This window comes from Diadema antillarum, unplaced genomic scaffold (genome assembly GCF_040938485.1).
Source record: "Diadema antillarum isolate AM-2024a unplaced genomic scaffold, OU_Dant_1.0 scf00000127, whole genome shotgun sequence".
NCBI classification, from domain to species: Eukaryota; Metazoa; Echinodermata; class Echinoidea; order Diadematoida; family Diadematidae; genus Diadema; species Diadema antillarum.
Genome location: NW_027271016.1, coordinates 1,189,627 through 1,261,715, shown reverse-complemented (window position 1 = coordinate 1,261,715; position 72,089 = coordinate 1,189,627).

The following is a 72,089-nucleotide window of genomic DNA, read 5'->3' as shown; positions in this document are numbered from 1 at the left end:
GTGGGTAAAGACGTGAGGACCGAACTCGGTCTGGACCTACCACTGACTGTTCCATTACTCTAACAGTATCCATATTTTCTTAACCTCTATTCACTGGACTTATCACTGACCTTTCCCCCCGGAAATTTATATCTAATTTTCTTGAAATAATGAAAGAAACCATTCATAAATAAAGTAATATACAAATGCATGAATTTTCTGCAATTCATATTCATAACGCAAATAGTTACAATACGTAGTATCAATTAAACAAATATTGTTTGATGTAGTTTCATTTGTGTGTTTGTGTGGTAGTTTGTTTCTAATTGTTGTCGTGGGGAGGGGACTGGTTGCATTCAGCATTCATTTCAATCAATTGTACATTAACTTTTACGGAAACCATCATAATAACCATAATTATAGAACTTTGCATATTATACCTGTCACACCTATTGTATTCAAAGAGTCATGGAACAGGAATTCAAGAAGTATTGCGAAAGGACGTGCCTATATGCACAGAATGATGTCATAAATACATTTAGGAATTCGAAGAGACCAGAGAACAATCACTGGAATTCAATAAAGCTTTATCACTACTGAATGCGCAAGTAAAGTGTGACCAAAGATTATGATGACACCCTCCCTTGAAATAAAGATAGTTTCTCGTTTTTCTAAGAGATATTTTCAAACGGATATCTTACTGACGCGCTTGCTGCTATCATACACGCAGATTCAGCATGTTCAGGGAAAATAAGGGTGAAAGTATGTACAGTGAGCGAGCACACGTACTGGTGGATTGTGGAGATGTGTGCGAGTATTCTTGGCTTCCAAAGTAACCACTACCACTATCAAAGTAAAAGTGGGTGAACAAGCATAGACCTCAGATAAAGATAATAATCATTTTGAAGAGTCACTGCAGTACTGAGAGTCCATTAGTCCGTGGTTGTCGATGGATGTCTGAGTTTGCCGAGGTTTCAGTTATTCAAATGTACGTTAAAACAATGGCAAGACAGGCGTTGGCGACTATGGACAAGGAAATGTTGTGTGAATATAAACGGGTGTAGCAAATATGCAAACAGACATCTTTGGTAAAACTAGACAAATGACGAATGAGTCCTAATTCTTGTCAAAATTTAGGCACTTAAGCTCATCTTCAATGTAAAAAAAAAATGAGAGCGCTTTCGAGAGACAGTATTCTACTCCTTTCCATTTAAGGACCATGCCTCAAATGGTCTACTCGGATAGAAGGATGTATCTGAGCGCACCATCTGAAAGTTTTGCTTTCACTTGATAGAGAGTCCTCACTCTGTATAATGTCATAAGTGTCATCTGTTTTCCTTTCTGACGGGGTCCAAGCTACCTTTGAAAAGGAGGGGTGTAGTACAATACAATGAGCCAATTCAATCTTGTCAACCGTTTTTTTATCAGTAGGTCTACCTATATCAGCGGATAACAAGGTAAACATGTCTACCTCTCGTCAGTTTCCTATAACGATTACTGAGGAGGAAATTGCAGTATGCACTCCTACAAACATATATACAGTCAGCAGCAAAATTATTCAACCCCCACGCATTTTCGACATTTTGGCGAAAAGAATAACACTAGAACTGCAGACTGTTACAAAATCATTCACGTAGTCAACAGATAGTTGACTACACAATTGAATACCGAAACAAAAGTCAAGATTTACTTCATAGTCCATCTAAAATTGCAATTTTCACACAAAAACCACGTTGCAAAATTATTCAACCCCCTGTATAAATACACATGGATGAATACACAAATACATGTAATGACAAATTAAAAGCCACATTCACATGTTCTAAGGTGAATGCCGGATATAATTTATCGTCCATCCAAAATTGGAACGTTTACATGCACAAAAACAGGTTGTAACGTTACTCAACCCACTAGGGTGGGTCTTTAGTACTTAGCGCAGCACCCATTTGCTGCAATGACCTGCTGTAGATGAGAGGTACAGTCTCTCACAAGCTTCTGGCAGCGCTCCGTGGGGATTTTGGCCCATTCCTCATGGGCAATGGTCTCCAGGTCAGCAATGCTTCGGGGTCTACGTGCTGTAACGTTACAACCTGTTTTTTGTGAACATGTAAACATTCTAATTTTGGATGGATGGACGATAATAAAATCTGGCATTCACATCAGAACATGTGCATGTGGCTTTTAATTTGTCATTATTTGTGTATTCATCCATGTGTATTATACAGGGGGTTGAATAATTTTGCGACGTGGTTTTTGTGTGAAAATTGCAATTTTGGATGGACTATGAAGTAAATCTTGACTTTTGTTTCGGTATTCAATTGTGATAAACTATCTGTTGACTACCGTGAATGATTTAGTTACAGTTTGCAGTTGCAATGTTACTCTTTTCGCCAAAATGTCGAAAGTGCGTGGGGGGTTGAATAATTTTGCTGCCAACTGTATATATATATATATATATATATATGTATATATACATATACCACCTTAAGTAAAGCCATTTAGGGTTTGATTTATACCAATTTAAACTGAGTAAGGTTTAGAGTTCAAAAAGTTGCAAGTTGCAAGACCACCAACAAACTGAATGTTCCTTTAAACATTGTAAAGCTAATTAGATATTAGATGCTGTCACATCTAAATCAATCACACAACAATTATCAATACTTCACTTCTCACGCTTGCAAAATGATTTTCGATTCCAGTTCAAGATGATTTTGATTTTTTTTAAACAGATAATTGGAAATTTCGTTCGCATAGAGAACCCGAATTGAAAGATGAAATAAAGGTGTTGACATACAAAGTTTTAGATAATTTCACAAAACAGAGAATGTCAACGCTCCTATCGGTGTGGTAATATAAAGAAAATCATTGTTTTGGACGATGATTTTTCAATTATGGCCCGGGAAATTATGGTCATTTATCTTACAGCTTCCTACAACCCATAAATGGTTTGCTGTAAAGACTTTCATTTCATCATTCTTTACGTCGTCGTAAACATAGTCAATTAAGTGAACATTTGTGTGAAAGTTCATAAAAGACTTGTGAGGCTATGGAATCATCAATGATAACCATTTCTAGATTTTGCATATTAATGTAGCTTCATCAGCTTCGAATTCAAAGTTCGATCTAATGACTCATTCACTTTTCTGTTTGATTTACTGCATTTATCAAATCCACTTAAACATGGAACAGTAAGTCACCTTCAAACTATTCAAAAAGCAAAAGCAATATAGATATCTTTTAAAAACTGAGGGGTCATTGAGCATCCATGGCTAGGAACACGGCCTCTCAATCCTGATGTCTTCAATTCGAGTCCACTGGGAGCAGCAGTCGTGTTGAGAGAGGCACTAAGGCCTCATTGCCTATATAGTCCTTCGAAGGGTACTTAGATAAGCGGACGGTGCCGTGGTTGAAGATGAGGATTCAATTCCTTTCATGGTGGCTATACACAGAATTTATCGAAAGCTCGAACACGCAGTTCAGGAGGAACATCTCCTTTATCTGACGAGTACGGGTTATTATCACTTGTATTAATTTTGGTCATATAGTTCATTCATAGAAACGTACATTCCAAGCTCGCTGCTGCACCTTGACGCGTCCATCGAGGTGGGTCTGATGTCAAATGACGGATCGACAATAGTTCTTAAACGAATGCTGTCGCGTAAATGGGAGAGATCATTAGATGACCTTAACTCTGTTTCATCTGCCGAGGGGATTGATTTCGCGTGACTCTCAGAAGAATTTTCCTCGTTTTCGGATGACTTTCTCGAATTTTTCGAAGAACTCCTTAGGTATTCTGGTTTGATTCCAATACCACTGGATGTTGCAGGTGGATGGTCATAAATGGTCGTCTTAATAGCTTTCATTGTAATGTACTCCTCGTCTTTACCTGATGATGCCCTGTGACCGCTGGAAATGTTAAAACACTTTACATCACCCTCTTTTCTTTTGGTGTCGTTCCTCTCTTCTGGAGTCACTGCTTTCAAACCGGCATCGTGTGCAGATATTAAGTTCTCGTCGGGAACCTCACATGGTCGCATGAACGTGCAGCTGAAGTCCGGCAAGCATGGTATTTCCTCATAGACGGATGTGTTGCAGTCTTCAGCCGACTTCCTCGACACCGATGCCGAGGGAGACAAGCCGTAATGTTCACTGCAATCAAGTTCTGCATGTTTCAGAGATGGGTTCAAACGGGTGATATAAGGATGGCCAGAAGTATTTGCTGTATCTTGTGAACAGTATACATCAACCATTTTTCTTTCGGAATCATCCGGACTTAATAATGGTGTTACCCTTGGGAGATTGGCGTAATTTTCAGATGAATAGTTGTCTCCGGCTGCAGTCACATTCTTTGTCGAGAAGGTGCGGCTGAAGTCCGGCGGGCATGCGCAGGGTATCTCCGCGTAATCATGGTAATCGTGATAGCTGCAATGTCCTGTCGATTGAAACGACGTCGGCCTGGAGAAAAACAAGCCACGACGTTCACAATCGTCGAATTTTGTAGGTATTTCTGTATCTCCTTTTAATGACTGGCTATGCTCCCCACAGTTCGAAATGTTGCCGTCGGAATTTGCCCTTGTTTTAAATTTGTCGAAGAATTCTGAGATATCCGATGCACGTTTGGAAGATGCGTTCACGTAAGTGATTTCATCATGGCTGGAAACATTTGCCGCATTTTGTGAACATTGCACATCCACCATTTCTCTTTCCGAGTCATCTTTTACTGATGAAATCAGCCCTGGGAGATTAGCGTAATTTCCAGATGTAAGATTTTCATCGGGAATCACAGGTGTCGGTGTATACGTAGAACTTGCATCCTGCAAGCGTAAAGCAGGGTTTTCCTCATTGTAGTTGTTGCCCTGTTTAACCGGTAACCTTGGCACTAGTTTGGAGATAGGCAAGCCACAGTTTTGACTGTTGTCAAGTGTTTTAGCCTCTTCTGTAACACATTTTGATAGGTGTCTATGATCCTCACTATCATCAATACCTTCGTTGTTGGATTTTATGTCTAGTTCGAAATTGTCGCATAAATTTGACCCATGCGATATGTGATACACAGATGCATTCTCACGGGTGACCTCATTAGTCAAATAAGTTGCACTTGATGGAAGTTCTTTGTCATTTCCCTGTGAAGCCGAGGACCATATATCAGTAATTATGGTGTCTTCCATTGTTTTGTCTGCACCGGTCTGCAATGTGTGCTTTTTGCTTCTGAGTTTTCCATAGAAGACTTTGATAATAACAATGCCAATAATGCCGATGATTGAACAACCGACATACCATAGAGTATAGTGCCGGGCTAATCTGCTATTTATTGTCAATGACGCCGAACCTAGCGAAATAAACTCTCCATGGATGTTGTGATATCCACATTCATATCTACCTGCATGGATGCTCTGTCTCACATTTTCCAGGACTAATTTGTAAGTTTGTGTAGCGTTCACGACAGCAATTTCGTAGTCATGTGAATTTTTATGTGAATTGCCTGCAGTTAGGTTAAGTTGAAGTCCCGATGTCCCAGAAAACACCCAGGATATGGGTATCTTATTCTTGTCGTTCACATCGCAAAGAAATAACGCTGAATCCCCTTCCTTGACGGATTGATCATGGAGACGTTCTTGCAAAATTGGCTCACATGAAACCAAAAAAAGCGGCATTGAAAAGTGTATGATAAAGGCAAGTACAAGATTAAATTTGCAGGAGCTGGGAGCCATGACGTATCGGATTTTGTCGGCACAGGTCCTCACGAAAAGTACATATCCTTGTCACTCTGAACGCGGATGGGCTGCTTCACATCGACTGCCCTTCAAGTTGCAAAGGACAGAGTTGTTGTCATCAAGCAAAACATCTCATGAGTGCGTTCCCCGGTGATGTGAGAAAAACAATGTTCAGTGGACACAATTGATGGGGAAAATGTCCATCAATATTACAATCTATAGAGCTATGACCTTGAGATTTGTTTCCCTTTCGGGCTGCGTGTGACGCCTGAAACTTGTCCCAAAACAGCCACGATGCAATTAAATGTACATGTATTGTCAATATATTCTACCTTGAAAGTGACATGCGCATTCTGGGAGCGCTTGCGTAGCTTGTTATTACCCGTATATCTTCAAGCAAATATTATCGGATAACTTCCTGTTCATCGTCTTTCACGTATCAACAGAGCGTGATCGCATGAGAAAACCACTTTCACATGTATGAAGATTCTGTTTATGATAGTATACACCGTGCATTCGTATTCATTGCACATTCCACTTGTCTTGCAATATTCAAAGTGCTGTATACATTCCATTCATATTTATATAAGAAGCTACAACAAGATATAATTTTAAGTGACATACACTTAAAATTAGATAATTATTGACCTATTGAAGTGTAAAGGCAAATATAGGTAAAAACTGTGTTTTTTTTTTCATTTCTGTATTTTTTCTCAAAGTATGATAACAAATCAATAGAAATTGACTCAGAGTATGCAAAAATAGTAAAACATAACAATCGATATATGCACTGTCGAATTCATAACAATGGCGTCATTGATAACATAATGTAAAAGGTTTAATAGTAACATTATAATGCATAGGGCCTACTGAAATCGCACGTGAACAAGGGCGAAATCAATACAGGTGAGCGTCCACCATATATAGGGAGTGCTTGGCAGGGATAAGGCCCTGTATCCATTACTCTACCTTTGCCTACACATATATCAAGGTAACAGTTTTACCGTACATGTATTCCTTCTGAAAAGTGACAGAATAGTAAAATGATTATTTCTTGCTTACATGGGTGTGTATTTGGCCGGTGCGAAATCCCCTGTACCATTGACTACAATAAATGACGTAAGAGTGCATGTGCGTGCGAATGACAGCGTGTTGTGTGTGCAAATAATGACAGGGCAAGACAGTGTGAGCTCTATACGCGCATGTTATTTCAGGAGTTGGGTGTTCGCATGTGTGGGTGATATTCAAATCAGTTAAATTCACTTCAATTCAATTCAATTCAATTCAATTTAGTTGCTTTATTCATCTCGATTTCTGATAAAACAATTGAACACTTTTGAATTTTACAATACAATGAAAAAAAAAGAGAGCTTGATTAAGGCCCAAAAGGCCTTGAAAAGTAGGTTTCCTTAGTATGAATTCATTACAGGTATAAACAAAATCATCGACTTTATTACTAAATGTAAACATGGACAAAACACTAACAAAACAAATAAAAGCAAAATCCCAAAACAAAGCATATACTGACTCAGTATGATTTGCTAAGTGTTTTTTCAAAAAATATCCTAAGTGAAGACAGGTTATTTGAGTGAACAAAGGCACCCGAGGAATAGTAAACAAGATTAATGGAAATTGAAGACGTACGGAATTTTGAACCAGACTTGTTTTTACTAACCACATTTGGAATTCATTGCAATTTTGTGCGTAGTATTCATGAATCTCGTTATTAGTGCAAAACATGGTTGAAATATCATGAAGTAGCATATCTTCGAAATGATCAAATCCAAGAACACCAATATCATGAATATAGAAATGAAAAAAAATTTCAGTGAAGGATACTAGATTTAAGGAAAAGAGGAGCTAAATAAGAAAGGAAATGACTGCCATGCAGTACATAAATTATACGTAATGCTTTTTCTCTGCAATTTGAGTAAAACATTTTACTCTTTTTTGTTATAATTACCCCATACACTATACAATGATTTAGATATTATAGGCAAATATAAGTAGATGCCTTTTTGAAATAATTAATGAGAAGGACGACAATGTGTGTATTGAAAACTCTGTGGAAAAATGTGCGATTCATCCTAGGTGGCTGCTATGACGATATTCAAGAGCTTAGTCATCCGATTTAAAATATGCACGGAAGCAAATGCTTTTCTGGGTAATCAACGATTACAACGAGGTATACAATGTATTTTGATAATCGCTCAGTTGTATAGCACGTAGAGAGAGAGAGATAGAGAGAGTAATTGTTAATGGCAAAAATTCATAGAATTCGATTTGGAAGTTGTGTTCTGTTTTGTTTTGTGATTTTTTTTTTTTTTTTTGGGGGGGGGGGGGGAATCGTTTATCATATCTAATTTCCACTACATATACCACCAGACAAAGGAAAATGTGGTTGATGACTGAATGAGAACGCGAGGCTTGGTGAAAAGGCATGGGTGATTAAATTTCAGCAAGGACTGCTGCCAGCCAACATTTCCGCTTTCAGAGAGGGCGCCATTTATAGTATTGTACGAGGGAATATTGCTGACTTGAACAGAAAGTACAGACCTGCCCATACCAGGGAGGGTTACGTGTTACACAGTCTTTTCATTCAGCAGGACTGGTGTGTCATGAATGAAAAAAAATTATAATCTTCAGTATGCTGTAATATATTGCTTCGCGATGTGTAATTTTGATTTCTTGCAGCAGCGCAAAATATTTGTCTACAAGAAATTATGGTATCATATCATACTTGTAATAGGTTGACGAGGAAGGTGAAGAGACGCAAAATTCAACTAAATCGACATCACGCAAAACAAAACCTAAAAAGTAATAAAAGCGAACTAACTTCTTGTCAAATGTGATCTTTCTTCCTTGTTAAGGATATTCGCTGAATATCAATGAATTTATGAAGCTGAATACCTTTACGAAATATGACGTCCGCACAGCAGTTATTCGTTTTGAAAGGTATAATAATCTGCTCTTTCATTATACTGACAACAACTATATAAAACATGTTCAAATTATTGGTCTATTATCGGTTTATTGTTCATGCTGCTCCATGATGATCTTTAAAAGCTGTTATATGCTACATCGGAGAACCGGGTCGTACTCATCCCATACTGCACTAGCACGGAACTTAAGAACATGAAAGCACTGTTTGCTGCCGAATATAATGATGCGATCTTCACGTTTATCAATCATTTGCATTGGCTATACCTTACGGAACATGACTCAGGCACCCACCCTCGTTAGTGTCAAGAAACCACTGGCACACAACCAGACGAACACTCAATGTATACAGTCTGAGACCATGTAAGCTCAAAATTAGAAATATTGTAGCAATTCCAATTTCTAATCAATATTTCAATGAAGCAACGCATATATTGTGTTTATTGTGTCATTTCCTGATCTTCATAATATATATTGCAATTCACAGCACACCTGTACGGTGAAACAGCCATAAAATTCTTTCGGTTAATATCAGGAAGTTCGTAATATCCGCGCGGGGCAAGCACGTACTCCTATCTATGGTTATTGTGTGGGATGTGCCTTGTCCGCGCGAGTTGGAGTTGTTGGCAACGACTGTCGACCTGTACTCTCACACTGTTTTATTTCTATGAACAAGGTAAAACATCAGTCGTCGGTATTTCCTCTTTGATGAGTCATTGGAGGACATTTCATTTGTTCAAGCTACGTTCGGACATCGCAGACACTCTGCAATATAACAGCAAAACAAAACACGTACATTGCATTCGCAGGATTGCTGAGAATGTTAGACGTAAACTTTGTGTGGCGACTGAAGTCATTTTTTAACTGACATTGTTGAAAACCGTTCGCAGTTAAATAATTGTTCTTTGTCCGATTGTGGAGAGGGGAACTTTGATCTGACAAAGGAATAATCAGCGATCAAGATGGTGTGGAACACTCTTCCCACACTCCTTCTCGTGCTTGTGGTCCTTGATCCAGGATTACATGTTGGACTTGCTTGGTGTGAAACTGTTCTTGAGGCAGGCCCACAAAACAGAGTTGTTGTTGAAGGGGAGAGGACGTCACTGGAGTGTGATTTCAACGATGATAACACAAAGCCCATACTGTGGACATTCTCAAGGGAAGAAGGGCAGCGAGTTTACCTTACCTTCAACGATTATATTTATCCACGGACAGACAGATCAGTTGATAACTATGAGGTCATTACAGATTCATCCTTGCAAACGTATGAGCTGATCCTGAAAGATCCCCAGATCGACATTGATATGGGGACATATGAATGTGGTATTGAGGCCGGGTCTAACAGAAAATATACCGTTTTGGGCTCGGCAAGCCTGACGATTTTGCCCATATCCGATTCTATCAGTTGTGATATCAACCCACTGCCTCCACTGGGAAACAGCGACGACCGGGAGGCCGAACTTGTGTGTTCCTGGTCCTACATGGAAGCTGGAGAAGCCAAATTTGTTGACAGCAGCGTCCAGGTCATTGAACCTGACCTCAGATTCTCTGATCGAATCATCAGCCGCGTCAGCAATCTCCCTCTCACAGACATCTTTTGCTCGGTCTCCCTGGAAAGTAATGGTGCTGTCCAATTTAAGACTGCATGCCGAAGCCAAGCAGAACTTGTCGTAAGAGTAGACCCCTTCATCAGACAGGTGACCTCCGGATCCGATGCTGTGTTCATTTGTTCTACAAATAATCAGCTGAGTGGCACGCAGACATCGTGGAATCTAATGAATAGCGAAGGTATGCCCCTGACGTTGGAAAGTCGCTTTGTGGAAACTGATGGCCTCATGACGATTGCCAACGTCACTGCGAGTGATGAGATGATGTTAATTGAATGTGAAGGTCCTTCATCATCTCAAAATGACGCCATGCGGAGTTATGCTGCGATACAAGTTGTGGAACCGACAACTCTAGTCCCTCGCAGACCCCCCGGTGAAAGCCAGGCCAACGACTCAATTGAACTAACGTCAACTGATCCGAACGATATCAAAGTGACTAAACCCATTGTGAAGTCGGGAATGAGCAGTACCATTCTTGTCATAGCGATGATCTTCGTCATTCTGATCATAGTTATTTTGATTATTGTTATCATTGTAATGTTGAGGAGACGTCAAAGACAAAGTGTGGAAAACAAGCATACATACGGAGAAAAGTCACAGTCAGATGCCAATATTCCAATGGAATTTACCAGCATTCCTCATACGACACCAAACGGTAGTTCTCAGCTTTACGCCGTATCTTTTAAGGACAAGAAAGCAAAGCGATGTCGTAGATCAGACATTGATGTGGCTGAAGAGTACAAAATAAAGCAGGATGGCTGTCTTTCATCATCGTGCGGTCAGCTAACTTTGCCGATCTCTGCGTCTGACGACCAGATATACGCCGAACCAGATGTTGCTCCAGGATCGGACACCCAGGGAGCCTCCATTTCGTCGACACGTATGGCTAAATGTGCGTCTATGCCTTTCCTAGACGTGAACGAGTATGAGGTCATGTCTGTTCCCAGTGACACGAAGATGAAATCAAAGACCCTGTCAGCTCTGTCTGCAAGCTCATCATCGCTAATTGGCCGGCGATGGACTTCGCAGAGAATGAAGAAGGACGGCTTAAAGACTCCCCCAAGGCCACGTCACGCACTCTCCTTTCATAAATCCACCACAAACAGCCCAAGAACACCCAGCGAATACACGCAAATGACAATTACGGGAGGTTCATCTCTCTCAGACAGTCCAGAAAATCGTCTGAGCAAAACACCACTATATGCGAAATCTGAGAAACAGAAGTCCAAACCGAAGTCATTCTCAAGTGATACCGATAATCCAACTACACATCAGGTTACCCCGACGAAAAACGAAGAGTATGCAGTTGTTGGTGACGTCGTGCAAGAACAACCATATGCAGAAGAAAGAGATGTTATCGATACTTATTTGAGCAGTCTTCCAGGACCGCTCACGTCTTCCGTCCCAAATCGATTAAAGAATAAAAGTTTGTCCCTTCAAAGACCATCATCGATGAAAAACGTCCCACCAAAGCCACCGCGAGGGAAATGTCAGTCGGAGTTCTTCCAAAATGCAGCCTACAGCACGATCAGCGAGTACGAAGTCATGAACGAGCAAATTAAGGAATCCGCTGAGGACATCGATGAAGGGGACTACGCCGACTGTGACGATGTCGACCAGACCGAGCGCACTATTAGCAACTACGACCAGCCAAGGCCAAATACTGCCAAGTCGGCCCATACTTTGCCACGGATTAACGACAGTCCTTCCATCTGGGTGGATGGTGATGGATTCAGCGAGACAGAAGTTCAACGCCACAAGAGTCTCGACAGCAGTGGGTATGAGTTGATCGGTCTCATGGCGTGTCCAACAACCGCTCCTCCACATTCTCCGCACTACGCTGACATTGGTGATGTCACTTACGCATCTGTGGATGACGAATAGACCGTGCTGGCAAACTCAACAGAAAACAAACTGAAATTGCTGTAAGAAAGATGACTGTCCTGTCTTTTGGAATAGTGACATCTTACTTAAGATTTCATTTTGACTTACTTATCATATCCATTGAAGGATCAAGTCATTTGTATGCTAATGTATAATTATGGTATGATTTCCTTCATCATCATGAAAGTTTATAATGTTTGAAAGGCCAAGTAACTTGCTTTGCTCTTTGTTCTTCAATAGGTATGTGGATTTTCTATTCTTTAAATAATAATCTTTTCGTCCCCAGTGATATCAGCATGGCCTGATAACCCATGAGGAAGATTCTTTTTTTTTTCTTGTGACGTTATAGTAGATGAATTTTCCCGTGTCACAATTTCGTATCAAAGAAACTTGTTAACATATCGTGAGGATGATTTGATCATCTCGATGTTAATGCCTTTTCCCCTCTAAAATACATTGCAAAACATCATTGTCCACCAACGCTACTCATTGCAGAAGGGACCAGGGCCCCGTTGCAAGAAAGTTGCAATCAATTGCAAATAATTGCTAATTTTGAAACAACCATTCTGATTGGCTCAGGGTCTGCCCTATTAAGAAGACATGCATGCAACAATGATTTTGATTGGCCAGTGACAATCAGTTGCAAGTTGCGTCTAAACGCAAAGTTTCTAGCAACGGGGCCCTGGTCTGCCCACAAACCGTCAAAGGAAAGTGCTGTTTACCAGTCAGTAATATTATGTCTCCTAACATGCGTGTCATAGTGCATAATTTGTAAAGATGTTTTAGTTGAGTGAAATACTTATGTAGGATAGTTACAAGAGTTCACGGTGCTATATTGATTTGTCCATGACTTCCCATTCACTTATTCTCAGCTTCATGAAAAATGATATCCTCAGTATTTTGAAGAAGTATATTGCTGTCTTCAGAAAATCCTAAGTTCTTATCGAAGCGTACAGGGCTCGTCAAGTGTGAGCATACGTGCAGTCCGGGCAGATTACTGAATACACGGTATAGCTTGTTAAAAACAATTTTTGATATATTTCTCTCATAGGCTATACGAGAAGTACGCATTGTATACTATGAAGAGTTTAAAAAAGTTTACATGTGGACATTGTATACAACCCATTTGCCTTGTGTATGTTCACCAGTGCTCAACAAGAGAGATTGACTGGGCGAACTATACTGGATGTAGCCATTCTTTATTTATATAGTATCTTCCATAAGAAGCACTTGGTTATCGTAAAGCCATATCAAAATAAAATAGGTTGTAGTTGACAAATGTTTATAGTCATAATGGTCATGGAGAAAAGACGCCAAGGATAAGTAGCATCAATGAAAGCAAGCAAGTATGCGTTCAGAAGCTTAGAAGAAACGCATGTAGTAAGGAACTCTTACTTTCTGTAAAAATTATTCAGTTTGACTTAGAATGACATGAAGGGCTTTTGAGCAGTCGTGTCATTGGTACTAAGCACCGTTAAGAAGCATGCGTGAACCAAGTTAATAAAGGTTTGGATAGCCAAGTGTCACATTCTGCAGTTTCGAATGGGTATCTATATAAAATATGAGACTGGTAACGTGATATGTGACTGTCGCAGCTTTTATATAGCAACATATACCATTATACTGCAATATAGGTGAAACGTATCCATGTATATTTATGCGTTTTTACAAATAATGATGTACTATCAACAGTAAAAATGATTGATGAAACTGTACAGTGAGCCTCTGCGTGTATATCTTATGATAATAATGACATCAATGAAACCATTAGCAATGAATGAACATACAATGAGCGTGTGTCTGTGTGTGGTGTGTGTATGTGTGTGTATTTTTGTTTTGATATGGTCTTAGGAGAGATATGAAAATAGAAAAGAGAAAGACAGACTGGTGGATATCTCCTGTGCAATTTCAATTGATTTCAGATACTTGTGCAGTCATGAAAATTGTACCTTGTGAAAATGATGACTCAACTTAAACTTGAGATTTTCATTTCTATCAGGCTCTCTGTCTTTTCCATTCCCAAGGATGACCAGTATGCCTACTGATGTCCAGCAGACTTTGTTGTCTATACATGTGGTGTTCACTTACAAACGATTTATGGTTTATGTATTATTTCAAATTGATTTCACCTTATATAGCTAAAAGTTCATTCGAATATATGTGTTGATTGAGTGAATGCAACAATATTACACATCAGTGACATTTCAGGAAATGGAACAATCTGGTCATCAGTTATATTTTTTTAAGTTTCTGTGCGGCCATCGCTTGATAAGATGACCGCTACAGTTTGTAATATCACATATAAAGATATAAAGAAAATGCAAAAAGAATGAAACAAAATTTCATTTCTTTTATTTCTTATGAAACGTTCATATTTCCTCGACTTGTTACTGACACGTTAAGAGTAATGTTTTCCCCTTGCTTCTTAAAGAAGTAAGTCAAGCGTTCTTTCATTTTGATAGAAGTGTTAAAATATGTTGAATTGTATTCATATTTTTGTATCGTAGTCCTGCAATGACGTCAGAAACTGTGACGGAAACTTTAGAGAAATCATTGCTTTTGAATGAACTGTCCAATTTTTCTCAAACTGTCACTGATATGTTATACTTATATTTGCTGTATTCACTCAACCATCACCATTATATTTTGTGGAGCTTGTCATTTAAATTACTCTGACAGTGGATTCCATCGTGTTTATTGGTTTGACAAGGGGTAGAGATTGTCGAATTATCAGCATTTACAGTAGAAAAGACTGCCAAAAAATACGTCTGTTATGTTGAGCGTTGTGTATGTGTGTGTCTGGATATACATCAAAATCATTCTATCATACTGCGAACATTGCTCGACCTAACCTTGGATGACACATGTGTTATACTACAGGTCGAATTCTATCCATGCTAAATCTTGTTCCTGTGTAACCATGGCAGCTTCTACATTTGCCCCGAGTTTGTTCTGTATACACTGTAAAAACATCGGTGTTAGATTTAACACCACGGGTGTTAAATCTAACACCGATCAAACTTCAATAAAGGACCACACCCACAGGTGTTGAAAATGCACTGTGATGGTGTTGAATAGTGTTCACCTGACACTTCGTGGTGTTAATTTGACACTGTACCTGGTGTTATTTTGACACTGTACTGGTGTTAATTCAAAAATGACACCACATGGTGTTGATTTGATATTTGTTGGTGTTAATATCAGTGGTTTAACACCCGTCCAGCTTCAATAAGAGACCACACCAGCTGGTGTTATTTTGGTGTAAATTTATTTTCACATTTTTTCAAAAATCTAGTATTTTAATGTATAATTCTTGATCGTCTTGTTTAAATAAAAAATCAACAAGAAGTGCAGTTACAAAGAAACTCTTCAAAAAACTGTTTAAAATTTGGAAATGACACCCGGAGGTGTTGATTTAACACCATAAATGAGCACCGAAAATTTAACACCAGCTCGGTGTTCACTATTTAACACCGGACTTTTTGCAGTGTAGCCTTTTGTGCAAACTTATGATATGTTTTAGCACACACACACACACACACACACACCATATGTATGCTTATATATTCTCAGCATATTAAGAATCGTGCTGAACGCAAACATGGGGTGCCAGTGGTGAGTAAAAGGCTATAAGTACGCTGGTTGAAGCTGCCACAGTGGGTAACTACGGAACTGCCAGTCGGATGTGACAACTTTCACTGTGTTTTGATACAGACTGCACTCTCACGATGGAGTATAGGAAGCATGGCTTCTAACCCAGAGGATATCCGTGTAAACACTGCCCTGATAATGTTTAAGTGAGAATCTCCTCTTTGCAAAGATCTGGTAGTCTCTTCGATTAAAGAAAAAAAAAAAGATATTGAGTTGATAAGTCTCTATCCTGCAAGTAAGAGGAAAAAACATGGGTGATTAGCATACGCTTTCATGAAAGTACCCATGAATATATAAAGGCTGTCCAAGCGTTATCAGCAAACACTTTCATGAAAGTTAGTTTTTAAGTGTTCAATTTAGTGTTTCTCTTAATTTGGTAATATGTATCTATCCAGGTGAAGAAACAGTGTTTTCGTCGTTGAATAGGGAGTGTAGAAGGGATTCCTGGGTATATGCTTCGAACCAAGTCATTCGTGTGTTTTTTTCGGAAGTACTTTAGGACTTTATAGGAAAATATTCTTAATGTGTTTGGCAACGAAAAGAAAAAGCCGCAGTGAACTAAAAAAAAAAAAAAAAAATCCATGTACGTGTATAATCGGTTTAGTTGAGTTTTATGCTCCAACGACTATCAGAAAACACATCCCTGTCACTTTTACATGCAAAAAGCAATCGATACATGAAATATTTCCGCTTAGCAAGCCAGTATCGAGCACTTCTTTACTTGTTGCGAAGCACTATTCCTCTCAGATTAACCATCTGAGAAAACAGCACTGAACTAACCACATACTCGGTATTCTGTGAAAAAACAGAATGCAGTAAATTGGAATCAGACGGACACCGGCAATTAACCGCGTCTATGGAATACAGGCACTCATGCATCAACGGCTTGCGGAAATGTTGAGCAGGGACACTAAAAGAAAGTTTCAGTAAAGGGCTTATAGTATGAATACTAGTACTAACCTCGAGAAGGAGAGATATGACGAAATTCCTATAGCCATACAAAGACTACTTTTCATCAATTTAATTGTCTGGCAAAACAAACAAACAAACAAACAAACAAACAAACAAACAAACAACAATAACAACAAATACACTTGTTCCAGCGTTGCACGTTTACACTTGGAACACAGCCATAGTTTTGTTGCCAAAAGTTATAATCATGTTGCATATTTGATTTGGTCTTGTGAATACTGACTTTATCATTAAAAGGAATCTTTGAAACCTGCAAGTGGGTCAAAGAAAAGACAAAAACTTGGCACTTGGCGGTGTCATTATATTCAGTTTTATGGGCCCCTGCGGATTTTCAGAAGTGGTATGTAAAATCAGTCTTGCATTAGCATTGTATTCAATGGATGTTTTCGCTCATCACGCCTTGCTCCCGTTTTCTTCATTATGAAAAATCTTTGTTATTATTATCTAGGTGTAGACGAGAATCTGACCTTTCAAATCAACAGATATTCAAAAGGGGACTCCCGTTTGTCATTCATCACTAGAGATCGAGTTGAAACAAGCGCGAGGAAGATCAGTGTCCGACGTACAGTCAATGCCCTACCGGTATTGACCGATTCAAGCGACTGTTCATGGAAGTGCGCCCTCTTAAGGCGACGCCATAACTGGGGGCCATCCAGGTCGCGTGATTTTTTTGTAGACGGCACAGATTGGGGACCCTAACCCTAACCCTAACCCTAGCCCTAACCCTAACCCTAACCATAAACCCCTACCCTAAACCAACGTGTTTCCCATAGGTTTAATACGTGCTTGCCCAAATCTGTGCCGTTTAAAAAAAAAACAAAAACAAAAACAAAAACGCATCCAGGCCGGGCCAAGCGCAGTGCGTGCTTGGCAAGGGTGCCAGCGGCAGCCAGTGCTTTTACCACCCGGCGCCAGCCGGCCAGCTTGCTCTAGTATCTCTGGCGGTGGCAGCGATCAACGCATCTGGCTTTGTGACAACTAGAGTCTGTAGTACTTTTTTTTTCGCTAGCTGATTAAAAAAATAAAAATAAACAACTTATACCGACTATGAGCGAATGGGTAGATGACATACGGCTGTAGCCAAAACTTGAATTTCAAAGTAAATATCGGTACGATCCGTGAGTGTTTGAAGACTCTATTGTTGTGGGAGGGGGTGTTCCCCCTCCCACGGTGAGAACTTTTTTGCATTTTGATGTTGTAAATGGTCCAATCTGATGCATCTTTTTGCGTCTTTTATCGACTTGAAACCCCCCCCCCCCCCCCCCCCCCCCCCGCTTAGACGCACCAGCGTAGCCTGGATAATGATCTTGTGATATTGGGAGGTCGGTGGTTACTATGCGAGGGAGCGAAGCGACCGAGCCCGAGCGAGCGGAGGGGGGGGGGTGGGGGTGTTCCCCCTCCCACGGTGAGAACTTTTGCATTTTGATGTTGTAAATGGTGCAATTTGATGCATGTTTTTCCGTATTTTATCGACTTGAAACGGCCCCACTTGTGTAAGGTAGAAGGATATTTTGATGTGGATTATTATTGAACAATTTGCCTGTAAAGTGGTAGCATTCAAATAAACTCCTTGTATTAATCTATTGTTACAATTAGTTTCATGAACGTTGTCTGTTAAGCAATCAAATAGAAAAGGCATGCTCACGAGGGTGTATATACAAAAGGGATATTTCTCCTCCCACACGAAGGTGATTTTACATTTTCAAACCTGAAATTCAGCGATCTGGTGCAAACTTTTGGTGCAATACTTGCATTTTTTCTAGCTCCCCCATCCTCCCCCCCCCCCCCAAAAAAAACGATATATTTATGGAAATAATTTGGACTTTTTTCAGGAAAGTGTTAATAGCAAAATCACGGCTCTTATTCCGCGTGTGCATCACCTGTGTGTATGTACAAAGTCTAATGAGGTGGAGGGGGAGGGTGATGCCCCCTCCCACTCGACGGAGCTTTTGCGTTTTGTGAAAATCAAGATAAAGCGATCTGAAGCACACTTTTTGTGAGAAATTCGGGTAGTGTGATTTCCCCCCCCCCCCCCCCGATTTTTCCCCTTTCTTTTTTTTTTTCACGATCCAAAAGTGGGGGGGGGGCTGCAGCCCCCAGCCCCCCCCCCCCTCCCGGGTTCCGCGGCCCCTGACTAGAATCTGTCTAACGTTAGATCATGTCTAGAATTCTAGGCAAGAGTCCAGACTAGATCTAGACCTATTGACTTCTAGAACCCTACATCCTATATCATTTTCGGTTGTCGATAACTTCAGGCAAACCTAACTAAGTAAATCAAACGGAATACAAATCTAGGCGTTTCTAAGCCGTATAGCCGTTATAGTACTAGGCCTAAACCTAATTTACAACTACGTCGCGTGATGTCTACAACCAAAACTTCAACTGTTTTAGGTTTAAGTACCTTGCATAACACCACGCTAACGCCTAATAACCTACAAAAGTGATTTTCAAATCATACGTTCTTAATACTCTGATGATTATGAAACGGATCCTTGCCACCATCCATGACTTGATATTTGTAAGTATCACTTTATCAAAAGTCAAATTCAGAGTTCCAGGCCAAAATTGAATATGGTCAATTCAGTGCTGAACATTGAAGAAGTGAAAACAATCATAAGAATTTAACGCATCTTGAAACATTTATTTAGCCGTAGTGTTAGGCTGTAAAATGTTTGTCATAATAATATAGTATAGCCAGGAAGTGTATTCTAACTTTGGCAAGTACAAGTAGTGCACCAAGCATTAAAAAAAATAAATCAGTGAATTATCAAAATCTTTGATCTGAACTTGTCTTCTAAAATGAACATATTTTACGAATATGCAGTGAAAGCCTAATTAAATAGAGAATCTAGTAGACATAGTTTGTTTCGATATCTATACATTTTTTATACCGTTGTATTTCACTTAATTGTCTCTAATTGTTTATTTATCATGCGTCAGTGGTGTCTGAGTTTCACACACTGCCGTGCAACTTCCATTTCCATCATTCCTGTTATTTGTGCACCCAACAACTACACAATATGTTTTCCTGATCCTTCCTTTGAAGCTTTCATTGTAGATCAATATGTCTGAATCACTCGATTTGTCCAAAAGAAAGGCATTAAAAGCCGCTGAATGACTTTTCCCAAAGTGAGTAAACAATCACAATATTAGCGCGGCGGTCGCCGGCCGCGGCGCAGCGGCCGCGCCCGGCTAACTATGCGCGATGGGTACGCTATAGGCTGCTGAGCTGCAGGTGCAACTTGCTTGGTAGCTAGCTCGCTGGAAGCCCCCGTTCGTTTTGGCCCCCAGTTATGGCGACCGTTATAGCGCCGCTAGCGGCGTTAGGTGAATAGGTCATCGAAATTAATGGTCACGTGATCAGCCAGGTCAAAGGATGAACTACAAGTGATCGAACCAGAGGGTATATAACAATAATGACGCAGATGTTTTGTAGAGTTTCATTGGACTCCAAACATTAGGCAGGAAAGCCAAAGCTATATGGAGAGCGAAATCAAACGTCCTTATCTGAGAAAAGAAAGATATACAATATACCTTATTCTTTAAAACAAAACTCACTACTCGTGGGTATAACCCACTTTCATATATCTCACATAACATGAGTCCCCCTGAAAAGGATGGAGTTATCCCCATTGCATACCCACAATGAATGATCACCAAAATACCAATGGTTTCATTTCAAGGAGAATATCCGCTGTAAATCCTATAGTTTTAACAAGAATTATGGAATTTCACAATTTCGAAGCATGTTTTAACAATAGTAAATATATCGCCTGAAACTGCCGGTGATATTAACTCAATAAACCGCCCATCCCCTTTTTATTGTTTTATGGTTTACTGTTTTTATTGTCATATAGAATATATGATTACGAAATTTGAAAGAGGTCAAAGGCCCACAAAATTATGAGAATTATTTTTGTGACACACAAGTCCTTTAGCAAAGTCTTAATAGGGTTTCAAATAAACATAACTTCTAATGAACGAAAATAAACATGCAGTCGTCTATTCTTCATGATATAGAAAGTTGTTGAACTCTCTAAAAAAAAATCGAGTGAAAATTTTCACTCTAAAAAGAGTGAATACAAAAAAGAGTGAATTTCGAGTGAAATTGGAGTGAATTCTGAGTGAAAATGCTCATTTTCAATCATTTTGGAGTGACGTCAGGGATCACTCGAAGATTTTGGAGTGATCCCAGACGTCACTCCAAAATGAGTGAAAATGAACATTTTCACTCAAAATTCACTCCAATCTCACTCGAAATTCACTCTTTTTTGTATTCACTCTTTTTAGAGTGAAAATTTTCACTCGATTTTTTTTTAGAGAGAAATGAGTATGATATTGCTGTATACCTTCCAGAAAACAATAGGCCATTATGTACCGAATCTTCAGTTGCTAAAGGGATAATGGAACAATGATAGTTATGACAGCCACTTGTGCCAGTAAGATGAGGTGACAATGTCAAGCGCAAGGCTTACCCGGAAAGGTGTGACGCGGCCTTTACCTAAGGACACTCAACTCTCTGCATATGATTCTCGAAAGAGATGTTCTCTGTCCGTGCGAGTTTGCGTTGACACCGAAAGTGAACTCACTCTCACAATGATTTATTTTGACGAACAAGGCATTTCTTCTTTGGAGGACATGTCATTTTCGTTTGTTGTGTTCGGACATAGCATATACTCTGAATTGCTTAAGTGTAAACTTACAGAGTGGTGACTGGAATCATCCTATAAACTGACACTCCTGGGGGAAAAAACAGTGACAGTTGAAACATAATTCTTTGTACGATTGTGGAGAGTGGAATTTTAACCTGCGAAAGGAATAATCAGCGATCGAGATGGTGTGGGGCACTCTTCCTGCGCTTCTTCTCGTGCTCATGGTCCTTGATCCACGATTACATGTTGGACTTGCCTGGTGTGAAACCGTTCTAGAGTCAGGTCCACAAAACAGAGTTGTCGTTGAAGGGGAGAGAACGTCACTAAGGTGTGACTTCAACGATGATAACACAAAACCCATACTGTGGGCATTCTCAAGGGAAGCAGGGCGGCGAAGTTTCCTTACTTTCAACGATTACATTTATCCACGGGCAGACAGATCAGTTGATAATTATCAGATCATTATAAATTCATCCTTGCAAACGTATGAGCTGATCCTGAAAGATGCCCAGATCGACATTGATGTGGGAACGTATGAATGTGGTATTGAGGCCGGGTCGAACAGAAAATATACCGTTTTGGGCTCGGCAAGCCTGACGATTTTGCCCATATCCGATTCTATCAGTTGTGATATCAACCCACTGTCTCCGCTGGGAAACAGCGACGACCGGGAGGCCCAACTTGTGTGTTCCTGGTCTTTCGTGGAAGCAGGAGAAGCCAAATTTATTGAGAGCAACGACCAGATGATTGGACCCGACCTCAGATTCTCTGATCGAATCATCAGCCGCGTCAGCAATCTTCCTATGACAGACATCTTTTGCTCGGTCTCCGTGAAAAGTTATGGCACCACCCAATTCAAGACTGCGTGCCGAAGGCAAGCAGAACTTGTCGTTAGAGTAGACCCGTTCATCAGCCAGGTTACCTCCGGATCCAATGCTGTATTCGTTTGTTCTACGAATAATCCGCTGAGTAAAAAGAAGACATCTTGGAATCTAAGGAATAGTGAAGGTTTGCCCCTTACGTTAGGAAATCGCTATGTGGTAACTGATGGCGTCATGACGATTGTCAACGTCACTGCGAGTGATGAGATGATGTTAATTGAATGCGAAGGTCCTTCGTCATCTCAAAATGACGCTATGCCATGTATGCGGAGTTATGCTGCGATACAAATCGTGGAACCTGCGACTCTAGTCCCTTTACTTCTCGTTGAAATCCAGACCAATAACTCCATTGAATTCACGTCGACGGAGTCAAACGATGCCAGAGTGACTCAACCCAAGGTGAAGTCCATTATGAGCATTACGATTCTCATCATAGCAGTGATCTTCGCCATTCTGGTCACAGTTATTTTGATTATTGCTCTATGAAATATGGCTGTCTTTTCTTTGGCATTGTAACATCTTGTCTAAAGTTTCATTATGAAGCAGTAGTCGTATCCATCTAACGGCAAGTATTCTGTTTGCAAGTGCATAAGTATTATGATTCCATTTGGTTATGACAGTTTTTGTGATGTTTCAAAGGCCAAATAATCTAATTGGCTTTTGCTCTACGTTCTTCAGTTAATATGAATCCTTTATTCTTTTAAGTATTTGTCCTCACTGATCATAGTAAAAAGCTGCAAATTAATCAAATCGATTTCTTCTCTTCTCTCTTCTCTCTACTCCTATTCGGATCCCTTATTTTCGTGTTTTTTCCGTCTTTCTACATTCCACCTTGTGTTGTCCTTTTTGGTCAAATGACATTAAAAATACTTCAAATATTTAAGTTATTTGTTCTACATGTGTTTCGTTCCTGTAGTTAAAAAAGACATTGCTACAAGGCATATTATATGTTCAGAGGCCGTTTTCCAAGTCAAGCCATTGCTTATTGATGACGGTCTCCCCCACCTGTACACTTAACGATCTGTAATGAAAATCATGTATCATTTCACATGATTATATACTTGTAATGTGAAATCTTGTTTGTATTTTCATGACTTGTGAATAATATGTTTGACATTGTTATACTTATTTTATGTTATGTACAAGTGGAGAAATAAAATTTACTGAAAGTGAAACTGAAATTTTATTGTTACGTATCATCAGATCACAGAGAAATATTCCTTATACAACTCAGTACAATCATTTTGTAATGAATGGTTCAGGTTAGCTGTAGGAATCACCCAGCGAGGCTAATTCGTGTTTTGCTCCTATAGAGGACTTGCTTATAGACTGGCATACTTCGAGAAGAAGTTAATGAAATCTAGACGTTACGGCTTTGCTTAAGTATATTATTGTCAGACGTAATTGCTGCTCAATGTAGAAGGGACCAGCTCTGCACAAATGGCGTCAAACAAAAGTGTATTTTACTAGACAAGTCAGTGATGGGTGCCTGCTTATATACAGTATGTGTCATAGTGTATGGATTGTAATGTTGCTTTCAGTCTACTGTAACAATCATGCCATTTTAAAAGAAAAGACATAACACTTTCCCTCAATTCTGAATTTCATAACAAAAAGTTATGCTCAATATTTTGAACAAAGAAATATATTTCTGCCTTGAAAGAATCCTACGTGCCTAAAGGAGCGTTTACACCTATCACAGTATGAGCATATACTTACAGTCCGGGCAAACTAATGAATATAGCGTGTCAACAGCGCAACTCTTATGCAATAATTTTGTTAATGTTGTGAAGTGCCACATAAATTGATTGAGGACCTTGTATGCAACCCAATAAACGACTAATTTTCTTTGTCTGAGTTCAAACAGTGCACAACTATTGGATTGAATTGAATTAGATTTAATTGAAGTAAATTTATTTCTAACGTTTCACAACAAAACTAAAGATAACCACTGGACACAAAAAGAAACGTCAAAATCATCAGGTTACAATGTTTGAAGTGTTTCATATACACTATGAAAGACTAAATTAGCCGTGAGAATAAATATGTAAATTTTTTGCTAATATTCATAAAAGACAACAAAAATCAAAACGGAAAGAGAAAAAACACAGTTGTAACATATTTATTAAAAAAAAACTCTTTGGACTCTAGGGTTTAGAAAACGCATAAAACTAAAAAGCTTGTTTGGATACACTCTTTTAGACGCAGCCACTGGTTTAGTAGAGTCCTCCTTGAGTAGCACTCGGCTTACCATAATATTAATCAAAGTTATATAGCGTCGCTGGGGTGACAAGACCTTGTAACTGAAATTTTGGTGAAAATGATTTTCTTGAATCAGTGGTCAAATAATCAGTTAAGTGGTGTCCTGTCCAAATCCTAGCTGTCTTACTCCAAAAATGAAGCCACCATAGCATGTCCAAGGAAAGGCTATCCCATTCGCTACAGTGCTTTGGCCGCCATGTTTTTTGGCTCTCCTGAACATTTGACATTTTGTAGATACGAGGTCTTGTCGCCCCAGCGACGATAGATCATACTTACTATAGTTATTGTCATTATAGTCATGATGAGGAGACGCCATGGGTAAACTAGCGTCGACGAAAGCGAGCATGCGTTTAGATGATTAGAAAAACGCATAAGTTAAAGAACTGGTTTCTGTAGAAATGAATCCATTTAGAAAAATGATATGTAGTTTTTTGGCTGTCTTGTTATGGGTAGGAAGTACAATCAAGAAGCATGTGTATACACCAAATTGATAAAGGCTACAATAGCCAAGAGTCACTTTGCGCAGTTTTGACTGGGTATACGATGGGGAAGGTAATGTGATACGTGGCTGTCGCACTTTGTATACACCATTGTAATGTCTACATACAATGTATATGTCCATTCAATTTATATATTGATGTACTTTCAGTAAATTCAGAAAATAATGCTTTAAACGCAATTTAAGCGAAACTTTGCCTCTTTGTATCTGTCTTATGATATAGTTATGCAGTAATGAAAGCAGTCACGTCACAAATATAAATAGAAGAGAAACCATAAAGCTTATATATATATATATATATATATATATATATATATATTGTAGCGAAATCAATCAATTCCGCTGTATGGCTTGTATACAATAAGCTGGGTATTGATTATCAATTATCGATTGTATCAAGGTGTAATCGATCGTTGTTAGTAGTAACGTTGCTATAAGCAAGGTCCAAAAGTCACGGTTTTGGTCAGTTTTACGGTTATTACGTGAGATAAGGGCATTAGGGGGGTAAGTTGATTACGGATTTGATTAAAAATAATAGATACCAGTAATTTCAGACAAAATATGTAGGATTCTGGTCAGAATTGCTCCCCTAATTGGTGTTTCAGTGGTGGAAATATTGATTAACTACGCTAACAATTATTGACTAAAAATAAAATACTGCAATTAAGATCTTATTTTGCAAATGTCACATCAAAACTCATACCTCCCACTCCCCCAGAAATCCCCTTCTGGCACCCAAGCGAAATCAAAATCTTGTTAGAGCTAAGTGAATGGCTCAATAAAGACGCATTCAATAACAAGGGAGCCTAGAACTGAACAATTCCTAATGGAAACATCAACTTCACGTATTTCCTGAAGGATTCAAATTTCCAAGTAAAGGCAATGCAGCTGCCGTCTTCTAAATGCCATCACTTCGTTATTCCCAATGCAAAAGATTACGTGATCACACATCATCATTTCGAGCAGAACTATCTGCAATCATCCTCGCCCTAACCTGGCTTGAGCAATTGGACCTCCACACAGGAGCTGTCATATTCAGCGATTCGCTGAGCTCACTTAAAGCCATCAAATCACAACCATACGACGACAACTTCATCACTGAAATCAGGACAATTGTCACTCGTCTAGAATATAAAGGCACGGACATCTCACTCGAATGGATTCCGTCACACTGTGGAATTCACGGCAATGAAGCCGCTGATTCCCGAGCTAAAGAAGCCTTGACGAAACCTATCGAAATCTACAACGACCTTAGTTTTTCAGAGATAAAGTCAGTCATCGTAACTAAGTATAAAACAGAATGGCAAAGTAAATGGAATAACTCAACCTCCTTTCTGAAAACCATCCAATCATCTGTAAATTTTCAGCCATTCACATGTCATCTTTCCAGACAACATGAAATGATTATACACAGGTTGAGAATGGGCTGTCTCGGCCTTAACTCTGATTTAGTAAAAATAGCAAAACATCCCACAGGAAACTGCCGCTATTGCCCCACTCCTGAAACAGTTAAACATTTTCTAATAGAATGCCCGAAATATACAATAGAAAGAGCCATGTTAATGGCAGAAACCAACACAAATCGTGACTCTGATATCATTAAACTCCTAACGTCTCAAAATCGAAATATTCAAAATTCCATAATCACATTTTGTGTACAGGACAAATCGTTTGAGTCAAGGATAAGTTTGACGAACCTTAAAGATTATAATGTAGTATTTTTATAATGAAGTGTAAAGTAGAAATATTTATTTTGTAAAATTTGTAATACAGTGAATAATTGATATTTATGTGAATGTGTATTTGTATGATTTCAGATATACGTATACATGAGTAGGTTTGTGTGTATATATATATATATATATATATAGGCATATACATACATGCATATTATATTATATGCCGCAGTATGTTAAGTATTACTGTATACTAGTATTTGGAAGATTAGTATAGATGTTTTATTATACATTAGAATTTGTTGAAGGTATAGGCCTACCACCAGTGCACCTATCTTCATCATTTGCACCCTTGATTCTGCCCACAAATGTTCGCTACACACACACACATATATATAAAAGATAGATAAAATGAATATATTTGTATTTGGTTTATATCGGAAAATTGTTCTCCACACGCTCAGACATGACGGTCGCCACCATCTTTCTTGAGTTACCTAGGGCGCACGCCTGAGAAGCCTGCGAAACGCACTTCGCCGGGTTGGTAAGACAGATTTGAGGGTGGCAACGTGGCCGTTTTGACTAAGCGAGGATAACAATAAATTTGTGATATCAAAAAAAAAATTATATGGTTGGAAATAAAAGAAATATGTAAATTATGATAGAATTTGAAATTGTTAATAAATATTATAATCAAATCATAGGGAAATATAAATATTATATAGTCAGGCAAAAATAGTCCAAATTATGACTGATTGCCATTAAACCTAAAACAACAACAAACAACATTTCGATGTCGAGGTGGAACAGATACGGTAGGCACGTTTAGTACGTGTTGAGTTATGGATCGAGCTTTCAAAGTTCGAGCTGTGTACAAACAGCTCTAATGAAGGCGATGGTCAGGATTGTGTGTTTGTTCCTGATCGCTAGCTAGGATAGCCTAGATCTGTGTGACGTATATAACAGACCGGGACAGGACTTAAAGTTCGGGACTTGGAAGTAACGGGACCGGGTCGGCGCGGTGGACTGTGTACATGTATTACAGAAACGAGTTGGACTGTTGTTTGTGCAGAAGTACTCGTGAATTAAATACTACCTGTTGAAAGTTATACCAAAGACTGGAAGAGTAATCTTTCCTACCAAAGAATCCTTAGCGAGTGCAGGTGAGTGGACCTTGGTGGTGACTGGTGGTAAAGATATTGGTAGAAGTAATTTAGTAGATAATGTGCGAAGCTGATATTATGGACTGTTGATGGAGAACTGGTAGATAACTGGTAGAAATAAATTGGTAGCAAGAATTAACTGGTATCTTGGGCCGTATACTGCGGCCAAACGAACTTACGCCTTGCTCGGCCATCCTGATCGAAGTTCGTCGTAGGGCCTCATTCTGACATCAATCTATCATCACACACATCTACCACCAAAACAAGGTCTTCGCTACACATATATTATGGTGTCAGGACCAGAGGGATCTACCCCCCTTTCTACGACCTACATATAATACGTCAAACGTGGTGTCAGGACTGACGGATATATGCCTGCGACCGATTCGCTACAATATATATATATATATATATATATATATATATATATATATATATAAGCTCCTCCAAAAAAAAAGTTTGGAAATCTTACTTCAGTTGTAAATTTCGCCAATTTGTAAGCACTATACAATACATGCTTGATATTATTGGAAAGATTATTAGATTCTCTTTAAAATGATTTCCTACTCATGATTATGCTATCAAGTAAAGGGCTGTACACAAAAGTGTCTGATAAGGTCTGCATTGAAAATTTGCAACAAGAATTTGAATGAGAATTGTGTGAAGAGTAAATAGAGAACATGTTCTTTTGTTTTATGTCTTTTCTTTTCAACTGGTCAGTCATGAAGGCAAATTTCAATAGACATATTGACTTCACATTCAAGTTTTCAGTGGTGCCATGCGAGGCAATTTTTATAGCTCATCAAGTTTTATTGTTGTACATCATGCCACGTGTAAGCAATGTTCAAAAAGCCCGCACCATAGGGCAAATTGAAGCTGAGATGCTTCAAAAAGAAGACCATATAGAGCGAGACTTGTGCGCAACTCTCTCTCTCTCTCGAGATAGAGAGAGAGAGGGCATCACTAAAATGGACTGGCCTACATGCAGCCCCGACCTCAATCCCATAGAACATCTTTTGAATCAACTTGCCGAGCTGTGGGGAAGAGGGTCACAAATGCAACGACATTGGCAGGACTCCGTCAGAGACGAGTGGAACGCCATTCCTCAGCAGCGACAGCATGAGGACACGATGCCAGGCGGTGGTGCAAGCATTTGTGTCGTCCACCAGAGACTGAGCCCCGATCATGTTCATTGACAATATAAAGACAAAGTAAACATAAAGTAAAGACAACATAACGACAAAATGAAGGAAAAATAAAGATGAAACTCCAATAAAGTCAAGACAATGCAATTTCATTTCTTTCTGTCTTTGTTGTGGTTGCTGTGGCGAGGTTCTATGAGATAAAATGGTTTGAGTCATGATCGTTTGTGTCTGTGTGGTTTTTTTTTTGTGTGTGTGTGCTTGTTTATCTGTTTGGTTGAACGCATACATGTTTCACTCCATAAAATGCTGATATTACAGTGAATGAACACCATAGAAACAATGGGGAACTCACTCATAACGAGGAAACTCCATTAAGGACATCAACATTGGGCCATATTGCAGCTTTTAGATTCCGACTTTACCTCATATTTGTAAACATTGCACCTCCATGTATACGATAATCATAACAAGCATGGTATCATTTTAAAGGCAATTAAACAATCTTTGTGTTGTACTAAGCACAAATAAATTATTTTCAAAGGGAAAATGAGAAATGATTGATCAAACTCAGATTTCCAAACTTTTTTTAGGGTTATATATATATCCTATATAATCAGAGAAAGTTGTTTACGTATTGGTATGATCATCATCACAAATAAAACTGAAATCAAGTTCATGCTGTATGAATTCACCGACAGTTTATTTCGGCACACAAATTTTCGCGCGATTGGCTCTTTCTCAAGTTTTGATACTGAGAGAACTTTAACAATTAAGTCATAACAGTATTGCAACCGCGTTTCCAAGTGGTTCCAATATTGTTATGTCGGTTGGAAGCACAATTGTAAAGTGATACATCCGTGAAATTCTTTTGGCAAAAACCAGGAAGTTATCAGCATAATAAGTATGCCTAGCTCTCTGCATGTGATTCTCAAAAGAGATGTTCTCTGTCCTTACGAGTTTGTACTGACACTGAAAGTAAACTCACTCCCACAAGACACTTCTTCTTTGAAGTCTCACTGGAGGACGTATCATTTTCGTATGCTACGTTCGGACGTCGCAGATACTCTGGATGGCTTAGATGTAAACTTAATGTGGTGGCTGGAATCATTATATAAACTGGCAATCCTGAAGAAAAAAAAGAACCAGTAACAATTGAAACACAATTCTTTTTCTGATTGAGGAGAGCGGAATTTTGATCAGCAAAAGGAATGAACAGCGATCAAGATGATGTGGGGGCACTCTTCCTGTGCTTCTTCTCTTTCTCGTGGTCCTTGATCCACGATTTCATGTTGGGCTTGCTTGGTGTGAAACCGTTCTCGAGGCAGGTCCACAAAACAGAGTTATCTTCGAAGGGGAGAGATTGTCATTACGGTGTGATTTCAACGATGATAACGAAAAATCCGTACTGTGGGCATTCTTACCGAAAGGAGGACGGAGAATTTACCTTACCTTCAACGGTAAAATTTATCCACGAAGTGACAGATCAGTTGATAATTATCAAGTCATTATAGATCCATCCTTGCAAACGTATGAGTTGATCCTGAAAGATCCCCACATCGACATTGATATGGGGACGTATGAATGTGGCATTGAGGTAGGGTCGAACATAAATTTTGTCGTTTTGGGCTCGGCAAACTTGAAGATCCTGTCCATATCGGACTCGGTTAGTTGTTCGATCAACCCACTGCCTCCGCTGGGAAACAGCGACGACCGGGAGGCCCAACTTGTGTGTTCCTGGTACTTCATGGAAGCTGGAGAAGCTATATTTATTGACAGCAACGACCAGGTCATTGGACCTGACCTCAGATTCTCTGATCGTATCATCAGCCGCGTCAGCAATCTACCTATCACAGACATCTTTTGCTCGGTCCCTCTGGAAAGTAATGGCACCACCAAATTCAAGATTGCGTGCCGAAGTCAAGCAGAACTTGTCGTTAGAGTGGATCCCTTCATCAGCCAGGTGCCCTCCGGATCCAATGCTGCATTCGTTTGTTCTACGAATCATAATCAGCTGAGTAGCACGCAGACATCTTGGAATCTAAGAAATAGCGAAGGTTTGCCCCTGACGTTGGGAAGTCGCTATGTGCAAACTGATGGCGCCATGACGATTGCCAACGTCACTGCGAATGATGAGATGATGTTAATTCAATGCGAAGTTAATTCGTCATTTCAAAATGACGTCTTGCTAAGTTATGCTGCAATACAACTCGTGGAACCGACGACTCTAGTCCCTCGCATACCCCCCGATGAAAGCCAGACCATCGACTCCATCGAAGTCATGTCGACGTATCCAAGCAAAATCAGAACGACTCAACCCAAAGTGAAGTCCGTTATAAGCTTCACGTGTTTTGTCATAATCATGATTTTCAACGTACTGGTCGCAGTTGCTTTGATTTTTATTATCATAGTCATCATGGCCATGGTGAAGACACGCGAAAGACACGCGAAAGTTACTGAGCCAATAGCCGACAACCAGATCTATGCCGAAGTAGATCAGTAAATGTTGTCGCAGGGTCGAAAATGAGTGTATGTGAAGATATGTCTAATCTAAGTGACACGAAGATGAAAGCAAAACTCTGTCTGCTAATTCATTGTTGAGTGACCCGCCGGAGATGTACTTAAATGAGGATGAATGTCAGTTCTTCAAAAATGCACCCTAAAGCACGAGTACAAAGTCATGAACGAGCAAATCAAGGAATCCGCTGATGACATCGATGAAGGGGACTACGCCGACTGTGACGATGTCGACCAGACCGTACACACTATTAGCAACTACGACCAGCCAAGGTCAAATGCTGCCAAGTCGGCCCATACTTTGCCGCGGATTGACGACAGTCCTTCCATCTGGGTGGATGGTAATGGATTCAGCGAGACAGGAGTTCAACGCCTCAAGAGTCTCGACAGCAGTGGGTATGAGCAAGGAGGTTTTATACACTGGAGTTTCAACTGGCTGTAATTATTCAAATAGTTGTCAGATTTCTATTGATGTACAAAAGAATTCCACAGGTGCACTTGTGCCTTTGAAGATCGATGTTCCAAGCCGCCGTCTTGCTGAGCAATCTGAAGATTCATTTTTGAACGTTATCATAATGTTGGCCATATTTTGCTTATTCATTTATTAAATGAAATGAAATTTCAATTAATGATAAACATGTAAAACAAAAGTCATTTCCGTCCAGAAATTTGCGCAAAGGAGTAAAACAGAGCTGTATCATGCGAAAATGTTTGAAACTGTACCATCCTAGAAAGCTGGTTTTATCATTTTTCAGCTTAATTTCCACAAGTGAAAATGATATGGAATAATCTTCAAGTATAATTCTTTATTGATAGATATATCAGATTAGTGCCCGGGTATGCCCAGTCGAGTGATTTTCATCTTTATTTCAGCATTTTTTGCTCGATTTATTTTCGCGCATCCTCGTGTCTGTACCACCTACATTTTATAAGAAGGGATAGCGAAGATTAATTACCATCACAAAGACATGTCTTCCTTTGAAAGCGGCTGGTGATTATGCAATGAGACACGAGTCAATTGTCTTCTTATCTGCGCGGCAGACCCTATTTGGCACATGCTTCAAATTTTTTGAGCGGCGGCTTCGAACATCTAGCAAAGGGAATAAGACGGTTGTGACTCCATTCTCTAGAACTTCCTTGGTATGAGTTGATCGGTAACATGGCGTGGCCACAGTCTCCACACTGTGCTGACATTGTTGATTCCCTTTATACATAAGTGGATGACAAATAAATCTTTCTGGCAAACCCAGCAGACAGCTGTATGAAATTTGACTGTCTTGTCTTTGGCATTGTAACATCTTGTCTAAAACTGTCATTATGATGCACTAGTCGTATCCCCAGGAAAGTATTCTGTTTGCAAATTATGTGTACATGATTCCTTTTTATCTTGACAGTTTTTATAATGTTTCAAAGGCCAATATGAATCTAAATTGTATTGCTCTACGTTCTTCCGTTAGTACGAATACTTCATACTATTAATTATTTGTCTCCATTTCTCATAGTAACAACCTACAATATTCATTAAATCGATTTCTCTACAGTTACGTTATCATCAGATCACAGAGAAAATATTTCCTTATATAAACATTTTGTAATGAATGATTTATATTTTGGCTGTAGGAATTCGTGTTTTGCTCCTATAGGGGACTTGTTTAGACTGACGTACTCCGAGAACGATTGAATGAAATCTAGATGTTATGACTTTGCACAAGTATATTATTAGACATTGTACGCCAGTGCTGTTTAATGTAGAATGGACCAGGTCTGTGCAACCGTCAAACAAAAGTGCTTTTGACCAGTCAGTCAGTCAGTCAGTCATGGGTACCTGCTTATATACACTATGTGTCATAGTGTATGATTTGCAATGATGCTTTCAGTCTAATGTAACAATCATACAATTTTAAAAGAAAGACACGACATGGTTACAAGACATTTATATATATATATATATATATATATATATATATATATATATGTATATATATATACATACATATTGATGCACTTTCAGTAAGTTTAGTAAATAATGGTTGACATAATTTAAGCAAAACATTGCCACGAGCCTCTTCATGTATGTCTTATGATAGTTATGACAGTAATGAAAGCATGCAGTCACAATGACGAATATCAATAGATAAGCGACCATAAAGCTTATAATTTATATATGTATATAAATATATGAAATACATATAAGTTGAGAGGCACAAAGGTTTTATCGCAATTTTAGGGTTTATTGAGTTATATGTTGATATCGTGTTGTAGAACTTGATCTCCTCTACATCATGGTGTCAATTTTAGATTATTTCATTCTCAGTAAAATGTTAAAAATGAAAACCTAAGAGGGTATTTCGCCATATATTAGGAACAATACTTATAGAAAATCTACTCGCTTTGGTTAAATGAACTTTTGGCATCATGGAAACTTATGGTTTCCTTTTCATTTATGTTCAAATCTTAGAATGCATTAGTGCATTTCTGGTTCTAAGCTCAAGCTCTCTCTCTCTTTCTCTCTCTCTCTCTATATATATATATATATATATGTATATATACATATATATATATATATATATATATATATATATAATAAACGAATCAGTAGAAAAAGAACGCCGTATATGTGTGTGTATATATATATACATATATACTTTTTATATGTATATATATCCATATTGAGTAAGTTGTTCACGTATTGGTGTGATAATATCATTACAAATAAAATTGAAATCAAATTAATGCTGTATTTATCAACGATTTATTTCGGCACACATATTTTTGCGCGATTAGCTCTTTCTCAAGTTTTGATACTGACAGAACTTTAACAATTTAGTCATAAAGTATTGAAACCGCGTTACCAAGCGGTTGCAATATTGTTATGCCAGTTGGAAACACATATTGTAGAGTGATACATCCATCAAATTCTTTGGGCGAAAACCAGGAAGTTATTAACGTAATAAGTACACTTAGCTCTCTGCATGTGATTCTCGAAAGAGATTTTCTCTGTCCGTGCGAGTTTGCGTTGACACCGAAAGTAAACTCACTCTCACAATGTTTTATTTACACGAACAAGGCATTTCTTCTTTGGCGACTCACTGGTGGACATGTCATTTTCGTATGCTGTGTTCGGATATCACAGATACTCTGGATTGCTTAGATGTAAACTTTGTGTGGCGACTGGAATCATTTGTAAACTGGCATTTCTGGGGGGGGGGAATGGTAAATGTCGAATAATCGCTCGTTGTCCAATTGTGTAGAGTGGAATCTTAACCTATCAAAGGAGTGATCAGCGATCAAGATGATGTGGGGCACTCTTCCCGCACTTCTTCTCGTTCTCGTGGTCTTTAATCCACGATTAAATGTTAGACTTGCTTGGTGTCAAACCTTTCTCGAGGCAGGTCCACGAAACAGAGTTGTCGTTGAAGGGGAGAGAACGTCACTGAAGTGTGATTTCAACAATGATAACACAAAACCCATACTGTGGGCGTTCTCAAGGGAACGACGGCGGCGAATTTACCTTACCTTCAACGATTTCTTTATCCACGGACAGACAGATTAGTTAATAAGTATCGGGTTATTTCAAATTCATCCTTACAAACGTATGAGTTGATCTTGAAAGATCCCCAGATCGACATTGATATGGGAACGTACGAATGTGGTATTGAGGTTGGGCCGAACAGTCATTTTCTCAGTTTAGGCTCAGCGAGCTTGACGATCTTGCGCATATCAGACTCGGTTAGTTGTTCGATCAACCCACTGCCTCCGCTGGGAAACAACAACGAGCGGGAGGCCGAACTTGTGTGTTCCTGGTACTACATGGAAGTTGGAAAAGCCAAATTTGTTGACAGCAACGACCAGGTCATTGGACCTGACCTCAGATTCTCTGATCGTATCATCAGTCGCGTCAGCAATCTATCTATGACAGACATTTTTTGCTCGGTCTCCCTGGAAAGTTATGGCACCTTCCAATTCAAGACTGCGTGCCGAAGTCAAGCAGAAGTTGTCGTAAGAGTAGACCCGTTCATCAGCCAGGTGACCTCCGGATCCAATGCTGTATTCGTTTGTTCTTCGAATAATCAGCTGAATGGCACGCAAACATCTTGGAATCTAAGGAATAGCGAAGGTTTGCCCTCGGCGTTGGAAAGTCGCTTTGTGGAAACTGATGACGTCATGACGATTGTCAACGTCACTGGGATTGATGAGATGATGTTGATTGAATGCGAAGGTCTTTCGTCATCTCAAAATGGCGCCATGCGGAGTTATGCTGCGATACAAATCGTGGAACCGGTAACTCTAGTCCCTCGCAGATTCCCGGATGAAAGCCAGACTAATAACTCCATCGAAGTCATGTCGACTGATCCAAGCAAAATCAGAATGACTCAACCCAGCACGAAGTCCGATATTAGCTGCACGTGTTTTGCCATAGCCATGATCCTCGGCGTAATGGTCGTAGTTGTTTTGATTATTATCATCGTAGTCCCCATTGTCATAGTGAAGAGACGCAAGAAACACCCGATCCCCGCGTCTGACGACAAGATCTACGACAACATAGATTAGTAGGTGTTGCCGCAGGATTTTAAATCACTATGTGAGGTCATGCCTAATCCAAGAAACACAAAGATGAAAGCAAAGCTTTCTCTGCTAATTCATTGTTGAGTAATCGGAGATGTGCTTCAATGAGGAAGAATGTCAGTTCTTCAAAAATGCAGCCCACAGCACGATCAGCGAGTGCGAAGTTATGAACGAGCAAATCAAGGAAGCTACTGGTGATATCGATGAAGGTGACTAAGATGACTGTGACGATGTCGACCAGACCAAACACAATTTTAGTAACTGAGACCAGCCAAGTCCAAATTCAATTAAGTACATATAGGTCCATACTTTGCCGCGGATTAACGACAGTTCTCCCATCTGGGCGGATGGAGATGGATTCAGCGAGACAAGAGTTCAACGCCAAAAAAAAAAGTCTCGACAGCAGTGGGTATCAGAGTTGATCGGTCGCATGGCGTGTGCAACAACCACTCCTCCACAGTCTTCACACTACGCTGACATTGGTGGTGTCACTTTAAATGCATCTCCAGCTGACAAATGAACCGTGCTTGCAATCCCAGCAGACAGCTCTATGAAATATGGCTGTCATATCTTTGGCATTGTCACATCGTGTCTAAAATTTTCATTATGAAGTAGTAGTCGTATCCATCTAAAGGCAAGTATTTTGTTTGCAAATGTATGAGTATATATTCATTTTTATCATGACAGTTTCTAATGTTTCATAAATCTAATAATTCAATTGTTTTGTTTCTTCAGTCAGAATGAATCCTTCATTCTTATCACTATTTTTCCCCAGTGCTCATAATATCTACCTGCAAATTTACCAAATTGATTTCTTTATTTTTACGTTATCATCAGGTCACAGAGAAATATTCCTGATATAAAAATTGTGTAACGAATGGTTTAGTTTGGCTGTAGAAATCACCCAGTGAGGCTAATGCGTGTTTTACTCCTATAGGATTTGCTCAGACTGACATACTTCGGGAATGATTTAATGAAATCTAGATGTCACGGCTTTTCTTAAGTATATTGAAAGACATGATTACACGCCAGCGCTGCTCAATGTGGAAGGGAACAGGTCGGTATAAATACCGTCAAACGAAAGCGATTTTTTAAAACCAGTCTATACACAGAATGTGTCATAGTGTATGATTTGTAATGATGCTTTCAGTCGACTGTAACAATCACGCAATTTTAAAAGAAAAGACATGAGATGGTTACAAAATTCCACAGTGCTATATTTCCTTTCTTTAAATTCTGAATTTCATGACAAAAATCTTATGCTCATTATCTTGAACAAAGAAATACATATTTAGTATCAAAAGATTCCTAAATGCTTAGAGAAGCGTTCATACCTCTCAAAATATGAGCGTACGTAGAGTCTGAGCAAACTAATGACCATAAAGCGTGTTAATAGCGATTTTTATACAATATGCTTATGTTCGAAATGTGCGCTGTATATATTGTATAAAAACTGTGAAGTTTCACATAACTTGATTGGGGACCTTGTTTGCAACCCGGTTTTCAACACTGAACTATTTGACTTAATTGAATTATATTAGATTTAACTGAATTTATTTCTAATGTTTCATGACAAAACCAAAGACGTTGCATATCACTGGACACAAAAAGAAATGTCAAAAACATCAAATTACATCAAACACAATGAAAGACTAAAGTATCCATGAGAGTAAAGATGTTAATTTCCTGCTAATATTTATAAAAGACAACAAAATCAAAACGGAAAGAGGAAGGAAACGCAATTGTACCATATTTACTTTCGTTAAAAGAATACTCCTCTTTGTATTCTAGGGTTGAGTAAACTTATAAAACAAAAACAAAAAGCTTGATTGGACACACTCTTTGACATGAAGCCGTTCGGTATAGTAGTGTCTTCCATGAGTAGCACTTGGATTACCCTATAGTCATGATAAAAATCATATAGGTCATAGTTGGTATACTAGTAGTTATTGTTATGCTGGTCGTGAAGAGGAGACACCAGGGGTAAACTAGTGTCGATGGAAGCGAGCATGCATTTAGACGATTAGAAGAACGCATTAGATAGAGAACTGATTTCTGTGGAGGTAATTAAAATTTTGAAATAAAAAAGATATGTAGCTGTTTTTAGCAGTCTTTGTCATGGGCATGAAGTACCATTAAGAAACATGTGCATACACCTTGATGAAGGCTTCGATAGCCAAGAGTCAGTTTGTGCAGTTTTGACAAGGTACAATGAGGAATGTATCGTGATATGTGGTTGTCGCACTTTGTATACGCTAATGTAATGTCTACATACAGTGTATATTGTCTATTCATATAGTGATGCATTTTCAGTAAAATCAGTAAAAAATGCTTGACGTAATTTAAGCCAAACTTTACCACGAGCCTCTTCGTGTATGTCTTATATGATCTACAGTTATGGCAGTAATGAAAGCATTCACAATGACGAATATCGATAGATGAGCGACCATTAAAGCTTATGATATATATATATATATATATATATATATATATATATATATATATGTAGATATATATATATACATATACTTTAAAAATGAGAGGGAGGGGGGTTTTATCGCAAATTTGGGGGTTATTGAATTATAGTGATATCGTGTAGTACAGTATGTCCCAAAAAATAACAATCTCATTTTCGCATTGATAAAACCGAATATGATAAAACTGTCAAAATGCTACTTCAGGGTCTTAAAATGTAACATCTTAGCTCTATTTTGCAGAAAACCCCATTCAATTTGGTTAAGCGGTCACAGAGAAAGTGGATTGTTGTAAAGCATGTCATGAGTCTGATTCTTCCAAGTTTAGCTCTTCACTGCTCTTGTGTGTGAATACAATAGACAGAACTTGGAGGGAAGAGATTCCCGACATCCTTTACAAAATTCCTTGTTTCTCTTTGACCACTGAAGCAAATCTGATGGGGGTTTCTGTAAGATGTGGCCAATGAGTTATAGTTTCATGCCCTAAATCTGTATTAAGATTGATTCACTATTCTTAAAGATATCAATGCGGACGGTCCCGTTGTATTTTTTTTTTTTTTGGGGGGGGGACATACGGTAGAACTTGATCTCCTTTACATCATGGTGTCAATATTAGATTATTTCGATTCTCAGTGAAATGTTAAACAATTAAAACCTGAGAGGGTATTTCACCCTAATTTTGGAACAATGCTTGTAGAAAATCTACGCGCTTTGGTTAAATGAACTTTTGGTATCATGAAAACGTATTATTTATGCTAATGGTTTCATTTTTATTCATGTTCAAATCTTAGAATGCATAAGTGCCCTTCTGGTTCTAAGCTCTCTCTATATATATCCTTATTGAGTAAGTTGTTCACGTATTTGTGTGATAATATCACAAATAAAACCGAAATCAAGTTCATGTTGTATTCACCAACAGTTTATTCCGGCACACAAATTTTCGAGCGATTCGCTCTTTCTCAAGTGTTGAAACTGAGGGAACTTTAACACTTAGGTCATAACAGTATTGCGACCGCGTTACCAAGCAGTTGCAATATTGTTATGCCAGTTGGAAACACAATTGTAGAGTGATACATCCATCAAATTCTTTTGGCAAAAACCAGGAAGTTATTAACATAATAAGTACACTGGGCTCTCTGCATGTGATTCTCGAAAGAGATGTTCTGTGTTCCGCGAGTTTGCGTTGACACCGAAAGTAAACTCACTCTCACAATTTTCCATTTTTACGAACAAGGCATTTCTTCTTTGACGACTCACTGGAGGACATGTCATTTTCGTATGCTGTGTTCGGATATCACAGATACTCTGGATGGCTTAGATGTAAACTTAGTGTGGTGACTGGAATCATTATATAAACTGGCAATCCTGAAATAATTAAAAAAAAACAAGTAACAGCTGAATGATAACTCTTTTTTGGACTGGGGAGTGTGGAATCTCGGCCAGCCAAAGAATTTATCAGCAATCAAGATGGTGCGAAACACTCTTCCCGCACTTCTTCTCGTGTTTGTGGTCCTTGGTCCACGATTATATGTTAGACTTGCTTTGTGTGAACCGTTCTCGAGGCAGATCCGCGATGCAGAGTTGTCGTTGAAGGGGAGAGAACGTCACTTAAGTGTGATTTCAACGATGACAACACAAACGCCATACTATGGACATTCTTAGGGAAAGCAGGAAGGCGACATTACCTTACCTTCAACGATTTTGTTTATCCACGGACAGACAGATCAATTGATAAGTATAAGGTTATTTTAAATTCATCTTTACAACCGCATAAGCTGATCCTGAAGAAATCCCCAGATCGACATTGATATGGGAACCTATGAATGTGGTATTGAGGTTGGGCCGAACAGTCATTTTCTCAGTTTAGGCTCAGCGAGCTTGACGATCTTGCGCATATCAGACTCGGTTAGTTGTTCGATCAACCCACTGCATCCGCTGGGAAACAACGACGAGCGGGAGGCCGAACTTGTGTGTTCCTGGTACTACATGGAAGTTGGAAAAGTCAAATTTGTTGACAGCAACTACCAGGTCATTGGACCTGACCTCAGATTCTCTGATCGTATCATCAGTCGCGTCAGCAATCTATCTTAGGCTGCGTTTATCAACTCCTTTTCTCGGCAGAAACAGGTTATCCAAACAGCTTTCAAGGAATTTTTACGAGTTGATAAACGCAAAGCTGTTTTGAAAGCCCTTTAGGAAAGCCTTTTACGAAAGGGTGCGTTTATCAACTCTCCTTTCTCGGCAGAAACAGGTTATCCAAACAGCGTTCAAGGAATTTTCACGAGTTGATAAACGCAAAGCTGTTTTGAAAGCCCTTTAGGAAAGCCTTTTCGAAAGCCCCAAATTTGTGACGATCCAAATAGGTTTCCTAAACAGGTTATCTGAAACCTGTTTGTAAAAGCCTTTCGAAGTTGATAAACGCAAAACTGTTTTGAAAGCCCTTTAGGTCGCCCTACTGCGGTTACGCAACCATGCGTTTCCGGTTTCTGAAAAGACGCGCGCCACGTAAAGTGCACACGAGTACGTGTACACAGGTGTATACATACAGCTGTGTGTAATGCACGCATATGCTTGGAACAAGGAGGTGTTTCTTTCACCAACAAGGTTTGAGAAATAGAGTAACAACAGTCCAGGCCCGTAGCCAGGGGGGGGGGGGGGGGGGGGGGGGGGGGTGCGTCGGGTGCGTACGCACCCCCCCCCCCCCAAATTCTGAAAGGTCCACTTTTTCATAATAACGGTTTTTAGCAATTCTCAAGATAACAATCCAAATAAATATAAAGACACATTATATGCTACGTAAATGTGGAAGAGTACGTTTAACAATGTTAAAAATAATTGTACGAAACCCTTTTGTTGTATGAACCATCGGATCGTCCCCATGCACACAAACACAAATGTTATGTATCAATTTGTGCGAGCTATTATTATATTGGCACTGCATGCCATGGCCCTTGGCGCGTGTGACCGGTGTTTTTTTTTTTTCCACTGGCCGCCCGAGTACGTGCGATTCGTGGATGACATTGAGGTTGATACTTGCATTTTTTCACAGGAACAGAGGTAAGTGGATGAAAATCTAATAGCCTCAAGTTTACATATATGATAAAAATTAAAGAAATTTCCTCGAAATTACTATAATCGAAAACCTGAGACATTTTATATCTACGTCTCACAAAGATATAGTACATGTATATATAAGTACATGTTGGCATGATAATGCCTGGGGATAGATTATTATGTCAACTATTTTCCATTATGAATGCATGCTCCAATCAAATTGTGAAAAGGTGGTCATGAATTAGCATTTCTTACGAACGATCAGGAGAGACAAAACAAAATGAAAGGCCTGTCTTAAAAACAAGAAGTATTAGTACAAACGATTTCTTGAGCCTGCACCGTTTCAGGCTCTGTTCTGGATACGGCGGTAGAAACTCAATCTTTTTTGTTGTTTATTTTATCATTATTTACTAATCTCTTTTCTGACTTACAGGTAGCGGATTTCTTTGCAGGCCAAATTTGGAAATGTACTGTTGATTATTACTTATACATTTTCTCATGTTGTGACAGTTCTATTGGTTCTCATTTTAAAGTGAGCCAAAACCTAAGAACATTCTCACTTATAATTTCCAAAGAGTATTATGCAGGCACGCAAACTCATTTTAGTTGTATTTCATTTAAATGTAATGGGTAAGAGGGTATGAGAGAGAATGGAAAGTGCTGAGCTATGAAGTAAAATGGTAAAGTAAAAAGTTTGTCAGATAGTATTACAAAAGAAACTCATTCTTTTTTGTTTGTTTATTTTATCATTATTTACTTATCTCTCTTCTAACTTAAAGGTATAGTGGATCTCTTTGCAGCCCAAATTCGAAAATGCCTAGAGACAGCTAGTAAACAAATATGCTACTATAATTTAACAAATAAGAAATAACCATTCCAGTATGTATCTTAGTGTGCACAGTAGAATCAAATAGGAAAACATCTGAGCACTAAGCCTGAGGTCTGAATTTGCACTCAACTTCTTCCAATGGCTAACGGATGTTTGATTTTTGAATTTCACTGACCTCCAAATTTCACAAAGAAAACCTTCTTAGCATGATGGTTAATATGACATTTGACTGATATTGGAGATGTTTGCGAATCGGATCTACTACCTTTAATATTATTAAATCTAAAATGATTATTTGAAAGTTCGGAAATGCTGGAAATATCCTACCACAAGGAGGCAAAATATAAATGGTTCACATTTACAATTCATTTTGTTTTAAGAATGTTCTTATTTATTTTCGTTTTTGACAAACTCGCATACCAACGGCTGATATACTGTATAGTATAGTAAAATGAATGTTTCATCTTCCAAACAGCATCCAATGGGATGGAAAACTCCAACTGAAAGGTGGACACCGTGACCATACTCGCTAAAGAAAACGCGTAATAGGGGTCGTTTTTTCTCACGGATTAGATGGAAAGTGTGATATACGAGCGTATATAATCAAAGGGTATCAAAAAGGCCGAAATTTGGGAAAATGGTATATTGTTCAATCCTGATGAAGTACTTCTTTAGGGTGCAGGAAACATTTAAGGAATACTTGTTTTTAAGGCCCGAAAAAAATCATATGATCATTACTCGTTTAGGGGCCATTTTGAAAGTCCATGTATGAGCATGGTGTCCACCTTTTAATTGTCGCTACCCCTCCCGGGACAGTATCAAAGGAACGTTTTGTTAATTAACGCAATCCCCCCTTCCTTTAAAAATCCTGGCTTCAGGCCTGCTAACGCGGGTATACAATAGAAAAAATAAAAGTTAAAACAACACCAGGAAAATCACTATTCTCAATTTTGCGGCGTGCTACGCGCGCAGAGTCTCGAACACAATTAAACTTTGCAACTTCCTGGCAAAATGAGTTTTTACTATTTCCTAGATGAAATACCGTAACGCGATTGCATGTAACAGACAAAAATACAAATTTCCTCGAGACTTTAAAACGTCATTAAAACAGTCAAAATTCACAATTTGCGGCGCGCTTCGCGCGCAAATTCTTATACAACTTTTGTAGTTCGGTCGTCCAAAGAATGTATATATATATATATATAATTGTGTGTGTGTGTGTGTGTGTGAGTGTGTGTGTGTCATCATTGGTATTGGTACCGAAGGTCCGTTTTTTTAGTGACCGCACCCCCCCCCCCTTGAAAAATCCTGGCTACGGGCCTGCAGTCTCATTCCCTTTGATCACATGTCTCATGCCGCCACTCAGAAATATTTGAAGTATGTGCTAAACTGGAGCTGCCTCACAGATAGGAAGACAATTGATTCATGTGGCATTGTATCATGACTCGTCACTCTCAAAGGAAGATGTGTCTTCATGATGGTAATTGCTTTTCGCCGTCCCTTCTTCGAAAACAAGCGGCACATTAATAGTACAGGCAGTCAGGGCTTTGGAAAGGGCTCTCGAAAGGGCTATGGAAAGGGCTTTCTATCTGTGCGAAAGGGCTATCGAAAGGGCTATCGAAAGCCGTTTAAACAGGGGAAAGTTGATAAACGCAGCCGACGAAAACAAGCGGCACATTAATAGTACAGGGAGTGGACAGGGCTTTCGAAAGGGCTATGGAAAGGGCTTTCGAAAGGACTTTCGAAAGGGCTATGGAAAGGGCTTTCGAAAGTCGTTTAAACAGGGGAAAGTTGATAAACGCAGCCAAACGCAGCCGACGAAAACAAGCGGCACATTAATAGTACAGGGAGTGGACAGGGCTTTCGAAAGGGCTATGGAAAGGGCTTTCGAAAGGGCTATGGAAAGGGCTATGGAAAGGGCTATCGAAAGGGCTTTCGAAAGTCGTTTGAACAGGGGAAAGTTGATAAACGCAGCCTATGACAGACATCTTTTGCTCGGTCTCCCTGGAAAGTTATGGCACCTTTCAATTCAAGACTGCGTGCCGAAGTCAAGCAGAAGTTGTCGTAAGAGTAGACCCGTTCATCAGCCAGGTGACCTCCGGATCCAATGCTGTATTCGTTTGTTTTACGAATAATCAGCTGAATGGCACGCAGACATCTTTGAATCTAAGGAATAGCGAAGGTTTGCCCTCGGCGTTGGAAAGTCGCTTTGTGGAAACTGATGACGTCATGACGATTGTCAACGTCACTGGGATTGATGAGATGATGTTGATTGAATGCGAAGGTCTTTCGTCATCTCAAAATGACGCCATGCGGAGTTATGCTGCGATACAAATCGTTGAACTGGCAATTTTAGTCCCTCGCAGATTCCCGGATGAAAGCCAGATTAATAACTCCATCGAAGTCATGTCGACTGATCCAAGCAAAATCAGAATGACTCAACCCAGCACGAGGTCCGATATTAGCTGCACGTGTTTTGCCATAGCCATGATCCTCGGCGTAATGGTCGTAGTTGTTTTGATTATTATCATCGTAGTCCCCATTGTCATAGTGAAGAGACGCAAGAAACACCCGATCCCCGCGTCTGACAAGATCTACGACAACATAGATTAGTAGGTGTTGCCGCAGGATTTTAAATCACTATGTGAGGTCATGCCTAATCCAGGAAACACAAAGATGAAAGCAAAGCTTTCTCTGCTAATTCATTGTTGAGTAACCGGAGATGTGCTTCAATGAGGAAGAATGTCAGTTCTTCAAAAATGCAGCCCACAGCACGATCAGCGAGTGCGAAGTCATGAACGAGCAAATCAAGGAAGCTACTGGTAATATCGATGAAGGTGACATAAGATGACTGTGACGATGTCGACCAGACCAAACACATAAACTGAGATCAGCCAAGTCCAAATTCAATTAAGTAGGTCCATACCTTGCCGCGTACCAGAGCAGAGCGGGCTCTGAAAAATTCGAACGAGCATGTCCATCACCTTAGGAAATCGCGTGGTGGAAACTAATATCGTCAATTATCGTCAGTAATGTTGTCGATAATAACATGTCAATTAGCATAACGTCACTGCGAGTGATGAGACGATGTTAATCGACTGCGAAGGTCCTTCGTCATCTCAAAATGACGTCATGCGGAGTTATGCTGCTATACTAATCCTCCCTCGGAGACCCCATGATGAAAGCCAGACCAATAACTCCATCGATGTCACGTTTACTGATCCAAGCAAAATCGGAATGACTCAACCTAGCTCGAAGTCCGACATTAGTTGCACATGTCTTTCCATAGCCATGGTCCTAATCGTTCTGGTTGTAGTTGCTTTGATTGTTATTGTCATAGTCATCATGGTCATAGTGAAGAGACGTGAAAGACACGCGAAATCAACTGTGCCAATCGCCGCATCTGACAACCAGATCTACGCTGAAGCAGATCAGGTCGAAAATGAGTGTATGTGAGGCCATGCCTAATCCAGGTGCCACGAAGATGAAAGCAAAGACCCGGTCAGCTCTGCGAATTCATTGTTGAGTGACCGGAGATGTACCTCAAAAAGGATGAAGAAAAACGGCTTAAAGACTCCCTGCAATCCCAGTGCCATACACTCTCCTGATGATCCTTTTACAAGCTCGCCACGAAGAGCTTTAAATGCTCATCGAGTTTACTCAAATGATAATGAAGGGATGTTCATATCATATAGATAGTAAAAATATCTCCTGAGAAAGATATTACTATGTGCAAAGTCAAAGAAATAGAAGTGCAAGCAATAGTAATTCTAAACTTTTGGCAAGGCTTCGTGGTTGAAGTTATCCGACAATTTGGCACTCTTGAATTGAGACTAATCGCGAGACCTCGGGCGAACCTCAAAAGCTGGCGATAAAAAAAAGAAGTTATTATCCATACCTGTCTGAGCAGTCTTTCACGACCGTTCACATCTTCTGTGCCAAATCGACTTAAGAATAAAAGTATGTCTCTCTAAAGACCGTAGTGGACGAAAACACTGCGAGAGAAATGTCACTTCTTCGCAAATGTAGACTACAGCACGATCGGCGAGTACGAAATCATGAATGAGCAAATCAAGGAAGCCACTGGTGATATCGATGATGGTGACTAAGCTGACTGTGACGATGTCGACCAGGGCAAACACAATTTTAGTTACTGAGACCAACCAAGTCCAAATTCAATTTAATAGGTTCATTAACGACAGTCCTTCCATCAGGGCGGATGGTGATGGATTCAGCGCGACAGGAATTCAACGCCACAAAAGTCTTGACAGCAGTGGATGGCGAGTGCAACAACCGCTCCTCAATAGTCTCCACACTCTTCACTGACACTGGTGACGTCACTTATGCATCTGTGGATGACGAATAGACCGTGCAGGCAAACCCAGCAGACAGCTTTATGATAATATTGTTGTCTTATCTTTGGCATTGTAACAGCTTGTCTAATATTTTGATTATGAAGCACTAGGTCTAGTCGCATTCATCCAAACGCAAGTATTCTGTTTGCAAATATGTGAGTATAATTATGACTAATTTCTATCCTGACAGTTTCTAATGTTTCAAAGGCTAAATAATCTAATTATTGTTTTGCTCCACGTTATTCAGTCAGTATGAATCCTTCATTCTTTTAATTATTTGTCCTCATTGCTCGTAGTAACAACCTGAAAATTCATCAAATCAATTTTTAGTGTTGCACTGTCATCAGATTACAGAGAAATATTCCATGTATAAAAATTTCGCAACGAATGATTTATTTTTTTACGCTAACATAATATCGGGTATATGCTGCTCGTTTATATATCAAATGCAATGAAATTTCACCTAATGATAAAGCATATTAAAAAAGTCAACTCCGTTCGACAATATGTGCAAAAGTGTAAATCTGAGCTGTATTTTGTGAAAGTATTTGAACTTTTACCCTCATGGAAAGCCGGTTTTATCACTCTTCTCCTTATTTCCGCAAAATGAAACTAATATGGTATCATCTTTAAGTACAGTTCTTTATAAATGAATATGTCAGATTAGCGTACAATCACGTACATTCGAGTAATTTTGATATCTATTTCAGCAATATTTGAGCAATTTCTATTCGCGCACCCCCGTTGCCTTTACCATTGTCTAACGCCCATCGTTTGTAAGTAGGGATAGCGAAAAGTAATTACCATCACAAAGACATATTTTCCTTGGAAAGTGGCTGGTGATTATGCAATGAGACACTAGTCAATTGTCTTCGCATCTGAGCGGCAGATCCAGTTTGACACATACTTCAAATATTTTCGAGTGGCGGTTTCGAGCATGGGATCAAAGCGAATAAGACTGTTGTGATTCCATTTCTCGAACCTCCTTGATTGTACGCCAGCGATGCTCAATGTAGAAGGGACTAGTGACAAGTTGTGATAGTTGTTACAAGCTACTGAAATCATTGTGTCTTATTGGCTAAGAGCAAATTTGTCTCAGAAAGGTATCAGTTGTCACTGATAACAAGTTTTATGAAACGGGTCACACGTCTGTATAGATACCTTCGAGCGAAAGTGATTTTTACCAGTCAGTAATGGGTGCCTCCTTATGATTATATATGGGTATAGCGTATTATTTGTAATGATGCTTTTAGTCCACTGTAACCATAATGTAATATAAAAAGAAAGGAAGTGAGATGGTTACAAGGTTCCACTGTGCTATTTATTTCCTTTCTCTTCAATTCTGAGTTTCATGACAAAATATCATGCTCAATATTGTGAACAAAGAAATATATATTCTGTCTTGAATGATTCATAAATGGTTAGAGAAGCGTTCACACCTCTTAAAGTATGAGCATACGTACAGTCTGGGCAAACTAATGACTATAGCGTGTTAATAGCATTAATTATGCAATATGTTAAAGTTCGAAATGTGCGCTGTTAATATACCAATTGTATACTGTGAAGTTTCACATTACTTGATTGGGGACCTTGTATGCAACGCGGTATTCAACACTGAACTATTTGATTTAACTTAATTATATTAAATTTAAATCAATTTATTTCTAATGGTTCATGACAAAACCAAAAGACAATGCATATCACTGGACACACACGAAAACATAAAAATTATCCAATTACATAAAACACAATGAAAGACTAAATTAGCCATGAGAGTAAAGATGTCAAGACAACAAAAATCAAACGGAAAGAGGAAAGAAACGCAATTGTACCATATTTACTTTAATAAAAAAAACACCTCCTCTTTGGACTCTAGGGTTGAGTAAACGCATAAAACAAAATAAAAAGCTTGATTGGACATACTCTTTGGCATGCAGCCGTTCGTTTAGTAGTGTCTTCCATGAGTAGTACTTGGCTTACCATATAGTCATGATCAAAATTATATAGGTCATAGTTGGTATAATTATGCTGGTCGTGAAGAGGAGGCGCCAGGGGTAAACTATAGCCTCCATGAAAGCGAGCATGCATTCATTTAGCCGATTAGAAGAACGCGTAAGGTAAAGAACTGATTTCTGTAGAAGTAATTCGATTAGAAAAAAAAAGAAGATATAACGTTTTTAAACAGTCTTTGTCATGGGTAGGAAGTACAATTAACCCTATAAAGTCCAAGGGGGGGGCTACCGTATTTTCGTTTGCCACTCCTATACACCCTTTACCCGATTTCAACCACATTTGGTGACTTCTCCTAAAATCTTATTGCGAACATTTTGATGTATAATTAAGCTATGTCCTACATTGTATATTGCTGGTTGCCACAGCAACCAGAAACTGACAACCATGTTTGTCATATTTTGCATGATTTTCTGTTCCAATTTCAGTCAACAATATAATAATGGATGAAATGGGAGCTTTCTTGGCTGTTATTTGCTGAAGGACCAAATGGTAAAGCAATTATGGTTGTGAATTACCCTGAAATGGTATTTTTATTATTTCCCTGAAATGGTATTTTTATTATTTCCCTTATTTTCTATAGGGCATGGGCATCAAACAATGGATATGATAGAAATAATAAAAAATACTGCATTTTTCAAAGACTACCCTTTAATTTGTGTTATCTTCACACAAGCTTTGCCTGTAAAATGATTTGTTTGTCATATATTATCAATCTGCGAACTCAAAATTTCAATATTTTGGAAATATAAAATGTGATAGCAATGTATGTATCCATTCCGATCAATACATCATAGGTTTCATATATTTCTATATATTATAATGAATAGCGCCCCATATGTTGACCTTGAGAAATTTCAACCATAACAAATAGTGAAGCTTAACTTGATTTTCTTTTGTGGTAAATGTGAAAATGATTAATTTGAAATGAAACATGTATGCTGGGGACAAAGAAATAAAAATAAAAACATAATTTTAGCGTATTTCCTATTTTCTTTATATTTCGGTAAATAGCGAACTCAGTGGATGACCTTGAGAAATTTTCAAATGTTGGATTAAGTTGAGTATGAGTTGCTCTACCCATGTGCCAAATAGGACGGTCATACATGGCTTTATAGGGTTTAGAAGCATGTACGTACAAATTGATAAAGGCTTCGGTAGCCAAGAGTCAGCTTGTGCAGTTTTGATTGGGTACAATGAGGAAGGTAACGTGATATGTGACTGTCGCACTTTGTATACACCATTGTAATGTTTACATACAATGTATATGTCAATTCATATATTGATGCACTTTCAGTAAATTCAGGAGTTTAATATTTTTTTTTCAATTCCACAGGGTGTTTTATTTATACACATATTCAGAAAGTGACATTTACAAATAATTTTTTGATACAAAACAGAATAATAAATAAGTCATCGACAAAATGTGGCCTACTGCACTTGTACATATAATAACCAAATTTCTTTAACTTGTTCAACATCCACCATGACTTATATCATTCTTTTTTTCATCGGCAGAAACAACCGTGAAAACACTTTTGGTATTATATAATTTTGATTAAATGTTCAAAAACACTTAATAAATAAAGCTCATTTTGTTTTCACAAAATTTTTTTCTCTCCAGTTCATTTGACTTATACATTTTTTTTTTCCATCTCAAAATTACATTTTATCTGAGATATTATATGTTCAAATGACGGAACGTTTTTTTTTTTCGCTGAGAAAATTTCTCTTCTTATAACAATCATCATTGATCACACAGTTTAATGCACTGTTGTTGTGACCATAAAATAGCTTATGTTGGTTTGTAAATACAATTTGTTTATCTATCTTCAGGAGTAACCATCGCTCAAACTTATTCCATATATTATTTGAATACGGACATAAACAAAATATATGCATCATGGTTTCCTCACTATCATTACAAAACCAAATTTTAAAAGAGCTTCTTTCATATATAATATTCTATTCAGAATCTTAAATTGGAACCACCTTATATTAATATCAATAGTTGATTGAAAAGGAATTAAACAGTATAAAGACCATGTTTCATCATCAAGATCCAACATACTACTCCACTTTACAAAACTATTACAATGCTCTGACGTGTGTCTTAAAAACGTTTGATAAATATCAGAACAAACTTTCTTATGTTTTAATATTACATGTAAACCATGAGGAATAAAAGGTTCTGTCATCTTCGACGTGCAGTTTTTAGCAAATGATTGAATAGAAGTACACAATCCACAGTGTTGAAGAAAGTTAGTTTGTATACCAAACTTCCTCTGAAATTCAAAACATGAAGGAAATTTTCCATCATTATCTAACATATCATTTACATCTCACACAAAGCCTTAAAATATACAGTGTTCTTATTCATTTTAATCAAAGGATTATTCCAAAGAGGCTGGCTTGCCATATTATCATGTGTATTAATTTGTACAAATTCTGAAAAAGCTACAAGTACCTCTTTCCAAAAATCATTAAGCATTATTTTTTTTTTTGGTAGTATAATGACCCCATAAATAAATGAAACGATACTGATTGGGGCAAAAAAAGAACATGTGGAACGTGTAATTTTCAGTCTGCGGATCACAAATAAACCATCTAATCCAAAATATTTTAAGACATTTGGCATGCACAAAAATATCAATCATTTTAGTACCACCATGACAATGTGATTGGCACATTTGATTTCTATTTGTTTTATCAGGTTTATTTTCCCATACAAACGAATAAAAATAACGATTTATGTCTGTCATGGTTTAAAATTTGGTTCGGGAAGTGATAACAGGAAATGATTTAATTTTGACATCAATAATGATTTAACTACAGTAACTCTTCCTAAAACAGTAAGTGATCATTTAGACCAGGAGGTCATTGTATATATAATATCTTTCATTTTTTCACGGTAATTTTGTTCAGCCATTTTATGTAGTTTAACTGAAAATTCTATTCCCAGGTACCTAAAGTACCTACCCTGAAAAATCCAATCAAAATTACAATCTACCAATAATTAAGTTCCACAATTCCGATTCTTTCCTATCCATATCATTTTGGTCTTTCTGGGGCCAGTTGCATAAAACTTACCGTTGAATTTCAATGGTAACTTCCGTCAAAATTAGGCGTCACAGCCAATCAGCATCAAGGATTATAAAATTTACCGCTAATTTGAAGACTTACCGCTAGAAAGGAGCGGTAAGTCCAGCGGTAAGGGTTTTATGCAACAGGGCACTGGAGTTAATTCGTAAATTCGATATGTTAGCAAAATTATCGAAATAAGCATCTTTTAGATCTTGATCTGATCCGTTGAGTGTTAAAAGTGCATCATCTGCGTATGATAACACTTAATTTTTTTTTCATTAATTTGCTACCCAACTACAGAATTCGTGTGCCTAATCATAATTCAAAGGATTTCACTGACCAATAGAAAAATATACGGTGATAAGGGAACCACTTGCCGACAGCCATGTTCTATTTTGATTCTATCTGTAAAATAACCGTTCACTAAAACACTGGAAGACGCATTGCTATAAAACAATGGAACCCATTTTTTTCCCATAGATTGAGGAGTTTAATAATGGCTGACGTAATTTAAGCGAAGCGTTACCACGAACCTCTTCATGTATGTTTTATGATAGTTATGAAATTAATGAAAGCAGTCACAATGACGAATATCAATAGATGAGCTACCATAAAGCATATGATATACATATACATATATATATATATATATATATATATATATATATATATATAATATATGTATATGTATGTAGATATATATGATATATATATATATATATATATGTATATATATATATATATAGAGAGAGAGAGAGAGAGTGTGTGTGTGTGTGTGTGTGTGTGTGTGTGTGAACAGTGTGTCTTCAGCTGCTAAACCCCTGGCCCACCGCATTTTATTAGTGTGTATACCTAGAGTAAAGAAGAGGCGGTAGACGTAGCTTTTGAATCCTCACAATTTGATTTTACTTCTCGAGCTTTCGGGCCCTGCCCTTTATCAAGACTGAGGACAAATCGGACAAAATACAGAACGTGGATATTAATACAAAAAATAATGATGATGAGGACAATAGTGAAAATAATAACGACAATGATAGAGGCAGCGACGGCAGTAAATAACAACACTAATAGGAGTGTATATGCGTCAATTATACATAATATAACATACATACATACATACATACAATCTCAAACAAGCATACATATGAGCACTTACATTGTGTACAAGCACGTATTACTTAACATCTGCGCACACACATGTACATATAGATACGAATATGTACGCACATACACACCTGTAAATCTCCTCACACATGTGAAGACAGGCAACCATATAAACAACAACGGCAATTGATAAAAATCATAATGGTATACATTGAGGACTGTATGTATAAATAAACGGAACATAGGCACAAAAAGAACACAGCACAGAAACATGTGTATGATAGTGTGTTTGACAGCATTCAAAGATACAGAAAGGGAAAAACAAACTCTATACGTACGATGTGAGATGCCCAGTTCACATTTGGCCTGGTTGCAAGCCATCAAATTCTCAGCCGGAAGTGGGAAACCGAAACATTCTGGTGGTGTATGAGAAAATAAAAAAGGTGTAGGCTATCGGACAACTAAACACAGTGGCAGCAATAGAGAACCGGAACATTAAGGGTTGTACGAAAATAGATATGAATATATATCAAATATAAAAAAGGGGTGTTGATTGTTACTTACTGTGATGGTGGGTGATATATACATATATATATATATATATATATATATATATATATATACATATCAGCTGAGATGAAGAAGGGTTTTATCGCAAAATTTGGGGCTTATCGAGTTATCGATATCGTGTTGTAGAGCTGGATCTCCTCTACATCATGGTGTCAATTTTATGGTGATATGGTAACATGGTGATCGTGCTTTTCTACAATTGGCCCTTCTCTCTGGAATTCTCTACCTGCCTATATACATCAAGCCACTTCTGTTAATCAGTTTAAGACTCTGCTGAAGACTTATCTTTATAGTAGATAGTCCTTTGGAATGTTGTGGGTCGGTCGATGGAGGTGCACACTGATTTTGATTTTTCAGTACTTTTCGCATTTATACACTGTATCTATTTTTTTCTTTGTATTTGTATTTTGGTATTTCTGTATTACTTTGGTCTAAATATTAATTTTCCCGGTAAACTGTGCGCTTAGAAACATCCGTATTAAGCGCCTTATAAATGTATTATATTATCATTATTATTATCATTAATTTTAGATTATTTTCATTCTCAGTAAAATGTTAAAAATCAAAAACCTGAGAGGATATTTCACCTTATATTTGGAACAGACTTAAAGAAAATCTACGCGCTTTGGTTAAATGAACTTTTGATATTATGAAAACTTATGGTTTCATTTTTATTTATGTTCAAATGTTGTAATGCATTAGTGCTCTTCTGGTTCTAAGCTCTCTCTCTCTCTCTCTCTCTCTCTCTCTCTCTCTCTATTTATAAGTAAGTTGTTCACGTATTGGTGTGATAATTTCATCACAAATAAAACTGAAATCAATTTCATGCTGTATTCACCAACGGTTTATTTCGACACACAAGCGGTTCGCTCTTTCTCAAGCATTGATACTGAGAGAACTTTAACAATTAAGTCATAACCGTATTGCAACCGCGTTACCAAGCGGCTGCAATATTGTTATGCCAGTTGCAAACACATATTATAGAGTGCTACAATATTCAAATTCTTTTGGCAAAAACCAGGAAGCTATTTACATAATAAGTACGCTCAGGTCTCTGCATGTGATTCTCGAAAGAGGAGTTCTGTATCCGTGCGAGTTTGCGTTGACACCGAAAGTAAACTCACTCTCACAATGTTTTATTTTTACGAACTAGGCATTTCTTCTTTGACGACTCACTGGAGGACATGTCATTTTCGTATGCTGTGTTCGGATATCACAGATACTCTGGATTGCTTATAGACGCAAACTTAGTGTGGCGACTGGAATCATTTATAAACTGGCATTTCTTGGGGGAAATGGTAACTGTCAAATAATCGCTCGTTGTCTAATTGTGGAGAGTGGAATCTTAACCTACCAAAGGAGTGATCAGCGATCAAGATGATGTGGGGCACTCTTCCCGCACTTCTTCTCGTTCTCGTGGTCTTTGATCCACAATTACATGTTGGACTTGCTTGGTGTCAAACCTTTCTCGAGGCAGGTCCACGAAACAGAGTTGTCGTTGAAGGGGAGAGAACGTCACTGAAGTGTGATTTCAACAATGATAACACAAAACCCATACTGTGGGCATTCTCAAGGGAACCAAGGCGGCGAATTTACCTTACCTTCAACGATTATCTTTTTCCACGGAGAGACAGATTAATTGATAAGTATCGGGTTATTTTAAATTCATCCTTACAAACTTATAAGCTGATCCTGAAGAATCCCCAGATCGACATTGATATGGGAACGTACGAATGTGGTATTGAGGTTGGGCCGAACAGTCATTTTCGCAGTTTAGGCTCAGCGAGCTTAACGATCTTGCGCATATCGGACTCAGTTAGTTGTTCGATCAACCCACTGCCTCCGCTGGGAAACAGCGACGACCGGGAGGCCGAACTTGTATGTTCCTGGTCCTTCATGAAAGTTTTAGAAGCCAAATTTGACAGCAACGACCAGGTCATTGCAAACTACCTCAGATTCTCTGATCGAATCATCACCCGCGTCAGCAATCTCCCTATGACAGACGTCTTTTGTTCGGTCTCCTTGGAAAGTAAAGGCGCCACCACATTCAAGACTGCGTGCCGAAGTCAAGCAGAATTTGTCGTTAGAGTAGACCCGTTCATCAGCCAGGTGACCTCCGGATCCAATGCTGTATTCGTTTGTTCTTCGAATAATCAGCTGAATGGCACGCAAACATCTTGGAATCTAAGGAATAGCGAAGGTTTGCCCTCGGCGTTGGAAAGTCGCTTTGTGGAAACTGATGACGTCATGACGATTGTCAACGTCACTGGGATTGATGAGATGATGTTGATTGAATGCGAAGGTCTTTCGTCATCTCAAAATGGCGCCATGCGGAGTTATGCTGCGATACAAATCGTGGAACCGGTAACTCTAGTCCCTCGCAGATTCCCGGATGAAAGCCAGACTAATAACTCCATCGAAGTCATGTCGACTGATCCAAGCAAAATCAGAATGACTCAACCCAGCACGAAGTCCGATATTAGCTGCACGTGTTTTGCCATAGCCATGATCCTCGGCGTAATGGTCGTAGTTGTTTTGATTATTATCATCGTAGTCCCCATTGTCATAGTGAAGAGACGCAAGAAACACCCGATCCCCGCGTCTGACGACAAGATCTACGACAACATAGATTAGTAGGTGTTGCCGCAGGATTTTAAATCACTATGTGAGGTCATGCCTAATCCAAGAAACACAAAGATGAAAGCAAAGCTTTCTCTGCTAATTCATTGTTGAGTAATCGGAGATGTGCTTCAATGAGGAAGAATGTCAGTTCTTCAAAAATGCAGCCCACAGCACGATCAGCGAGTGCGAAGTTATGAACGAGCAAATCAAGGAAGCTACTGGTGATATCGATGAAGGTGACTAAGATGACTGTGACGATGTCGACCAGACCAAACACAATTTTAGTAACTGAGACCAGCCAAGTCCAAATTCAATTAAGTACATATAGGTCCATACTTTGCCGCGGATTAACGACAGTTCTCCCATCTGGGCGGATGGAGATGGATTCAGCGAGACAAGAGTTCAACGCCAAAAAAAAAAAAGTCTCGACAGCAGTGGGTATCAGAGTTGATCGGTCGCATGGCGTGTGCAACAACCACTCCTCCACAGTCTTCACACTACGCTGACATTGGTGGTGTCACTTTAAATGCATCTCCAGCTGACAAATGAACCGTGCTTGCAATCCCAGCAGACAGCTCTATGAAATATGGCTGTCATATCTTTGGCATTGTCACATCGTGTCTAAAATTTTCATTATGAAGTAGTAGTCGTATCCATCTAAAGGCAAGTATTTTGTTTGCAAATGTATGAGTATATATTCATTTTTATCATGACAGTTTCTAATGTTTCATAAATCTAATAATTCAATTGTTTTGTTTCTTCAGTCAGAATGAATCCTTCATTCTTATCACTATTTTTCCCCAGTGCTCATAATATCTACCTGCAAATTTACCAAATTGATTTCTTTATTTTTACGTTATCATCAGGTCACAGAGAAATATTCCTGATATAAAAATTGTGTAACGAATGGTTTAGTTTGGCTGTAGAAATCACCCAGTGAGGCTAATGCGTGTTTTACTCCTATAGGATTTGCTCAGACTGACATACTTCGGGAATGATTTAATGAAATCTAGATGTCACGGCTTTTCTTAAGTATATTGAAAGACATGATTACACGCCAGCGCTGCTCAATGTGGAAGGGAACAGGTCGGTATAAATACCGTCAAACGAAAGCGATTTTTTAAAACCAGTCTATACACAGAATGTGTCATAGTGTATGATTTGTAATGATGCTTTCAGTCGACTGTAACAATCACGCAATTTTAAAAGAAAAGACATGAGATGGTTACAAAATTCCACAGTGCTATATTTCCTTTCTTTAAATTCTGAATTTCATGACAAAAATCTTATGCTCATTATCTTGAACAAAGAAATACATATTTAGTATCAAAAGATTCCTAAATGCTTAGAGAAGCGTTCATACCTCTCAAAATATGAGCGTACGTAGAGTCTGAGCAAACTAATGACCATAAAGCGTGTTAATAGCGATTTTTATACAATATGCTTATGTTCGAAATGTGCGCTGTATATATTGTATAAAAACTGTGAAGTTTCACATAACTTGATTGGGGACCTTGTTTGCAACCCGGTTTTCAACACTGAACTATTTGACTTAATTGAATTATATTAGATTTAACTGAATTTATTTCTAATGTTTCATGACAAAACCAAAGACGTTGCATATCACTGGACACAAAAAGAAATGTCAAAAACATCAAATTACATCAAACACAATGAAAGACTAAAGTATCCATGAGAGTAAAGATGTTAATTTCCTGCTAATATCTATAAAAGACAACAAAATCAAAACGGAAAGAGGAAGGAAACGCAATTGTACCATATTTACTTTCGTTAAAAGAATACTCCTCTTTGTATTCTAGGGTTGAGTAAACTTATAAAACAAAAACAAAAAGCTTGATTGGACACACTCTTTGACATGAAGCCGTTCGGTATAGTAGTGTCTTCCATGAGTAGCACTTGGATTACCCTATAGTCATGATAAAAATCATATAGGTCATAGTTGGTATACTAGTAGTTATTGTTATGCTGGTCGTGAAGAGGAGACACCAGGGGTAAACTAGTGTCGATGGAAGCGAGCATGCATTTAGACGATTAGAAGAACGCATTAGATAGAGAACTGATTTCTGTGGAGGCAATTAAAATTTTGAAATAAAAAAGATATGTAGCTGTTTTTAGCAGTCTTTGTCATGGGCATGAAGTACCATTAAGAAACATGTGCATACACCTTGATGAAGGCTTCGATAGCCAAGAGTCAGTTTGTGCAGTTTTGACAAGGTACAATGAGGAAGGTATCGTGATATGTGGTTGTCGCACTTTGTATACGCTAATGTAATGTCTACATACAGTGTATATTGTCTATTCATATAGTGATGCATTTTCAGTAAAATCAGTAAAAAATGCTTGACGTAATTTAAGCCAAACTTTACCACGAGCCTCTTCGTGTATGTCTTATATGATCTACAGTTATGGCAGTAATGAAAGCATTCACAATGACGAATATCGATAGATGAGCGACCATTAAAGCTTATGATATATATATATATATATATATATATATATATATATATATATATGTAGATATATATATATATACTTTAAAAATGAGAGGGAGGGGGTTTTATCGCAAATTTGGGGGTTATTGAATTATAGTGATATCGTGTAGTACAGTATGTCCCAAAAAATAACAATCTCATTTTCGCATTGATAACACCGAATATGATAAAACTGTCAAAATGCTACTTCAGGGTCTTAAAATGTAACATCTTAGCTCTATTTTGCAGAAAACCCCATTCAATTTGGTTAAGCGGTCACAGAGAAAATGGATTGTTGTAAAGCATGTCATGAGTCTGATTCTTCCAAGTTCAGCTCTTCACTGCTCTTGTGTGTGAATACAATAGACAGAACTTGGAGGGAAGAGATTCCCGACATCCTCTACAAAATTCCTTGTTTCTCTTTGACCATTGAAGCAAATCTGATGGGGGTTTCTGTAAGATGTGGCCAATGAGTTATAGTTTCATGCCCTAAATCTGTATTAAGATTGATTCACTATTCTTAAAGATATCAATGCGGACGGTCCCGTTGTATTTTTTTTTTCGGGGGGGGGGGGGACATACGGTAGAACTTGATCTCCTTTACATCATGGTGTCAATATTAGATTATTTCGATTCTCAGTGAAATGTTAAACAATTAAAACCTGAGAGGGTATTTCACCCTAATTTTGGAACAATGCTTGTAGAAAATCTACGCGCTTTGGTTAAATGAACTTTTGGTATCATGAAAACGTATTATTTATGCTAATGGTTTCATTTTTATTCATGTTCAAATCTTAGAATGCATAAGTGCCCTTCTGGTTCTAAGCTCTCTCTATATATATCCTTATTGAGTAAGTTGTTCACGTATTTGTGTGATAATATCACAAATAAAACCGAAATCAAGTTCATGTTGTATTCACCAACAGTTTATTCCGGCACACAAATTTTCGAGCGATTCGCTCTTTCTCAAGTGTTGAAACTGAGGGAACTTTAACACTTAGGTCATAACAGTATTGCGACCGCGTTACCAAGCAGTTGCAATATTGTTATGCCAGTTGGAAACACAATTGTAGAGTGATACATCCATCAAATTCTTTTGGCAAAATCCAGGAAGTTATTAACATAATAAGTACACTGGGCTCTCTGCATGTGATTCTCGAAAGAGATGTTCTGTGTTCCGCGAGTTTGCGTTGACACCGAAAGTAAACTCACTCTCACAATTTTCCATTTTTACGAACAAGGCATTTCTTCTTTGACGACTCACTGGAGGACATGTCATTTTCGTATGCTGTGTTCGGATATCACAGATACTCTGGATGGCTTAGATGTAAACTTAGTGTGGTGACTGGAATCATTAAATAAACTGGCAATCCTGAAATAATTAAAAAAAAAACAAGTAACAGCTGAATGATAACTCTTTTTTGGACTGGGGAGTGTGGAATCTCGGCCAGCCAAAGAATTTATCAGCAATCAAGATGGTGCGAAACACTCTTCCCGCACTTCTTCTCGTGCTTGTGGTCCTTGGTCCACGATTATATGTTAGACTTGCTTTGTGTGAACCGTTCTCGAGGCAGATCCGCGATGCAGAGTTGTCGTTGAAGGGGAGAGAACGTCACTTAAGTGTGATTTCAACGATGACAACATCAACGCCATACTATGGACATTCTTAGGGAAAGCAGGAAGGCGACATTACCTTACCTTCAACGATTTTGTTTATCCACGGACAGACAGATCAATTGATAAGTATAAGGTTATTTTAAATTCATCTTTACAACCGCATAAGCTGATCCTGAAAAAATCCCCAGATCGACATTGATATGGGAACCTATGAATGTGGCATTGAGGTTGGGCCGAACAGTCATTTTCTCAGTTTAGGCTCACCGAGCTTGACGATCTTGCGCATATCAGACTCGGTTAGTTGTTCGATCAACCCACTGCATCCGCTGGGAAACAACGACGAGCGGGAGGCCGAACTTGTGTGTTCCTGGTACTACATGGAAGTTGGAAAAGCCAAATTTGTTGACAGCAACTACCAGGTCATTGGACCTGACCTCAGATTCTCTGATCGTATCATCAGTCGCGTCAGCAATCTATCTATGACAGACATCTTTTGCTCGGTCTCCCTGGAAAGTTATGGCACCTTCCAATGCAACCTACCTCAGATTCTCTGATCGAATCATCACCCGCGTCAGCAATCTCCCTATGACAGACGTCTTTTGCTCGGTCTCCTTGGAAAGTAAAGGCGCCACCACATTCAAGACTGCGTGCCGAAGTCAAGCAGAAGTTGTCGTAAGAGTAGACCCGTTCATCAGCCAGGTGACCTCCGGATCCAATGCTGTATTCGTTTGTTCTTCGAATAATCAGCTGAATGGCACGCAAACATCTTGGAATCTAAGGAATAGCGAAGGTTTGCCCTCGGCGTTGGAAAGTCGCTTTGTGGAAACTGATGACGTCATGACGATTGTCAACGTCACTGGGATTGATGAGATGATGTTGATTGAATGCGAAGGTCTTTCGTCATCTCAAAATGGCGCCATGCGGAGTTATGCTGCGATACAAATCGTGGAACCGGTAACTCTAGTCCCTCGCAGATTCCCGGATGAAAGCCAGACTAATAACTCCATCGAAGTCATGTCGACTGATCCAAGCAAAATCAGAATGACTCAACCCAGCACGAAGTCCGATATTAGCTGCACGTGTTTTGCCATAGCCATGATCCTCGGCGTAATGGTCGTAGTTGTTTTGATTATTATCATCGTAGTCCCCATTGTCATAGTGAAGAGACGCAAGAAACACCCGATCCCCGCGTCTGACGACAAGATCTACGACAACATAGATTAGTAGGTGTTGCCGCAGGATTTTAAATCACTATGTGAGGTCATGCCTAATCCAAGAAACACAAAGATGAAAGCAAAGCTTTCTCTGCTAATTCATTGTTGAGTAATCGGAGATGTGCTTCAATGAGGAAGAATGTCAGTTCTTCAAAAATGCAGCCCACAGCACGATCAGCGAGTGCGAAGTTATGAACGAGCAAATCAAGGAAGCTACTGGTGATATCGATGAAGGTGACTAAGATGACTGTGACGATGTCGACCAGACCAAACACAATTTTAGTAACTGAGACCAGCCAAGTCCAAATTCAATTAAGTACATATAGGTCCATACTTTGCCGCGGATTAACGACAGTTCTCCCATCTGGGCGGATGGAGATGGATTCAGCGAGACAAGAGTTCAACGCCAAAAAAAAAAAAGTCTCGACAGCAGTGGGTATCAGAGTTGATCGGTCGCATGGCGTGTGCAACAACCACTCCTCCACAGTCTTCACACTACGCTGACATTGGTGGTGTCACTTTAAATGCATCTCCAGCTGACAAATGAACCGTGCTTGCAATCCCAGCAGACAGCTCTATGAAATATGGCTGTCATATCTTTGGCATTGTCACATCGTGTCTAAAATTTTCATTATGAAGTAGTAGTCGTATCCATCTAAAGGCAAGTATTTTGTTTGCAAATGTATGAGTATATATTCATTTTTATCATGACAGTTTCTAATGTTTCATAAATCTAATAATTCAATTGTTTTGTTTCTTCAGTCAGAATGAATCCTTCATTCTTATCACTATTTTTCCCCAGTGCTCATAATATCTACCTGCAAATTTACCAAATTGATTTCTTTATTTTCACGTTATCATCGGGTCACAGAGAAGTATTCCTGATATGTAACATTTTGTAACAAATGGTTTAGTTTGGCTGTAGAAATCACACAGCGAGGCTAATGCGTGTTTTACTCCTGTAGGAACTTGCTCAGACTGACATAAGGCCTACTTCGGGAATGATTTAATCAAATCTAGATGTCACGGCTTTTAAGTATATTGTAAGACAAAAGTGCACTCCAGCGCTGCTAAATGTGGAAGGGAACAGGTTTGTATAAATACCGTCAAACGAAAGTGTGTTTTTTTTTACCAGTCTATACACAGAGTGTGTCATAGTGTATGATTTATAATGATGCTTTCAGTCGACTGCAACAATCATACAATTTTAAAAGAAAAGACACGAGATGGTTATAAGATTCCACAGTGCTATATTTCCTTTCTTTAAATTCTGAATTTCATGACAAAAATGTTATGCTCATTATCTTGAACAAAGAAATACATATTTAGTATTAAAAGATTCCTAAATGCTTAGAGAAGCGTTCATACCTCTCAAAATATGAGCGTACGTAGAGTCTGAGCAAACTAATGACCATATTATAGCGTGTTAATAGCGATTTTTATACAATATGGGTATGTTCGAAATGTGCGCGGTATATACTAATATTGCATACAAACTGTGAAGTTTCACATAACTTGCGACCCGGTTTTCAACACTGAACTATTTGACTTAATTGAATTATATCAAATTTAACTAAATTTATTTCTAATGTTTCATGACAAAACCAAAAGACAATGCATCTCACTTGACACAAACAAAAAAATCACAATCATCAAATTGCATCAAACACAATGAAAGACTAAATTAGCCATGAGAGTAAAGATGTTGTTTTTTTTTTTGCTAATATTTATAAAATACAACAAAGCCAATACGAAAGAGGAAAGAAACGTAAAAAAAAACCCCACCCATATCTACTTTCGTTAATAGAAAACATCCTATTTGGACTCTAGGGTTGAGTAAACATATAAACAAAAACAAAAGCAAAAGCTTGTTTGGACACATTTTTTTACATGAAGTCGTTCGTTTAGTAGTGTCTTCCATGAGTAGCACTTGGATTACCCTATATAGTCATGATAAAAACCATAAAGGTCATAGTTGGTATACTAGTAGTTATTGTTATGCTGGTCGTGAAGAGGAGACACCAGGGGTAAACTAGTGTCGATGGAAGCGAGCATGCATTTAGACGATTAGAAGAACGCATTAGATAGAGAACTGATTTCTGTGGAGGTAATTAAAATTTTGAAATAAAAAAGATATGTAGCTGTTTTTAGCAGTCTTTGTCATGGGCATGAAGTACCATTAAGAAACATGTGCATACACCTTGATGAAGGCTTCGATAGCCAAGAGTCAGTTTGTGCAGTTTTGACAAGGTACAATGAGGAAGGTATCGTGATATGTGGTTGTCGCACTTTGTATACGCTAATGTAATGTCTACATACAGTGTATATTGTCTATTCATATAGTGATGCATTTTCAGTAAAATCAGTAAAAAATGCTTGACGTAATTTAAGCCAAACTTTACCACGAGCCTCTTCGTGTATGTCTTATGATCTACAGTTATGGCAGTAATGAAAGCATTCACAATGACGAATATCGATAGATGAGCGACCATTAAAGCTTATGATATATATATATATATATATATATATATATATAGATAGATAGATAGATATATATATATATACTTTAAAAATGAGAGGCAGGGGGGTTTTATCGCAAATTTGGGGGTTATTGAATTATAGTGATATCGTGTAGTACAGTATGTCCCAAAAAATAACAATCTCATTTTCGCATTGATAACACCGAATATGATAAAACTGTCAAAATGCTACTTCAGGGTCTTAAAATGTAACATCTTAGCTCTATTTTGCAGAAAACCCCATTCAATTTGGTTAAGCGGTCACAGAGAAAGTGGATTGTTGTAAAGCATGTCATGAGTCTGATTCTTCCAAGTTTAGCTCTTCACTGCTCTTGTGTGTGAATACAATAGACAGAACTTGGAGGGAAGAGATTCCCGACATCCTCTACAAAATTCCTTGTTTCTCTTTGACCATTGAAGCAAATCTGATGGGGGTTTCTGTAAGATGTGGCCAATGAGTTATAGTTTCATGCTCTAAATCTGTATTAAGATTGATTCACTATTCTTAAAGATATCAATGCGGACGGTCCCGTTGTATTTTTTTTTTTGGGGGGGGGGGGACATACGGTAGAACTTGATCTCCTTTACATCATGGTGTCAATATTAGATTATTTCGATTCTCAGTGAAATGTTAAACAATTAAAACCTGAGAGGGTATTTCACCCTAATTTTGGAACAATGCTTGTAGAAAATCTACGCGCTTTGGTTAAATGAACTTTTGGTATCATGAAAACGTATTATTTATGCTAATGGTTTCATTTTTATTCATGTTCAAATCTTAGAATGCATAAGTGCCCTTCTGGTTCTAAGCTCTCTCTATATATATCCTTATTGAGTAAGTTGTTCACGTATTTGTGTGATAATATCACAAATAAAACCGAAATCAAGTTCATGTTGTATTCACCAACAGTTTATTCCGGCACACAAATTTTCGAGCGATTCGCTCTTTCTCAAGTGTTGAAACTGAGGGAACTTTAACACTTAGGTCATAACAGTATTGCGACCGCGTTACCAAGCAGTTGCAATATTGTTATGCCAGTTGGAAACACAATTGTAGAGTGATACATCCATCAAATTCTTTTGGCAAAACCAGGAAGTTATCAACATAATAAGTACACTCGGCTCTCTGCATGTGATTCTCGAAAGAGATGTTCTGTGTTCCGCGAGTTTGCGTTGACACCGAAAGTAAACTCACTCTCACAATTTTCCATTTTTACGAACAAGGCATTTCTTCTTTGACGACTCACTGGAGGACATGTCATTTTCGTATGCTGTGTTCGGATATCACAGATACTCTGGATGGCTTAGATGTAAACTTAGTGTGGTGACTGGAATCATTATATAAACTGGCAATCCTGAAATAATTAAAAAAAAAACAAGTAACAGCTGAATGATAACTCTTTTTTGGACTGGGGAGTGTGGAATCTCGGCCAGCCAAAGAATTTATCAGCAATCAAGATGGTGCGAAACACTCTTCCCGCACTTCTTCTCGTGCTTGTGGTCCTTGGTCCACGATTATATGTTAGACTTGCTTTGTGTGAACCGTTCTCGAGGCAGATCCGCGAAGCAGAGTTGTCGTTGAAGGGGAGAGAACGTCACTTAAGTGTGATTTCAACGATGACAACACAAACGCCATACTATGGACATTCTGAGGGAAAGCAGGAAGGCGACATTACCTTACCTTCAACGATTTTGTTTATCCACGGACAGACAGATCAATTGATAAGTATAAGGTTATTTTAAATTCATCTTTACAACCGCATAAGCTGATCCTGAAAAAATCCCCAGATCGACATTGATATGGGAACGTACGAATGTGGTATTGAGGTTGGGCCGAACAGTCATTTTCTCAGTTTAGGCTCAGCGAGCTTGACGATCTTGCGCATATCGGACTCGGTTAGTTGTTCGATCAACCCACTGCCTCCGCTGGGAAACAACGACGAGCGGGAGGCCGAACTTGTATGTTCCTGGTACTACATGGAAGTTGGAAAAGTCAAATGTGTTGACAGCAACTACCAGGTCATTGGACCTGACCTCAGATTCTCTGATCGTATCATCAGTCGCGTCAGCAATCTATCTATGACAGACATCTTTTGCTCGGTCTCCCTGGAAAGTTATGGCACCTTCCAATGCAACCTACCTCAGATTCTCTGATCGAATCATCACCCGCGTCAGCAATCTCCCTATGACAGACGTCTTTTGCTCGGTCTCCTTGGAAAGTAAAGGCGCCACCACATTCAAGACTGCGTGCCGAAGTCAAGCAGAAGTTGTCGTAAGAGTAGACCCGTTCATCAGCCAGGTGACCTCCGGATCCAATGCTGTATTCGTTTGTTCTTCGAATAATCAGCTGAATGGCACGCAAACATCTTGGAATCTAAGGAATAGCGAAGGTTTGCCCTCGGCGTTGGAAAGTCGCTTTGTGGAAACTGATGACGTCATGACGATTGTCAACGTCACTGGGATTGATGAGATGATGTTGATTGAATGCGAAGGTCTTTCGTCATCTCAAAATGGCGCCATGCGGAGTTATGCTGCGATACAAATCGTGGAACCGGTAACTCTAGTCCCTCGCAGATTCCCGGATGAAAGCCAGACTAATAACTCCATCGAAGTCATGTCGACTGATCCAAGCAAAATCAGAATGACTCAACCCAGCACGAAGTCCGATATTAGCTGCACGTGTTTTGCCATAGCCATGATCCTCGGCGTAATGGTCGTAGTTGTTTTGATTATTATCATCGTAGTCCCCATTGTCATAGTGAAGAGACGCAAGAAACACCCGATCCCCGCGTCTGACGACAAGATCTACGACAACATAGATTAGTAGGTGTTGCCGCAGGATTTTAAATCACTATGTGAGGTCATGCCTAATCCAAGAAACACAAAGATGAAAGCAAAGCTTTCTCTGCTAATTCATTGTTGAGTAATCGGAGATGTGCTTCAATGAGGAAGAATGTCAGTTCTTCAAAAATGCAGCCCACAGCACGATCAGCGAGTGCGAAGTTATGAACGAGCAAATCAAGGAAGCTACTGGTGATATCGATGAAGGTGACTAAGATGACTGTGACGATGTCGACCAGACCAAACACAATTTTAGTCCAGCCAAGTCCAAATTCAATTAAGTACATATAGGTCCATACTTTGCCACGGATTAACGACAGTTCTCCCATCTGGGCGGATGGAGATGGATTCAGCGAGACAAGAGTTCAACGCCAAAAAAAAAGTCTCGACAGCAGTGGGTATCAGAGTGTGTCTCACCTCCCTGATCGGTCGCATGGCGTGTGCAACAACCACTCCTCCACAGTCTTCACACTACACTGACATTGGTGGTGTCACTTTAAATGCATCTCCAGCTGACAAATGAACCGTGCTTGCAATCCCAGCAGACAGCTCTATGAAATATGGCTGTCATATCTTTGGCATTGTCACATCGTGTCTAAAATTTTCATTATGAAGTAGTAGTCGTATCCATCTAAAGGCAAGTATTTTGTTTGCAAATGTATGAGTATATATTCATTTTTATCATGACAGTTTCTAATGTTTCATAAATCTAATAATTCAATTGTTTTGTTTCTTCAGTCAGAATGAATCCTTCATTCTTATCACTATTTTTCCCCAGTGCTCATAATATCTACCTGCAAATTTACCAAATTGATTTCTTTATTTTTACGTTATATCATCAGGTCACAGAGAAATATTCCTGATATAAAAATTGTGTAACGAATGATTTAGTTTGGCTGTAGAAATCACCCAGTGAGGCTAATGCGTGTTTTACTCCTATAGGATTTGCTCAGACTGACATACTTCGGGAATGATTTAATGAAATCTAGATGTCACGGCTTTTCTTAAGTATATTGAAAGACATGATTACACGCCAGCGCTGCTCAATGTGGAAGGGAACAGGTCGGTATAAATACCGTCAAACGAAAGCGATTTTTTAAAACCAGTCTATACACAGAATGTGTCATAGTGTATGATTTGTAATGATGCTTTCAGTCGACTGTAACAATCACGCAATTTTAAAAGAAAAGACACGAGATGGTTACAAAATTCCACAGTGCTATATTTCCTTTCTTTAAATTCTGAATTTCATGACAAAAATCTTATGCTCATTATCTTGAACAAAGAAATACATATTTAGTATTAAAAGATTCCTAAATGCTTAGAGAAGCGTTCATACCTCTCAAAATATGAGCGTACGTAGAGTCTGAGCAAACTAATGACCATAAAGCGTGTTAATAGCGATTTTTTATACAATATGCTTATGTTCGAAATGTGCGCTGTATATATTGTATAAAAACTGTGAAGTTTCACATAACTTGATTAGGGACCTTGTTTGCAACCCGGTTTTCAACACTGAACTATTTGACTTAATTGAATTATATTAGATTTAACTGAATTTATTTCTAATGTTTCATGACAAAACCAAAGACGTTGCATATCACTGGACACAAAAAGAAATGTCAAAAACATCAAATTACATCAAACACAATGAAAGACTAAAGTATCCATGAGAGTAAAGATGTTAATTTCCTGCTAATATTTATAAAAGACAACAAAATCAAAACGGAAAGAGGAAGGAAACGCAATTGTACCATATTTACTTTCGTTAAAAGAATACTCCTCTTTGTATTCCAGGGTTGAGTAAACTTATAAAACAAAAACAAAAAGCTTGATTGGACACATTCTTTGACATGAAGCCGTTCGGTATAGTAGTGTCTTCCATGAGTAGCACTTGGATTACGCTATAGTCATGATAGAAATTATATAGGTCATAGTTGGTATACTAGTAGTTATTGTTATGCTGGTCGTGAAGAGGAGACGCCAGGGGTAAACTAGTGTCTTGAAAGCGAGCATGCGTTTAGATGATTAGAAGAACGCATAAGGTACAGAACTGATTTCTGTGGAGGTAATTAAGATTTAGAAATAAAAAAGATATGTAGCGTTTTTAGCAGTCTTTGTCATGGGTAGGAAGTACCATTAAGAAGCATGTGCATTCATCAAATTGATAGAGGGCTTGATAGCCAAGAGTCAGTTTGTGCAGTTTTGACTGGGTACAATGAGGAAATTAACGTGATATGTGGCTGTCGCATTTTGTATACACAATTGTAACGTCTACATACATTGCACATGTCTATTCATATATTGATGCACTTTCAGTAAATTCAGTAGATAATGGTTGACGTAATTTAAGCCAAACTTTACCACGAGCCTCTTCGTGGATGTCTTATGATCTACAGTTATGGCAGTAATGAAAGCAGTCACAATGACGAATATCAATAGATGAGCGACCATAAAGCTTATGATATATATATACATAAAAGATGAGAGGCAGAGGGGTTTTATCGCAAATTTGGGGGTTATTGAATAGTGATATCGTGTTGTACAGTATGTCCCAAAAAATAACAATCATATTTTCGCATTGATATCACCGAATATGATAAAACTGTCAAAATGCTACTTCAGGGTCTTAAAATACAACATCTTAGCTCTATTTTGCAGAAAACCCCATTCAATTTGGTTAAGCGGTCACAAAGAAATGTGGATTGTTGTAAAGCATGTCATGAGTCTGAGTCTAATTCTTACAAGTTTAGCTCTTCAATGCTCTTGTGTGTGAATACAATAGACAGAACTTGGAGGGAAGAGATTCCTGACATCCTCTGCAAAATTCCTTGTTTCTTTTTGACCACTGAAGCACATCGAAAATGTTTCTGTAAGATGTGGCCAATGAGTTAAAGTTTCATGCCCTAAATCTGTATCAAGATTAATTCACTATTCTTAAAGATACTAGCAGCACCCGTGGAAATCCCTGAGGGGTTTTATTTTTTTTCTCATAATACGATTTTGCACAGTTTTATTGAAGAAATAAAAAGAAAAGTCATTCTTTCGTTAATTGTGCTGTCTTCTAAATGACCACCCTTCCCAGAAATTTAATGATACATTTTTGTAGTATGTGCCCGGCGATCCGGTCCATTGGTAGGGATCATTCCCGCCACTATTTGCTTTTATTATAGAACTTGAGTTTCGAGGGGTTATTTGCACCCGTTGAAGTCCAATAGTTGTCTACCCCTCCCACCCCCCCCCCCCCCACACACACACACACATTTCCACCTCCGCAGGGCAAAAAAACAAATAAAATTCAGGGAAAATTACCAAAAACGCAAATGAGATTCCCCGAAAGTTATGCCCACAGATTGTTCCCGTCGAAACGGGAAGATATTAACACTATGACTTTGATTACCCCCTACTCTTGCATCCACGCAGGCACCCGCGGGAATCCACGGCTTGTCTCAAGGCCTCGGTTTTTTTTTTTTTTTTCATATTTCTTTTCCCCATGTTATGAGAGAATTAAATATTTTCGTCTTCATTTGCTCCCTCCTTTTTGTTTTTAATCACCAAAACTTGGCTTGAAACTTGGCACATGCAACCACTAAAGCATATAGATGTGCAAACTTAATCTTTCGTCAGTGGTGAACAATGCGTTGCCATGATAACAGCATCTTTTCACTAAAATGCTACAAAAATATTGTGGATTCAGGTAACTACCTTAGTCTTTGAGCATTTGGCTTGGAATTTGGCACATGTGACCACTAGAGCACGCAGATGAGCATACATAGTCTTTCTTCATTGTTGATCAATGTGTTGCCATGGTAACAGTATATTTTGAATGAAAATCATGCAAAAATATTGTGGATTCAGTTAACTCCCTCAGTCTTTGAGCATTTGGCTTGAAATTTGGCACATGTGACCACTATAGCATATAGATGTTCAAACTTAATCTGTCATTATTGTTGAACAATGCGTTGCCATGGTAACAACATTTTTTCACCAAAAAGCATGTGGATTCAGCCAACTCCCTCAGTCTTTGAGCATTTAGTTTGAAATTTGGCACACCTGACCACTATGGTACGTAGATGTGCAAACTTAACCTTTTGTCATCGTTGATCATTGTGTTGCCATGGTTACTGCATAGTTTGAATGAAAATCATATAAAAATATTGTGGATCCAGGTAACTCCCTCAGTCTTTAAGCATTAGGCTTGAAATTTGACACATGCAACCATTATAGTACAGAGATATGCAAACTTCGTATTTCATCTGAGACGAATTATGAATCAAAGATCATAATTCGTCTCAAATCTACATCGACTGGATGAATAATAACTTTCATCAACATATTCGTATTTCATCAGTGTTGAACAATGTGTTGCCATGGTAACAGTGCATTTTGAATGAAAATCATACAAACATTTCGATTAGATCCTAACTCTCTCTGCTTAGAGCATTTTGGCTTCAAATTTGGCACATGTTACCTCTACATTACCTAGATGTGCAAAAAAAAATTGTCAGTGTAGAAAATGTGTTGCCATGGTAACAGTATATTTTGAATGAAAATGATACACTAATATTGTGAATTCAACTAAGCCCCTCATCCTTTTAGCATTTGGCTTGAAATTTGACACATGTGACAGCTATGATATATAGTTGTGCAAACTTCATTTTTTTCTTAATGTCCAACATTGTGTTGCCATGGTTACACAATTTTTGATAAAAACCATAGAAATCGTCAGTTTATTTATCATGCTCAATCAGTTTTTGAGCAGTTGACTTGAGACTTGATACATTTATTTACTGTTGAACAGTGCATTGCCATGGTAATTTTTTTTTTCATCAAAAAGTAAACAAAAAAAATCCTGGTTGAGCGAATGCCCTCAATTTTGGGTGGGGGTATATTAATTACAATGAGTGATAGTTCTAGTTATTTATGCTGATGGTTTCATTTTTATTCATGTTCAAATCTTAGAATGCATATGTGCCCTTCCGGTTCTAAGCTATATATATATATATATATATATATATACGCATATATATATATATATATATACATATATATATATATATATGTATATATATATATATATATATATTCGAGCGATTCGCTTTTTCTCAAGTGTTGAAACTGAAGGAACTTTAACACTTAAGTCATAACAGTATTGCGACCGCGTTACCAAGCAGTTGCAACATTGTTATGCCAGTTGGA